The 72,089-nt window shown below is 44.0% G+C and overlaps 1 protein-coding gene and 1 pseudogene across 1 annotated transcript; one reads left to right on the top strand and one right to left on the bottom strand.

Moving 5' to 3' along the window:
• Nucleotides 1–17,012: 17,012 nt before the first annotated feature.
• ITGAM (integrin subunit alpha M) lies at nt 17,013–52,872 on the bottom strand. The gene is made up of 30 exons (XM_061210143.1): nt 52,845–52,872; nt 50,764–50,869; nt 47,907–48,010; nt 47,531–47,601; nt 47,267–47,384; nt 42,230–42,360; nt 41,639–41,784; nt 40,701–40,854; nt 39,523–39,673; nt 38,465–38,538; nt 35,942–36,071; nt 35,530–35,672; nt 29,806–29,946; nt 29,508–29,717; nt 25,978–26,108; nt 25,263–25,426; nt 22,985–23,139; nt 22,757–22,888; nt 22,512–22,585; nt 22,138–22,279; nt 21,920–22,042; nt 20,922–21,001; nt 19,972–20,055; nt 19,547–19,622; nt 18,812–18,919; nt 18,529–18,612; nt 18,257–18,370; nt 18,070–18,171; nt 17,735–17,845; nt 17,013–17,288 (listed from the first exon to the last, which is right to left on the bottom strand). The coding sequence occupies exons 1-30, from the start codon at nt 52,870–52,872 to the stop codon at nt 17,217–17,219; spliced, it is 3,459 nt and encodes a 1,152-aa protein (XP_061066126.1). The 3' UTR covers nt 17,013–17,216.
• A 2,850-nt stretch (nt 52,873–55,722) lies between these two features.
• Nucleotides 55,723–56,147, top strand: LOC133103425 (small ribosomal subunit protein eS26-like; annotated as a pseudogene).
• The last annotated feature ends 15,942 nt before the right edge of the window (nt 56,148–72,089 follow it).

The raw sequence follows: 72,089 nt of genomic DNA, 5'->3' as shown, positions 1-72,089 counted from the left end.
CATCTGGTATATAGCCCTCTGTCTTTTCATCTTGTCTATCTTTCTGTGAATGTGGTTTTTGTTCCACAGGCTGCAGGATTGTATTTCTTCTTGCTTCTGTCTGCTCTCTGGTGGATGAGGCTATCTAAGAGGCTTGTGCAAATTTCCTGATGGGAGGAACTGGTGGTGGGTAGAGCTGACTGTTGCTCTGGTGGGCAGAGCTCAGTAAAACTTTAATCTGCTTGACTGCTGATGGGTGGGGCAGGCTTCCCTCCCTGTTGGTTGTTTGGCCTGAGGCAGCCCAACACTGGATCCTACCTGGGCTCTTTGGTGGGGCTAATGGCGGACTCTGGGAGGGCTCACGCCAAGGAGTACTTCCCAGAACTTCTGCTGTCAGTGTCCTTGTCCCCACTGTGAGCCACAGCCACCACTCGCCTCTGCAGGAGACCCTCCTACACTAGCAGGTAGGTCTGGTTCAGTCTCCCCTGGGATCACTGCTCCTTCCCCTGGGTCCTGATGCGCACACTACTTTGTGTGTGCCCTCCAAGAATGGAGTCTCTGTTTCTCCCAGTCCTGTTGAAGTCCTGCAGTCAAATCCCACTAGCCTTCAAAGTCTGATTCTCTAGGAATTCCTCCTCCCATTGCCGGACCCCCAGGTTGGGAACCTGACGTGGGGCTCAGAACCTTCACTCCAGTGGGTGGACTTCTCTTGTATAAGTGTTCTCCAGTCTGTGAGTCACCCACCCAGCCATTATGGGATTTGATTTTACTGTGATTGTGCCCCTCTTACAGTCTCATTGTGGCTTCTCCTTTGTCTTTGGATGTGGGGTATCTTTTTTGGTGAGTTCCAGTGTCTTCCTGTCGATGATTGTCCAGCAGCTAGTTGTGATTCTGATGTTCTCACAAGTGGGAGTCCACATCCAGCTTTGTCCACCTGGCACCCCTAGCCTGGAGCAAGAGGTCAAGGGCAGAGGGAGGGTCTGGGGAGATTTGGAGAACAGTCATCCTTTCCCACTGCTGGCATTCCTGACTCAGTAAGTTTCTACTCTGTCCTTGAGCTCAGAGGTGCTGAAGAAGATTCCAGAAGAATAGTGGGGCAGGAGGGGCTGCTTCTGATCTGCCACATACTGGGGCAAGGGTGGGGTGGTGGAGAAACCAGGACAAAAGCTGTTTTAATTCAGGTCTGGTTTGCCTGAGCTAAGTGGAACTGAATAATTTGGGATCTGTCTCCCAGGTTGTTTCTTTTCCATGGAAAGAAGAGAACAGAAATCTAGTGGGCAGAAACCCTCGGATTTCTCATGTATTTCCACCCCATGCTCACCCACAGGGCCTGAATGGATTTTCCCTAAAGTTTCTGCCCTTCCTCCTGCTACAAGCAATCCGTCTCACTTCTCTGTCTTCGAAGGACAGTTTCCTACCTCGCCCCCAAATTTTCTCAAAACAGAATTTATTTGAATTCTGTAGTGTAGAAACACACACAGGCATAGGTACTCAGGAAGATGCTTCTCTCCAAAAGCATCTGGTTCTCCCTACACTCCTGGATCCCTGGGCATGGAGTTCTGGTGTGATGGATGATTTGAGGGCACTGGAGAATTTTAGCCAATGCTTGGGAAGGTCGGGACATGGAAGGGAGAAGCAGGCATAGTGTAATAACATCTTACTGGCAGAACAAAGGAGCTGTGATAATCCTAACATTTATGTCACTGTGCACTTTATTTTTTTCCAGTTTTATTGAGATATGATTGACCTACAGCACTGTGTAAGTTTAAGACATACAACATAATGATTTGACTTACATACATCATGAAATGAGGACTATAATAGGGTTAGCGAACATCTATCATCTCACATAGGTACAACATTAAAGAAATAGAAAAAAATATTTTTCCTTGTGATGGGAACTCTTAGGATTTATTCTCTTAACAACTTTCGTTTATAACATACAGTGGTGTTAATTATATTTATCATGTTGTACATTACATCCCTATAACTGGAAGTTTGTACCTTTTGACCACCTTCATCTAAGTACCCCTGCCTCTAGCAGCCACAAATCTGATCTCTTTTTCTATGAGTTTATCTAATTGTTTTTGAAGTCTAATTGACCTACAATACTATGTTAGATCCTGGTACACAACATAGTGATTTGATATTTCTATACATTTCACCATGATGAGTCTAGTTGTCATCTGTCACCGTACAAAGATATTACAAGGTTATTGATTATATTGCCCATGCTGTACATTTCATACCCATGACTCATTTACTTTGCAAGTGGAAATTTGCACCTCTTAATCTCCCTCACCTATTTCTCTCTTTCCTCCATCCCCCTCCCCTCTGGCAACCACATGTTTGTCCTCTGCATCTATGACTCTGTTTCTGTTGAGTTATGTTTGTTCATTTGTTTTGCTTTTTAGATTCCACATATAAGTGAAATCACAAAGTATTTGTCTTTGTCTGACTTATTTCACTTAACATAATACCCTCTAGGTCCACCCACGTTGTCACAAATGGCAAGATTTCATTATTTTTTTATGGTTGAGTAGTATTCCGTTGTGTGTGTATATATATATATACATATATATGTGTATATATATGTATATATATATATATATATACACCACATCTTTATCCATTTATCTGTTGATGGACACTGAGGTTGCTTCCATATCTTGGCTATTGTAAATAATGCTGCAATGAACATAGGAATGCATGTATTTTTTTGAATTAGTGTTTTTTGTTTTCTTCGGATAAATATCCAGAAGTGGAATTGCTGGATCATCTAGTAGTTCTGTTTTAATTTTTTGAGGGACCTCCATACCGTTGTCCATAACAGCTACACCAATTTACATTCCTACCAACAGGGCACGAGGGTTCCCTTTCTCCACATCCTCACCAACACTTGTTATTTGTTGTCTTTTTGGTAATAGCCATTCTGACAGGTGTGAGGTGATATCTCATTGTGATTTTGATTTGCATTTTCTGATTATTAATGATGTTGAATATCTTTTCATATGCCAGTAGTCCATCTCTATGTCTTCTTTAGAAAAATGTGTATTTAGGTCCTCTGTGCGATTTTCAACTGGGGTTATTTATATCACTGTGCAGTTTACGTCTATTAGCTCATTGAATCCTCACAACAGCCCTAGGGGAAGGGGGCAGCTATTATCCCATTTTACAGATGCATAACTGAGGCACAGAGAAGTTGAGTCATTTGCCTCTGTTTGCCCAGCTAGTACTACATGAGGATAGGTTTCAAGGTGCTGGAGTCTTAACCACGATGCTGATGATCTTACTTCCCCCCCTCTACCCCCCCTGTTGCGTGGGTAGCGTTATTTCACTCAACCATTCATCCCATACATAGGAGCTGCTCACCTGACCCAGGGCTGTAGGCCAGCTGCTGGGGAAGAAAGACATGCAGCAAAGGGGGCCAGCCTTCAAGGAGATCATACCCTGCAGGGAGAAAATATTCTCATGCGTTCGAATAGTAGTTTTTCTAGACAGCAGAGTGACCTGCAGGAAGTGATTAGTTCTGCTTTGGTGAGTCTCAGAAGGAGACACTTGGAGAAGAAAAAAAAAAAAGGAATGACTTGATGTGACAAGGATTGGGGGGAGGACTATAGACCTCTTCAATGTAGGGACTGTGTCCTTCTAGCCCCTCTATCCCCAGCACCCAGCACAACACCTGACACATAGGAAGCAGCCCATCAATACCCAGTGCATGAACAAAGTTAAAGAAAGGCAGCAATGATCTCGGGCAAGGGAACGGGTCTCTTTGTATAGAAGATGCAGTTAGTTCCCATCCCAGTCACCGTTGGTCCTAAGTTGGAAGCAGGGCCAAAAATTAGGGGAGCTGTCAGTTATTAATCAAGGCTTGGTCATTTTGAGCCAATTATTACAGGGGTTATTGTTTGGCTTCCTGGACCAGCTGCTAGAGATAGTGGTCTGACTTTCTATAAGTTTGACTTATAGGTAGCAGGCTGGCTTCCTGAGCTGGTTACTCTAGATGATGGGTCAGTTTTTTGAGCTGGTTCCTGCAGATTGTGGGTCAGAGTTCTGTGTCTACCCACTGTCCATTTGTATATTCAGTCTCTCAGGATTTAGAAAATGTGAAGTAATCACATATAGTCAGATACCATATGGTCCTAAAGAAATGTGTTGGCATGTATATAGAGAAACTGATTTTTTGAGAGCTCTGTCTTCTGGTAGAGAGCACAAGAAAAGGAAGCTGAGTAATCCACGCCTGTTCATTCATTTACTCAACACATATATTTAGCAATTGTTTGTTCTGTGTTCCAGATATTGCCCTAGGGGTTCCTGTACCTCCAGGAAGGTACAGTGTCCAGAGGAAAAAACACAGGTTACAGGGTAAGCTGGGACGAAGTGAGAGAGTAGCATTGACATATACATACTACCAAATGTAAAATAGATAGCTAGTGGGAAGCAGCCGCATAGCACAGGGAGATCAGCTCGGTGCTTTGTGACCACCTAGAGGGGGTTAGGGAGGGTGGAAGGGAGACGCAAGAGGGAGGAGATATGGGGATATATGTATATGTATAGCTGATTCACTTTGTTATAGAGCAGAAACTAGCACACCACTGTGAAGCAATTATACTCCAATAAAGACGTTACAAAGAAAAGAAAAGAAAAAACAAAAAAAAGAAAAAACACATGTTACTGTGACAGCATGTGAGAGGTGCAGCTTTTCTCAGCCAGGGAGTCAGGAGGATCTGGAGGAAGTGACACTCAAGCTAAGACAAGAGTCAGGTGAAGGAGGAGAGGAAGTGAGTCTGGTCAGAGGGTACAGCATGGGCAAAGACCAGGATGTGAGAGAGAGTACAGGGGGAGCACCGGTGTATCCAGATCTGTCCCAACAGGTCATGTTTAAGCCTCAATCCCAATGTAATTCCTAATCACATTCTCTTTCACTTTCAAAAGGGTCCTAGTTGGTCACCCTAAATATGGTGCATTGGAGAAATATGAGGTTGAGAGGGAAGGTCAGGAACAGGTGAGCTGCAGAGGTTGGCAGGGGCCAATGCACACAGGGCCTCAAAGGTCACCTTAAATACAATAGGCTCTGGCCTCAGAGGCACAAGTCCTATATGGAGTGAGCTGGGGAGCCGTGTCCTGCCCAACAGGCTGGCTCTGGCAAGTTGTAGCCTCATTCTGCCAAACACCCCCATTTTTCATGAGAAACCAGACAGGATTTCCCTCAGAAACCTCTCCATTTTCTAATGTCAGCAACTAATCAAAAATAGGGAGTGGGATGAATTGGGAGATTGGGATTGACATATATACACAAATATGTATAAGATAGGTAACTAATAAGAACCTGCTGTATAGCCCAGGGAACTCTACTTCACTTCGCTGTACAGTAGAAACTAGCACAGCATTGTAAAACAACTATACCCCAATAAAAAAAATTGTTTTTAAAGATTAAGTGTTGTAAAATAGAAAATAATGGATAACATTAAATTTAATTATTGATTTTTAAAAATGAACAAATAAAACCATGGGGGCTAAATAAAACCTGAGGGCTGCTTTTGGCCCAAGGGTTGCCAGTTAGAAATCTCTTTTTTCTGTAAGTGGTTAAGAGATAAGGATTTAACAACAACAACAACAAAAGCCTGTGCTTTCCCTGGGGAAAGGACACCATCAGGACACACATCTCTGGGTCATCTCTCAAGACAGAGGGAGGGGAAATACCCTCCTAGTACCTTTCTCATGCATCTACAGGGGAAACAGATCAGTTAATTTCTCTGCTAGGTCATTCTGCCACCAGGAGGGAAGGGATCAAGAGATAGGACCCTCCCCTGGTGCTCTCAGAAGTTGAGGATAAATCCTTGGAGACCAAACCAAGTGGGCTAATCAGGAAGGTCCTACAAAGCATAACTGAGGCCTGTTTCCGTCACAAGGATGGATAGAGGGGAATACTCTAGCCCCTCCATGTTGGGTGCCAGCCATATCATAAGCTGTGATGAGAAGGAAATGCTAGACCGAAATGCTAAAACTGGGGTAACAACACCTTCAAGAAGCCTTCACAAGTTTAGTTTCTTGGATCAAGTGGAAGACAGAACCTTTGAGAAGGTAGTGCTATCAGTTACAATACAGGGGCAGCTGCTGTATCAGAGGCTCAGACAAGATCAGTGTTCATTTCTCTCCTATGACAGTATGAGAATATGGAGTCCAGGGCTAATATGGCAGTTCTACAGAGTCGGAACCCAGGCTCATTCTGTCTCCCTCTGGCATTCTCGGGTGTTGCCCTCATCTGCAAGGTCCAAAATGGTGCACCAGAAAATGGCGGAAGAGTAAGAAGTGGAGATCACCTTCCTCCCCACAAATACATCAGAAATACATCTACATGTGGAACAACTCCTACAGAACACCTACTGAACGCTGGCAGAAGAACTCAGACCTCCCAAAAGGCAAGAAACTCTCCACGTACCTGCGTAGGGCAAAAGAAAAAAGAAAAAACAGAGACAAAGAATAGGGACGGAACCTGCACCAGTGGGAGGGAGCTGTGAAGGAGGAAAGCTTTCCACACACTAGGAAGGCCCTTTGCAGGCGGAGACTGTGGGTGGCAGAGGGGGGAAGCTTCAGAGCCACGGAGGAGAGTGCAGCCACAGGGGTGCGGAGGGCAAAGCGGAGAGATTCCCGCACAGGGGAGCGGTGCCGACCAGCACTCAGCAGCCCGAGAGGCTTGTCTGCTCCCCGGCCGGGGCGGGCGGGGCTGGGAGCTGAGGCTCGGGCTTCAGAGGTCGGATCGCAGGGAGAGGACTGGCGTTGGCGGCGTGAACACAGCCTGAAGGGGTTAGCGCACCACAGCTGGCCGGGAGGGAATCCGGGAAAAGTCTGTACCTGCCGAAGAGGCAAGAGACTTTTTCTTGCCTCTTTGTTTCCTGGTGTGCAAGGAGAGGGGATTCAGAGCGCCGCTTAAACGAGCTCCAGAGACAGGCGCGAGCCGAGGCTATCAGTGCGGACCGCAGAGACGGGTATGAGACGCTAAGGCCGCTGCTGCAGCCACCAAGAAGCCTGTGTGCGAGCACAGGTCACTCTCCACACCGCCCCTCCCGGGAGCCGGTGCAGCCCGCCACTGCCAGGGTCCCGTGATCCAGGGACAACTTCCCCGGGAGAGCGCACGGCGCGCCTCGGGCTGGTGCAACGTCACGCCGGCCTCTGCCGCCGCAGACTCGCCCCGCATCCGTACCCTTCCCTCCCCCCGGCCTGAGTGAGCCAGAGCCCCCGAAGCAGCTGCACCTTTAACCCCGTCCTGTCTGAGCGAAGAACAGACGCCCTCACGCGACCTACACGCAGAGGCGGGTCCAAATCCAAAGCTGAACCCCAGGAGCTGTGCGAACAAAGAAGAGAAATGGAAATCTCTCCCAGCAGCCTCAGGAGCAGCGGATTAAATCTCCACAATCAACTTGATGTACCCTGCATCTGTGGAATACCTGAAGAGACAACGAATCATCACACATTGAGGTGGTGGACTTTGGGAGCAACAATACATATATTCTTTTCCTTTTTCTCTTTTTGTGAGTGTGTATGTGTATGCTTCTGTGTGTGATTTTGTCTGTATAGCTTTGTTTTTGCCATTTGTCCTAGGGTTCTGTCTGTCCGGTTTTTTGTTTTTTTGTTTTTTTAGTATAGTTTTTAGCGCTTGTTATCATTGGTGGATTTGTTTTTTGGTTTGGTTGCTCTCTTCTTTCTTTCTTTTTTTTTTATTACTTTAAAAATTTTTTTAATTTTTAATATTTTTTTATTTTAATAACTTTATTTTATTTTATATTTTCTTTCTTTCTTTTTTTTTCCCCCTTTTTTTCTGAGCCATGTGGATGACAGGGTCTTGGTGCTCCGGCTGGGCGTCAGGCCTGTGCCTCTGAGGTGGGAGAGCTGAGTTCAGGACAATGGTCCACCAGAGACCTCCCAGCTCCACGTAATATCAAACAGCGAAAATTTCCCAGAGATCTCCATCTCAACACCAAGACCCACCTCCACTCAACGACCAGCAAGCTACAGTGCCAAACAACAACACTGCCCTATGCCAAACAACTAGCAAGACAGGAACACAACCCCACCCATTAGCAGAGAGGCTGCCTAAAATCATAATAAGGTCACAGGCACCCCAAAACACACCACTGGACGCGGACCTGCCCACCAGAAAGACAAGATCCAGCCTCATCCACCAGAATACAGGCACTAGTCCCGTCCACCAGGAAGCGTACACAACCCATGGAACCAACCTTAGCCACTGGGGTCAGACACCAAAAACAATGGGAACTACGAACCTGCAGCCTGCGAAAAGGACACCCCAAACACAGTAAGTTAAGCAAAATGAGAAGACAGAGAAACACACAGCAGATGAAGCAGCAAGGTAAAAACCCACCAGACCAAACAAATGAAGAGGAAATAGGCAGTCTACCTGAAAAAGAATTCAGAATAATGAAAGTAAAGATGATCCAAAACCTTGGAAATAGAATGGAGAAAGTACAAGAAACATTTAACAAGGACCTAGAAGAACTAAAGAGCAAACAAACAATGATGAACAACACAATAAATGAAATCAAAAATTCTCTAGAAGGGATCAATAGCAGAATAACTGAGGCAGAAGAATGGATAAGTGAGCTGGAAGATAAAATAGTGGAAATAACTACTGCAGAGCAGAATAAAGAAAAAAGAATGAAAAGAAGTGAGGACAGTCTCAGAGACCTCTGGGACAACATTAAACTCACCAACATTCAAATTATAGGGGTCCCAGAAGAAGAAGAGAGAAAGAAAGGGACTCAGAAAATATTTGAAGAGATTATAGTTGAAAACTTCCCTAATATGGGAAAGCAAATAGTTACTCAAGTCCAGGAAGCACAGAGAGTCCCATACAGGATAAATCCAAGGAGAAACATGCCAAGACACATATTCATCAAACTATCAAAAATTAAATACAAAGAAAAAATATTAAAAGCAGCAAGGGAAAAACAACAAATAACATACAAAGGAATCCCCATAAGGTTAACAGCTGATCTTTCAGCAGAAACTCTGCAAGCCAGAAGGGAGGGGCAGGACGTATTTAAAGTGATGAAAGGGAAAAACCTACAACCAAGATTACTCTACCCAGCAAGGATCTCATTCAGAGTAGACGGAGAGATTAAAACCTTTACAGACAAGCAAAAGCTAAGAGAATTCACCACCACCAAACCAGCTCTACAACAAATGCTAAAGGAACTTCTCTAGGCAGGAAACACAAGAGAAGGAAAAGGCCTGCAATAACAAACCCAAAACAATTAAGAAAATGGTCATAGGAACATACATATTGATAATTACCTTAAATGTAAATGGATTAAATGCTCCAACCAAAAGATATAGACTGGCTGAATGGATACAAAAACAAGATCCATCTATATGCTGTCTACAAGAGACCCACTTCAGACCTAGGGACACATACAGACTGAAAGTGAGGGGTTGGAAAAAGATATTCCATGCAAATGGAAATCAAAAGAAAGCTGGAGTAGCAATACTCATATCAGATAAAATAGATTTTAAAATAAAGAATGTTACAAGAGACAAGGAAGGACACTACATAATGATCAAGGGATCAATCCAAGAAGAAGATATAACAATTGTAAATATTTATACCCAACATAGGAGCACCTCAATACATAAGGCAAATGCTAACAGCCATAAAAGGGGAAATCGACAGTAACACAATCATAGTAGGGGACTTTAACACCCCACTTTCACCAATGGACAGATCACCCAAAATGAAAATAAATAAGGAAACACAAGCTTTACATGATACATTAAACAAGATGGACTTAATTGATATTTATAGGACATTCCATCCAAAAACAACAGAATACACTTTCTTCTCAAGTGCTCATGGAACATTCTCCAGGATAGATCATATCTTGGGTCACAAATCAAGCCCTGGTAAATTTAAGAAAATTGAAATCGTATCAAGTATCTTTTCTGACCACAACGCTATGAGATTAGATATCAATTACAGGAAAAAAATCTGTAAAAAATACAAACACATGGGGGCTAAACAATACACTACTTAATAACCAAGAGATCACCGAATAAATCAAAGAGGAAATCAAAAACTACCTAGAAACAGATGACAATGAAAACACGACGACCCAAAACCTATGGGATGCAGCAAAAGCAGTTCTAAGAGGGAAGTTTATAGCAATACAATCCTACCTTAAGAAACAAGAAACATCTCAAATAAACAACCTAACTTTATACCTAAAGCAATTAGAGAAAGAAGAACAAAAAATCCCCAAAGTTAGCAGAAGGAAAGAAATCATAAAGATCAGATCAGAAATAAATTAAAAAAGAAATGAAGGGGCTTCCCTGGTGGCGCAGTGGTTGAGAATCTGCCTGCCAATGCAGGGGACACGGGTTCGAGCCCTGGTCTGGGAGGATCCCACATGCCGCGGAGCGACTAGGCCCGTGAGCCACAATTACTGAGCCTGCACGTCTGGAGCCTGTGCTCCGCAACAAGAGAGGCCGCGATGGTGAGAGGCCCACGCACCGCGATGAAGAGTGGCCCCACTTGCCTCAACTAGAGAAAGCCCTCACACAGAAACGAAGACCCAACACAGCCATAAATAAAGAAATAAACCCAAAGTTTAAAAAAAAAAAAAGAAAAGAAATGAAGGAAACAATAGCAAAGATCAATAAAACTAAAAGCTGGTTCTTTGAGAAGATAAACAAAATTGATAAACCATTAGCCAGACTCATCAAGAAAAAAAGGGAGAAGACTCAAATCAATAGGATTAGAAATGAAAAAGGAGAAGTAACAACTGACACTGCAGAAACACAAAGGCTCATGAGAGATTATTACAAGCAACTATATGCCAATAAAATGGACAACCTGGAAGAAATGGACAAATTTTTAGAAAACCACAACCTTCCGAGACTGAACCAGGAAGAAATAGAAAATATAAACAGACCAATCACAAGAACTGAAATTGAAACCGTGATTAAAAATCTTCCAACAAACAAAAGCCTAGGACCAGATGGCTTCACAGGCGAATTCTATCAAACATTTAGAGAAGAGCTAACACCTATCCTTCTCAAACTCTTCCAAAATATAGCAGAGGGAGGAACACTTCCAAACTCATTATACGAAGCCACCATCACCCTGATAACAAAACCAAAGAAAGATGTCACAAAGAAAGAAAACTACAGGTCAATATCACTGATGAACATAGATGCAAAAACCCTCAACACATTACTAGCAAACAGAATCCAACAGCACATTAAAAGGATCATACACCATGATCAAGTGGGATTTATCCCAGGGATGCAAGGATTCTTCAATATATGCAAATCAAGCAATGTGATACACCATATTACCAAATTGAAGAATAAAAACCATATGATCATCTCAATAGATGCAGAAAAAGCTTTCAACAAAATTCAACACCAATTTATGATAAAAACCTTCCAGAAAGTGGGCATAGAGGGAACTTACCTCAACATAATAAAGGCCATACATGACAAACCCACAGCCAACATCATCCTCAATGGTGAAAAACTGAAACCAATTCCACTAAGATCAGGAACAAGACAAGTTTGCCCACTCTCACCACTATTATTCAACATAGTTTTGGAAGTTTTAGCCACAGCAATCAGAGAAGAAAAAAAAATAAAAGGAATCCAAATTGGAAAAGAAGAAGTAAAGCTGTCACTGTTTGTAGATGACATGATACTATACATAGAGAATCCTAAAAAAATTACCAGAAAACTACTAGAGCTAATCAATGAATTTGGTAAAGTAGCAGGATACAAAATTAATGCACAGAAATCTCTTGCATTCCTATACACTAATGATGAAAAATCTGAAAGTGAAATTAAGGAAACACTCCCATTTACCATTGCAACAAAAAGAATAAAATACCTAGGAATAAACCTACCTAAGGAGACAAAATATCTGTATGCAGAAAATTATAAGACACTGATGAAAGAAACTAAAGATGATACCAACAGATGGAGAGATATACCATGTTCTTGGATTGGAAGAATCAACATTGTGACAATGGCTATACTACCCAAAGCAATCTACAGATTCAATGCAATCCCTATCAAACTACCACTGGCATTTTCCACAGAACTAGAACAAAAAATTTTACAAGTTGTATGGAAACACAAAAGACCCCAAATAACAAAAGCAATCTTGAGAAAGAAAAACGGAGCTGGAGGAATCAGGCTCCTGGACTTCAGACTATACTACAAAGCTACAGTAATCAAGACAGTATGGTACTGGCACAAAAGCAGAAATATAGGTCAATGGAACAGGATAGAAAGCCCAGAGATAAACCCACGCACATATGGTCACCTTATTTTTGATAAAGGAGGCAAGAAATTACAGTGGAGAGAAGACAGTCTCTTCAATAAGTGGTGCTGGGAAAACTGGAGAGCTACATGTAAAAGAATGAAATTAGAGCACTCCCTAACACCATACACAAAAATAAACTCAAAATGGATTAAAGACCTAAATGCAAGGCCAGACATTATCAAACTCTTAGAGGAAAACATAGGCAGAACACTCTATGACATAAATCACAGCAAGATCCTTTTTGACCCACCTCCTACAGAAATGGAAATAAAAACAAAAATAAACAAATGGGACCTAATGAAACTTAAAAGCTTTTGCACAGCAAAGGAAACCATAAACAAGACGAAAAGACAACCCTTAGAACGGGAGAAAATATTTGCGAATGAAGCAACGGACAAAGGATTAATCTCCAAAATTTACAAGCAGCTCAATATCAAAAAAACCAACAACCCAATCCAAAAATGGGCAGAAGACCTAAATAGACATTTCTCAAAAGAAGATATACAGATGGCCAACAAACACATGAAAGAATGCTCAACATCACTAATCATTAGAGAAATGCAAATCAAAACTACCATGAGATATCACCTCACACCAGTCAGAATGGCCATCATCAAAAAATCTACAAACAATAAGTGCTGGAGAGGGTGTGGAGAAAAGGGAACCCTCTTGCACTGTTGGTGGGAATGTAAATTGATACAGCCACTATGGAGAACAATATGGAGGGTCCTTAAAAAACTAAAAATAGAACTACCATATGACCCAGCAATCCCACTACTGGGCATCTACCCTGAGAAAACCATAATTCAAAAAGAGTCGTGTACCACAATATTCATTGCAGCTCTATTTACAATAGCCAGGACATGGAAGCAACCTAAGTGTCCATCGACAGATGAATGGATAAAGAAGATGTGGCACATATATACAATGGAATATTACTCAGCCATAAAAAGAAACGAAATTGAGTTATTTGCAGTGAGGTGGATGGATCTAGAGTCTGTCATACAGACTGAAGTAAGTCAGAAAGAGAAAAACAAATACCATATGCTAACACATATATATGGAATCTAAAAAAAAAAGGTCATGAAGAACCTAGGGGTAGGATGGGAATAAAGATGCAGACCTACTAGAGAATGGACTTGAGGACACGGGGAGGGGGAAGGGTAAGCTGGGACAAAGTGAGAGAGTGGCATTTACATATATACACCACCAAATGTAAAACTGATAGCTAGTGGGAAGAAGCCACATAGCACAGGGAGATCAGCTTCATGCTTTGTGACCATCTAGAGGGGTGGGAGGGAGGGAGACACAAGAGGGAAGAGATATGGGGATATATGTATATGTATAGCTGATTCACTTTGTTATAAAGCAGAAACTAACACACCATTGTAAAGCAATTATACTCCAAAAAAGATGTTAAAAAAAATAAAATAAAACAAAATTGAAAAAAGAAAAAATGGTGCACCACAACATTCACACTCCAGCTGGTGAAAAGATGGCAAGGAGAAAAGGAGCATACTCCTTCTCTCAAAGGACCTGACTCCAAAGTTGTTCACTCACTCTACTCACATCTCCTTCACCAGAATCTAGCTACATGGCCACACCTAGCCACAGAGGAAAATGGGAAATGTTCTTTCATTGTTTGGCTGTATTAGTTATCCATTGCATCATAACCAGCCACTCCAAAACACAGTGGATTGAAACATCCACAATTTATGATTTCTCACAGTTCTGGGAAGTGACAATCTGGGCAGTTCTTTTGTTAGACTTGCCTGTGGCTGCAGTTGTTGGATGGTTTGACTGGGCTGGAAGGTCCAATATGGCCTCATGCATGCGGTTGTGCTGGCTGTCAGCTGGGGGCCTCAGTTGTCTCATTCTCCAGTAGGCTTGCTGGGTCTCAGCACAGTGGTCTCAGGAGTCTGAGAGGTTGAGCACAGAAGCTGCAGTGCTTCTGATGGTCTAGGCCCAGGAACTTGCACAATAGCCCTTCTACCACATTCTATTGGTCAAAGCAAAGCACAAGAGCAACCCAGATTCCAGAGGGTAGAGAGGAAGACCCCACCACTTGATGGGAGCAGCAGCAATGTCACATTGCAAGGGAGTGGGATGCAGGGAGACACAATTCATCGAGGGTCGTAACTATTAATATAACAATATAACAATCTTCCACGGTGTCCCAGATAAGAACCTATTACTAAGTAAGAAAAGAAGGGTGGAGACTGCAGAGATTTGTTTATTCTGAACCCCAAAACGTAAAAACAAGGACAGACTTTCCTGGGTTTATCTGCTTCTCACCAGAGATTTATGGCCCTGTTTATTAGTAACTTTGTGATCATGCTAGGGTAATTTGTCACTAGAAATAATTTACTTTTTAACCTATCATAAAGCTCCTATCTGACTGAATTCAACACAAGTTTCCAGTGCAAAGAGGCCGATGTGGACTCTGAGCCTTGACTGCCCATCCAAGGACAGGTGCCTGCAGGTACAGAGGCCCTCTCCTTTCTGGGTCAGTTAAGGACATCTGGAGATCTTGAGGTCTTTTGTCTTTCAACTTAAGGAAGAAGAAAATGGATTTTTAATGGATTTTGAAGTCAGAAGAAGAAATCATGTAGAACAATTTCAGGTGACATGTGTTGCAACACCCCTAAAGATACAAAGGGCCATTGTCTTATCAGTCATCCTTTGATGACATCTAATTGCACTTTGAATAAAACTCAAACTCCTCACTCTAGCTTACAGAGCACATATGCCCAAGCTCCTGCCCACTCTTCTAGCCCCACATGTGCTGCCCTCTGACTGGAAGACTCTTGCCCCTACTTGAGTCAGGGGTCGCCTCCCCTAGGACACTTCCCTCACCTGCCCTCCTTCCTATCACATCTGGAGCAGATGTCCGTCTAAGCCATGATTTTCTTGTATCTCGATGAACTGCATGCAATTGCCATTTTTGTCAACAAATGTGTCAGCGATTTCATATGGTTCACCTGATATTATAACAGCTAAACAACAGCCACTCTCTCCCCACTACCTCCCTCGTGCCTGCTGCAGGCCATTCCTCTGAGGCCGTCGGGACAGTAAAAGAGAAAAGCTTTGGAGCCAGACAGAAACACGTTTGAATCCCAGCTCCATCTCCTCTTTATCTGTATGACCTCAGGCAATTGAGATGATCTCTCTAAGTCTCAGCTTCCTCATAAGTGAAATTCAGACATCAGTAAATAGCAAGAGATGGCCATTTAGCAGGACTGATGTGAGCATTAGGATGGGTGCTAAGGGCAGAGTCGTGGGTACTGCACTGGCAAAGGTTGGGAGATGGGCAGTGGGAGAACTCCCCAGAGGAGGGAGGGCTACCTAGAAACAGCTATCAAAACTTCATCTGTACTCACTCTTCATAGCAAGTGCTGTTGGTACCCTGCCCGGATCCCTGCGGGCCTTGCCAGGGGCTATGCTCACCTGGCAGACTTCCAACTGGCAGCATCTGTAGCCCTTTCTCTGGCCACCAGAGCCGCTCTGCCTACATTCAGGGCCGGCCAGAGGTGCCAGGAAATTAGCACTTCCTTCCCCACGAAGAGCAACCCTCAGCCAATAACTATGTGGAATTGGTGTATCCATACGTCAGCTCCTTCTCTGCTCGGGTGGGAAGCGTCAAGGTGTGTGTTCTACTTTGCGTCCCAGACCTCCCCGGTGGGGTTACACTCCAGGAGCTCATAATGGTCCCTCTGTTGATAATATACCCTTTACTGGCTGCCTTTCCCTCCCCAGCTCACGTGCCTCCCCCACTGGTATTTCCTGGAGTCTCTCTTAAATAAGCTTCTTTCACTCAAATTCTTCTCTTGGGGTTGCTTCTGGCAGAATTCAGACTTCCGGGAATGTATCCTATAAATTATCTTACACATATGCAAAAACGACATATATTCAATTTATTAATTCACCATTGTTTGTCATTGCGAGAAGTTGGAAATAATATATCGGAGGGAGACAAGGACGTTAGGATCCACCCACACAGTGGAACATGGTGCGCTATATAAAAGAATGAAAAAGTACTTTATGTCTTGATATAAAACAATGTCTGAGCCATATTAATGAAGAAAGCAAGATGCAGAACAGTATAAACAATGCATGCTGCCATTTGTGTAAAAAAGCTTGTGTGTGTGTGTGTGTGTTTGCATATGCCTAGAATCTTTGTGAAGGAGACCCCCAAACGCATAACCTGGACTACCCTTTACAAGAGACCTAAATGGCTGGCAGACCAGGATGGAAGGGAAACTTCATCACACACCCTTGCGTGTCTTTTGATTTTGATACTACGGACCTGTTCATCCATTCAAAAAATAAAAGTAGCATTAAAATAATAAAGTGAATACATAAAGGGAGGTGCACCATTGCGCACTGGACACATCAGCTCTAGTGTGGAATGGGTTGGACAGGTTCCTGCTGGCTTGTCCTGGTAGGCTCAGGCCCAGCTTCATGGGCTCCTGCTGGCCTGCAGGCTCACCCACAAAAGGAGGTCTCGCTTCCTATAGCTGGGGGAGGATTTCTTGCACTTCCCTTTGTGTTCACCCACAAAAGCTGCCATCACTTCTGTCCCCGAGGAAGAACCAATGGCACCTCCACCCACACACAAGGAAGCCCAAGCAACTCCCTTCTGCCTGAGATTTGTGCAGAAGGCACTTGTCCTCATGCGAGAGAGATCTGAGCCACACACACAATTCACACTCATGCACGCGTGCACACACACAGAGGAATGGAAACCCAAGCAGGTTGCTCCTGAGTGAGACATCACCGCCCTGGTCTCTCAACAGATGTGTCCATCCAGCAGCCTGGGGACCCGCTCACTCTTCGGTCCGACCACATCCTGTTTGCTGCAGGGGAGGCCACTCAGCAAGGAGTGGGGAAGGAGCTGCTGTTACTGGGGGGAGGCAGTTTCAGGACCAGCTTCAGTTATCATGTCCTTGTACTGTCGTTTGAAGAAGCCAAGCTGTGGAGGCAGAGGCAGGGGAGTAAGGGCACCAAGGCCAGGAGGGCGAGTGAAGGCCATGCAGGCCAGGCTGGGAGATGGCGGGACCAAGAGATGCAAAGAATAACATGGCGGAGTGCAGAATAGATCTGGGGAAAGTGGGACAGGGAGGGGGATGGCATCACTATTGAGAAAGAAAAGAGGGAAAGAAATCTAAAATATAATAATAAGTACTCTTTATATAGTGTTTACTCTGTACCAGAGACCATTCTAAGTGCTCTAGAGATACGAGCCCAAAGACCTCCACAGAATGGGTATTTATAGTCTCATTTTACAGCTGAAGAAACTGAGGCTCTGTGAGCTGCCCGAGGCACAGCTGGGAGCTGAACCCAGGAAGGCGCTGCTGAGTGAGAAGCCGTGGGGGTGGGGGGAGGGGAGGGGCAGGAAGAGGGCCCCGGGGGAGTTACCTTGTACAGGCCGGCAGTGACGAGGGCCAGGAGCACCAGCCCCCCAACCGAGCTGCCCACGATCAGCGGGACAGGGTTATGTACTTCGTAAGGCTCCACCTTGGTCTCTGTCTGGAGCAGGGAGAGGGGGAGGGGGGGCATCAGGGGAGAAAGACTCTGGATTTCTGGGGGTTCCCCAGTCAGACCTTGTGTGCTCCCCGAACCCCATGACTAAATCCCCTGTGCCCCCTAACCACAACCCTCACTCCTCCTCCCCGGCCCCCTCTCTCTCTCTCTCCCACAAGCCCAGCCTCCTCTCCTGCCTCCAGCGGTCCCTCTGCGTCCGAGACAGATACCTGGGCCCTCACAAACGCGCCCTGTCCTGGGAGCAGGGCGAACTCCGAACCATCAAACAAGATCTCCGCAGTGCTCACAACCTGAAGGTGGTTATGCAAAGTCTGTGGGAGAGAGAGGATGGGAGCTGGACCCATTGGCCCTGGAGGATCTCGTCTGTGCCCAGCCGAGCCTCAGGCGCCCACCTACCTTGATATACCAGTCAAATGCGAGGTTGCCCTTGAGGGTGACCTTGAATTCTTCCTGGACGCCAAAGGACGGGATGTCACACTGGATTCTCTGGCAGACAGCGATGGAGCAGTTCTGGGGAAGGGAGGAGGGGAGAGAGGTGAGCAGGAAAGCTGGATGCAGGCCACATCCCATGCACTCAGCCGGCAGTTGAGAGCCGGTACTGGGCCCAGGTGAGGGGGCAGTGCGGAGTCTGCGTGCAGCCCCGAGGCTGAGGCTGGGCTTAGTCTCACCAGCAGTGGGGTCTTCTTAAGCTCCCCCAGGAAGTCAGAGCGATGAGGGTCAGTCTTGTTGGTGTGGCATCTACTGGAGAGGTTCTGAGGAAAGAGGGACGCTGTGAGGACAGATTGAAGCGAGGGCTCCTGGGTCCACCCTCCGGGAGGTGAGAAAACCGAGGTCCAAGAGAGGGTCAGAAATGGCTCCAAAACCCAACAGAGGAAACAGAAGTGATTTTAGGAAAGACCAGGGCTGTGGAGAGAGGAGCTGGGCCCAATCCTCAGGCCCAGCTGTGCTTACCTGGGAGAAGGTGACGTGGAGCTGGTCCCACACGGTCACCTGGTTCAGCTGGATGGGGACCAAGAAGACCACACTGATGGGGAGCTTCCTCCCTCCCAGGTTGTTGAACTGCGTGGGGGGCGGGCAGATATCAGGGTTCTGGCCTTTCTGCCCCCACCAGCAACTAGAATCAGGCTCCCCACTCCCGACAGCCCAGTACTGAATCAGGCCTCACAGACCCAAGCATCCTGCCTCTTGGTGCTTTCTGAGAGACAGGAGAGCACAGGGGTTAAACACCCATTCCAGAACCAGACAGGCTGGTCAGAAGCAGTGGCTCTTCCACTCACTAGGGGTGAGACTGTGGGCATGTTCTGTTAGCCTCTCTGAGCCCCAGTTTCTTCGTCTATAAACTGGGGGAGACAACAGTACCTCCATCACAGGGTCATTACGAAGATAAAATGAGTTAATACGTGTGTGTATACACATACGGATGCACGTGGTGGTGTGTGTGGATTCACAGCAAGCTTAGAACAGAGCCTGGCCCAAAGCAGGCACCTCATGCATGTTTCCCATCATATTTTTTTTTGGCCACGTGGCATGCGGGATCCTAGTTCCCCGACCAAGGATCAAACCCATGCCCACTGCATTGGAAGGCAAAGTCTTAACCACTGGACCACCAGGGAAGTCCCTCCTACCATTCTTTCTGTGTTCCCATCATCTCGATTTCCCTCCCCAGGCTCCTTCTCAGCTCCCCACCTGATACTGATGCTCTATAATGTGGCTGGTCTTCTCTGAGGCTGTGAAGTTGAGATATTTGGTCGAGACCTCAAGGCTGATGGGAGAAAGAAGAAGGGGCAGGAGGTGACAGAACATCAGGGGAGTCCTGGGAGGGGGGTCTTGGGCTAAGTGTGTAAAGGGGTGAACAGGCACGCGGGTAACGCAGCCCTGAGAGGGTGCGAGCGGGATGGTGTGCAGGGGCAGTGTGGGTGGGACCTGCAGCATGTGCCAGTTTGGGTCCCTCACACACACACGTACACATGCACGTACAGGCACACACGTGTGCACACATATCCTCAGACTCACTCACAGGCACACGTGCACAGACTCGTGCACACAGATACTCAATGCGCCATGTCCAGCCCAGTGGTGAAAGCAGAACTAAAAGCCCCAGCAGCCAGTACCTGGTGACCACCACGTAGACAGCGTACTTCACAGGCAGCTGCAGCTGGAATTCGGTTTTGTTGTTCCCAGGTATGTTGTTCTCACTGAAGGGAAACGGAGAGTTCTGGATAGCTCTTGAGAATTGAGAATCAGCCTTTCCTTCTCCTTCTTCCTCTCCCTCACCCTCCATCACCAACCAATCACCAAGTCCTGTCCTCTCAGCATCCTAAACGCTGTCCTCTAAATCCAACAGAGGAAACAGAGATTGTAGGAAAGACCAGGGCTGCCCCTGTGTAGCCCAGGCCCATCCCTACTCACCAGGACGGACGCCTGTAGAAGGATGCCTTCTTCTCACTGGTCCCCTGAATTCAAAATGACTCCCACCCCAATCTCCCCAGCTCCTGGAGAGTGATCTTCCTAGCATGCAAAAGTGATCACGTCACTCCCAAGTTAAACTGCAAGTTCCCTAAGAGCACTCATCACGTCATTTCATGACACGGCCTATATCTAACCAACTCCTTCAATCCTGCCTCCTGTGCTCAAACTCAGCCTGACCTTTGCAGTCTCCGGGCTTTGCTTGGTCCACACTTCCTTCTCTCTGTCTTCATGCCCAGCCTCAATTCATGCCTTTGCTTGGCTAACTCACAGCCTGAATGTATAGTCTTCTCTGAACACCAATCTCCCAAGAAGACTGGACATCATTCATTTCATACTGTATCATAATCATCGGCTTTCCTATCTTTGCCCCTAAATTATAACCTCTGTGAGGGCAAGAATCACAGCTGTCTTGTCCATCACTGTTCCACCAGCACAGGGGGCCATGCCTGGCACATGGTGGGTGCTCAGTTGGTGTTTGTTGAGTAAACAAATGAACTGAAGGGAGAACCAGTGGGGAGAGGGCAATGGTCTACCCTGAACAGGGGGTCCGGGGGCTGGGGCCTCAAAATGGAGGAGGCCAGGCATAGCGCACCTGGTCACATTGGCCTTGAGAAGTAGTTTGTTTCCAAAGAAAGCATCAGGGTTCACGTCAAATGTGATATTGAAGGTGATCTGGAGTTGGAGAAAGAAGAGACAGTGACAAGAGTAAGAGAGAAGGAACAACACAAATGTCCATCAGCTGAAGAATGGGTAAATAAAATGTGGCACATCCGTACAACAGAATATATTCAGCAGTAAAAGGAATCTGAGTATTAATACATCCTGCAACACGGATGATCCTTGAAAGCATGAGGCTCAGTCAAAGAAGCAATCCTATTATATGATTCCATTTATATGAAATATCCAGAATAGGTGAATCTCAAGACAGCAAATAGATTAGTGGTTGCCTAGGGCTGGGAGAGACGGGACGACACGGGCTGATGGCTAAGGGGAGCAGGGTCTTTTCTTGGGGTAATAAAATACACTAACATTGATCATGGTGATGGATGCACAACACTGTGAACATTGCAAAAGCTACTGGATTGTATACTTGAAGTGGGTGAACTGTGTGGTAGATGAATTTTCTCTCAATAAAGCTGTTTTTCAAAAAAAAAGAAACATCTACTTTAAAAAAAAAAGAAGAGAATTCCCTGGCGGTCCATTGGTTAGGACTCCATGCATTTTCACTGCCGAGGGTGCAGGTTCAATATCTGGCCAGGAAACTAAGATCTCACAAGCCATGCAGTGCAGCAAAGAAGAAGAAGGAGGAGAAGGAGAAGGAGGAGAAGAAGTAGAAATAGCAGAAGAAGAAGGAGAAGAGGAAGGAGAAGAAGAAGGAGAAGAGGAAGGAGAAGAAGAAGGAGAAGAGGAAGGGGAAGGAGAAGGAGGAGAAGGAGAAGGAGAAGGAGAAAAAGAAGAAAGAGAAGAAGAAGAAGGAGGAGGAGGAGGAGGTGGGGGAGGAAAGAAAAAGAAGAAGAAAAAGAAGAAGAACTTGGGAAGAATTCAGAGGAAGACAAAGGAGAAAAAGGGAGGAGGAGCCAACAGCCTGACCTCTGAGTTGTCTGGGAAGATGGGGTGGTTTATGCTGCAACTGGTGCTCTTCAAGGTCCCAGACCCTTCAGTGGAGACGTCAGACTCACAGATCAGGCGCCAGGACCGCTGTGAGCGCTGGTTCTGGAAGGCAAGGGAGGCAGAGGTGATGATGTCAAACACCAGCCATGGGGGCAGGGAACGCAAAGGCAGATGGAGCCTGAGAAGGGTTTGGCTACCTGGGCGCCTGACACCCTCCGATAGGACAAGCCAGATGGGTAGAAGAAGGTGACCTGTGTTCTGTAGGAGTCCTCGCCCTGGTTTCTCACAGTCAGCGTCACGTTTAAGTCCCGGGAACCACCCACCACCAGGGTGTCCAGGCTGTGGTGGGAACAAGCCATGCCATGAGATGCTGAGTGCTTTCCTGCAGCGAGTCTGCTCCAGCGGGAAGGAGGCGCGGACACTCGGAGGGAGAAGACAGTGCACGAGGCAGCCACACAAACACACCTCTGAGGCAGCTGCTCTGCGCCAGGCTCCCCTGGGGGCCAGGAGAAGAAGAGAGCAGCAGGTCATGGTGCAGGTCTGGGGGTAAAAATGAGGACAGGAAACTCACCTCATAAAACTGAAGGTGATGCTGAGGTCATCCTGGCAAATGCTGTCATTGCCACAATTCTTCTCAAAGGGAAACTGCCAAAACAGAGTATGAGAAAAATGAAAGGAAATCATGAAAAGATGTGAAATGAAACAGTAAAATGAAATCTTGAAATAAAATTATATGAAGTGAAATAAAATGAGCTTCAACAACCTTGGCCTCTGGTCCCTTCCACACCCCTGCTGGACTCCAACTCCCAGACTCACCAAGGCTGTGAAGAGTGTCGGAGCATCTGCAGCCAGCACTGGCCGGAGGTTCCCAAAAGAGGACGAGGGCTTTCCCACCAGAGAGAAGTTGAGGCGCAGGGCAATGGGGGTCACTGAGTCCTCTACACAATCCTGAGAGACAGTGGGGTTTTGGTGGTCTGCCCTCCTCAGCATCCAAAGCCCACCCCATGCTTGGAGGACCCAGGAGTATGGTCACCCTCTGCTCACCAGTAACCGGAGCTTCAGGGTCTCACATTTCTGACTCAGGTCCAACGTCACTATATGTCTGAGAGTGTTGTTCTTTGTCTCATCAAAGATGGCCTGGGAATGTGGGCGACCTGGGTCCAGAGCCAGGTCATATGTGATGGTGCTCTGGGTATCTCCTGAAAGGACAGGGTAGAATGGTGGTGAGGAGCCTGGGTTTGGAGTCAGACTGGCAGGAGGTGGAGGCCCAGCTCCTCTGCTCTCCAGCTATCTGAATTTGGACATGTTAGCTGACCTCTCTGAGGACCTCAGTTCCTTATTTTTAAATTGAAGATAATAATTGGACCTTCCCAATAGTGAAAACGAAATAGTGCCTACAGAGCATTTAGCATAGTGTCTGCCACACAGTAACTGCTCAATAAATAGTAGCTATTCTGTCACATACTGGAAAATTAAGTATATTTTTTTCTGGCTGCTTTTAACTTTTTTTCTGTCTTTGGCCTTCAGCAGTTTGTGCCTTGGGATGGTACAATGTCTAATGTTATCTTGCTTTGATTTGGTAGAGAATCTTTTTTTTTTTTTTTTTTTTGGCTGCATGGCATATGGGATTTTAGTTCCCCAACCAGGGATTCAAACCCACGCCCCCTGCATTGGAAGCAGGGAGTCTTAACCACCAGATGGCCAGGGAAGTTCCTAATTTGGTAGAGAATCTTGATGTTTTTCATCAATTTTAGAAAATTCTTCACCACCATTTTTTTTTTTTAATTTTTATTTTATATTGGAGTATAGTTGATTAACAGTGTTGCGTTAGTTTCAGGTGCACAGCAAAGTGATTCAATTATACATATACATGTATCTATTCTTTTTCACATTCTTTTACCATTTAGGTTTAACTCTTGCTTCTTTCTTATTCTCTCTCTCTCTCTCCCTTCTTTTTGGAATTCCAATTACATGTTTATTAGATCTTTCACCATGTCCCATATGTCTCCTATGGTTTATTGTTCATCCTTTTTTCTCTCTGTGTGTTCAGCTGGATACTTGCAATTTACTTACCTTCCAGTTCACTAATTCTCTGTTCTACTTTTTTAAAATATAAGTATAGTTGATTTACAATATTGTGTTAGTTTCAGGTGTACAGCAAAGTGATTCAGTTATACATATATTTTTTCAGATTCTTTTCCATTATAGGTTATACAAGATATTGAATATAGTTCCCTGTGCTATACAGTAAATCCTTGCTGTTTATCTATTTTATATATAGTAGTATATATCTGTTTGTTCTGCTTCTAATCTACTATTAAATCTATCTATTGAATTCTCAATTTCATTCAGTGTATTTTTCAGGGCTAGTGTTTCCATTTAACTCTATTTCATGAATTCCAGGTTTTTTATGAAGTTCTCCATCATTTCCTATTTTTTCTTGAAGATATTAATTTTAGTTATCTTTTAAATTCCTATCTGATCATTCTAATTGCTGAATCACCTATGGGTCTATTTCTATTGTCTATTGTTTCTCTTGGTTTGCTGGTTTCAATGGACATTGTCCCAGTAGAAGGACCAAGGTGTTTTTTAAGGTCCCTTTCAAATCTCTGCTTCCCCAGCATGGGGAAGCTGCTAGATTTCTGTTCAACTCTTGAGATCTCCAGTTGCTGTCTTCCACTGAGTTTCTAAGAGTATTGATCTGGACATGCATGGCTTAAAAGTCAGCCAATGACTTACAGGAAATTTCTATGTAGATTTTGGGACACTGTAATTCTCTAGTCTCCAAGACTTTGCTCTCAATTTCTAGCCATGCTGGCTGCCCCAAACTCTGACTGCTATCTCCTCAGTCCGGTAAGATTACTGCTAGAAACCAATTTTATCCCCTCCCCCTGTTTCCCTCTAGAACCATCATTACTCTTCCTCACCCCAAGCACAGTGCCACTCTTTGAGAATAGAGACAAGGAAGGAAGTCAAGTTAGTTGTGATAAAATGCATATCTGAATGCTTTGTGAGTTTGTGTTTAGCTTCATCAGCTCAATCTCCCCCTTAAACGAGTTATCTCTCAGTTTAAAAAAAAGACCTGGTTAGTTCACAGGGGCCCTTCATTCTCTGGAGAACTGAGAGTGTAAAGGAGTGCCACATGCTTACTTCTTTAGGGGTGTTTGCTGGGCCTCCCCACCCACCCCCCCAGCAGGGGAACCACTTGCTCACTCCACCCAAGCTTGAAGAAGGCTATCGGAGCCTGTGAGAACTTTACTCTGGGCCACCCGTCCATGTCCCCAGTCATTTAACCTCTTGAGACTTACCCACCCAGCCTCACCTTCTCTCAGCCTGTCCCATGTGTTCTTGCGGACACGGAGGCAGACTCTGACCTCCCCAGCGATCTGGCCTTTCACCACCCGCTCACGACACTCATACACATCCCTTGCCACTTCCCTGGGTGTGAACTCCATGGTCGCCTCAACTTTCAGCACCGGCTGGGACCTGTGGGGGGACACCAGAGGGCCCTCAGGGGCCTTCGTACAGCAAAGCCACTCCTTAAAAAGAAGATACCTGGGAGACTTCCCTGGTGGTGCAGTGGTTGAGAATCTGGCTGCCGAGGCAGGGGACACGGGTTCGAGCCCTGGTCCGGGAAGATCCCACATGCCGGGGAGCAACTAAGCCCGTGCACCACAACTACTGAGCCTGCGCTCTAGAGCTCGTGAGCCACAACTACTGAGCTCACGTGCTACAACTACTGAAGTCTGCGTGCCTAGAGCCCACAAGCCACAACTACTGAGCCCGCGTGCTGCAACTACTGAAACCCACACGCCTAGAGCCCGTGTTCCGCAACAAGAGAAGCCACCATGATGAGAAGTCCGCGCACCGCAATGAAGAGTAACCCCCGCTTGCCGCAACTAGAGAAAGCCCGAGCAGCAACGAAGGCCTAATGCAGCCTAAATAAATAAATAAATAAATATTTTTTTAATTATTAAAAATAAAAAGAAGTACATATGTTAAAAAAAAGAAAAAGAAGATACCTGGTGTGCTCTCACCTGAGCAGCAGCACGTGCCCCTGAGCCCCCACAGCCAGGTCCACCAGTCCATCCGCTGTGAGGTCCTGGCCCCCGCTCAGTGACTGCCCAAAATACTGGAGCCTCGGAGAGAACTGGGAGCCTGTGATCCGCTGAGGGTAGAAAAGAGGAGGAGAGAAAGGGGTGGGAAAGAATAGAGAAGAGTGTAACTCAGTCTCCTGGGATGACCCAAGGAGAGATTGTCTGGGCTCCACTCAAGTCATATCTCCCACACCTTCTCAAGGAATTAGGGTAACTATTAAGCTTTAGACCACAACCTTGAGATGATACCCAAGTGTCCATCAATTACTGGGTTTTCCAGGGAAAACAAAAAGTTTCACAGGAAAGAAGTGACATAGTATACTATTTGACTCAGTTGAATCTCTTTTACATGGTCAGGAAAATGCGAACACTGAACATAGATCTAACCAAAATTATCATATAAATTTAAGGAATGGGGGGGTGGGATGGGAGGCGTGTGAATATGTGGCAAGAGGGGCCTGAAAGAGAGCTCAGTCCTCACCTCCCATAGTGGGAAGTCAATGCGAAAACAAAAATCAAGAAGCAGCAAAATAATTGTGTCCTTGGGAAGTATGGAGAATCATTGAAAGAGCTGAAAGTGGTTTCCTCAGGGGAGGGAAAATGAAGAGGAAATCACAGTGTGGGTGTGGAAATTGTTGCTTTTCATAATAAGCCGTTAAGAACAATTTTGACTCTTTAATCTATGTGCAAAAGTAACACTGAAAGGATAACAGCCAAATATATTAAGATATTTTAAAAGTGATTTTGTCACGAACTTAATGCCGCTGAAGTGTACACATAAAAGTGGTTAAGATGGTGAGTTTTAGGTCATGGATATTTTACTGCCATTTTTTTAAGTGAATTTGTCAACTAGAAAGAAGAATGAGGAAGTGTGGGATGTTGGAAATGTGCTATATCTTAATCTGGGTGGTGCTTACTCGAGTTCACAGATAGGAAAATTCATCACTTGAGATTTGTGTGTTTACTGCACGTACATTACACTGCAAATTTTTTTGAGAAAAAGTTAGCGTATTCTGTTGGAAGGATGCTTTGTTTTGAAATTATATAATATGGTAGTTGGGAGAGCCACAGCAGTTTTGCTCATCTGCATACTATCACCCTAGCCCCAGTCCTAGGAAAAGAGCAAGTAAAAAATGCAGACAGTAGAGCAATAGTATTGCATGACCCTTTTTGCATTTGTTTTTAATTCCAAAGTCTGTGGGGTGGGAGCGGGTGTATGGGGGTTGTGGGTGGGTGAGAGCAGGTATGTAGGTGTGGATGAGGGTGGGTGAGTGTGTGGACCCTCCCCTTACCTTGTTTTCCTTTCCAGGTGCAGATAAGGGGAGGGTGTTAAGACTTTCACTGTTGGTTTTTTCCTTCTTTTTTTCTTATTATTTTACAAACCCTTGTGTCGAGGGCTGACTTTCAATAGATCGCAGCGAGGGATCTGCTCTGCTACGTACGAAACCCCGACCCAGAAGCAGGTCGTCTACGAATGGTTTAGCACCAGGTTCCCCACGAACGTGCGGTGCGTGACGGGCGAGGGGGCGACCGCCTTTCCGGCCGCACCCCGTGTCCCAGGACGAAGGGCTCTCCGCACCGGACCCCGGTCCCGACGCGCGGCGGGGACGGCGGGGGGACCGGCTATCCGAGGCCAACCGAGGCTTCCGCGGCGCTGCCGCCTCGTTCTGCCTGGGCGGGATGCTGACTTAGAGGCGTTCAGTCATAATCCCACAGATGGTAGCTTCGCCCCATTGGCTCCTCAGCCAAGCACATACACCAAATGTCTGAACCTGCGGTACTGTTTACTTTAGATTTTTAAATTTGTACAAGCATGTAAAGCTTTTGTAATAAAAGTGAAGTAAAACCAGAGCCTTCAAATCCCATTTACGCAGAGAAACAACAGGTGCCAATGAAAAGAGGCATATTATAATATTCACACAATTGTGGAAAGAGGCTCCGTGACACAGAGGGAAGAACGTAAGGCAGTAGTGCTTAGCCCGGGCTGCAACTCCAGAGCGTGTGAAAAATACTAGGGCCTATGTAGTGTACTATTTCATACACTAGAATGGACAAAACTCATCTGTGGTGGAAAATAACTGGAACAGTAGCTTCCTCTGGGAGGGAGTGGGGTCAGAAATTGACTGGATGGGGGCGGGAGGGAACTTTCTAGAGTGACGCTTATGTTCAGCATCTTGATAAGATTGTGGATTATATTTTTCAAAATTCTTTGACTGGCTAAAGATTTGTGCTTTTCCTGTCTGTACATTTGATCTTAAAAATAACAGTAAGCATATTTGAATATTTTGAATTCTAGTTAATGATATGCACGCTGAGGTATTTAGGGGCGAAGTTGGACTGGTGTTGCAAATTACTTTGAATTGCACTAGAAAAAATAACGATGAACTTAATGGACAGGTAGAAAAAGGATGGAGATGTGATAAAGTAAATCTAGTAAAATATTCATCGTAGATTTTAGCTCATAAATATATGGATGTCCACTGGACAAGTTTTTCAACTTTGCAGTAACTTTGAAAATTTTCTAAATACAATGTTGAAAAAACTCTACTGATGCCTGGGGCCCTGACCCCAGACCAATTAAATCAGAACCCCTACTGGCAGGGCCCAGGCACCTGTTTTTTAAGACCTTCTGGTGATTTGGATGTGTGGGTAGGGTTGAACCTCTAGGGTGAGGGATTTGGCAGGAGTGATGAGGAGACAGAGAGAGAAAGGACAGAAGAAAAATGTGAGGCTGGAAAAAAAACAGAGACCAGAAGCCAGCAGACTGGATGGCCTCAGCGGGCTGTGATGGGAGACTGCCAGACCGTGGGGGTCCCTCCAGACAGTGGGCTTCATCCAGCAGGAAACAGGGAGCCAGTTTAGAGAGGAAACCAGTTGTGGTGACCCGCATTTCAAGTGACCAACTATCAGGATCAGCTACATAATTTGCAGGACCCAGTGGGGAGAAAAAAATGTAGGACTCCTTGTTCAAAAGTTAAGAGTTTCAAGATGGCCAGAGCAGAGCCTTAATCTAAGCACAGCGCCGTTCTGAGAGAGGAGCCCCGTGTAACTGCACAAGTCACAAGCCAATGAAGCATGCAGTCCTGGAAGGGTGACCAACCATAGGCCTTCCTGAGCTGTGAGACTTTCAGTGCTAAAACCGAGACAGATCTGGGCAAACCGGGTCTGCTGGTCATCCTACCAAGACCGAGATTCAGAGGAAAGGAATGTCTACATCCTAACACTTCCACCTCACCGTTCATCACCTCTGAGCCTTCATCTTCTCGTCTGTAAAGTGGGAGTGATGATGGCCCTGTGCACCTCCTCTAGTTGTGGTAAGAATGAATCTTTTCTGTCAAGTATGTGTTATTTTTGAAGCTTCCGAAAAGGACTACTGGGAGAACTGATCTGGCAGCTGTCGGAACATTGAATTAGAAAGGGACAGATTGGCAGAGGTTACAGTTGTAACAAAAATTGTGACCGGGCCTCACCTGGCTGTGGGCGGGGCTGATGCCCAGTCCCGAGGTTCCGTGAAACAGGTAGACAGCACCCCGGTTCTCCTGCTCTCCCGGGGCCCCGATGGCCACGTCCGTCAGCCTGTCCCCGTTCACATCCCCCAGCACCGTCAGAGCTGCCCCAAAGCGGGCCCAGAGGTGGCCTTGCTCCCCTCGCAGGACAGCACCACACTGCCACTTAGCCCTCTGCAGAACAAAAACAGTGTCAGGGCTCAACCCAGGAGACACCTCCACACCCAGACCCCACCCAGCCCGGGTCTCATCAGCCACTCACCCCCCGGCAAAAGGGGCACACGGACACCTGCCCCCCTCGGCTCTGCTCATAGTAATGGGGGGCCCCGATGAGGACCAGGTCGGAGCTGCCATCTCTGTCCACATCCACGGAGCTGAGGGAGGCCCCGAAGTAGGAGCCGATCTGAAAGAGATAAGGCCAAGATCACATACCTCTTTCCACCTAAAGCAGAGCACGGGGATTTTTCTCCCTGTGAAGAAAAATCATGCCTGCTGAGGAAAGCCCTTTGGAGCGGATGTGGTCCTCTCTCTGTTTCATGATCAATCCTTGTTTGAATGTACTGCCAGTTAGAGGAGTATATGATAGAGTTGACAGGTAGTGAGGATCTACCCCAAATGGTGTTCCAGGGAGATGATTAAGGTAGCGAAGAAGTTGGATTTGAAAATACAGACAGAAAAGCCTGGAAGACCAGACAGGATATCCTTTCAATATATTGCAAGTCTTTAGGGAGGCAAGTCAAATTTGGCAGTCTGGCTAACAAGGAATCAACTGGCTTAGATGAAAAACAACTATTGCCACAGGAATTTTTTTGCATGATATTGAGAAATAATGTCTGCCTTTTAAAAGAATCTTAAAAGTATGTTCAAAAAAACACCAAAATATGTTCAATGTAAACAGGTAGAATTCATCCATAGGAATCATCCATTTAGTCATTCTTTCATTCAACAAACAAGGGTTTTCTATTTGCTAAGCGTGAGGCTGGGTAGTGGAGACAGTGCCTTCCAAGGCTCTAGGTGCAGCAGGGTGGAATGGAGGGGAATAGTAACGGATAAAAGGGAGATGTATATGGAAATTTCAAGCTTCTGGGGCAAGTTCTAGGAAGGAAAGTGCAGAGGACGTCAAGACATGACTCACTACAGTCTGATTTCTGCCCCACACACCACTGAGGGAGGCCTCCCAATGGTCCAGTAAAGGCATTTAAGCTTCATCCTAAAGTCAACAGGATTTTTTTGTTTTTAGGTCAAGTTTATTGGGGTATAATTTCCATACAAAAAATTTCAGACTTTTTAGTGTAGTTTTATGAGTTTTGACAAATACATAAATTCATGTAACTGCCACGATGGTCAAGATTCAGAACACTTTCATCACCCCCAAAATATTCCCTTATGCTGTAATCAACCTCTTCCCTCAGTCACCAGCCCCTGACAACCACTGATCTGTTTTTTGTCCCTATAGTTTTGCCTTTTCCAGAATGTTATATAAATGGAACCATACAGTGTGTAGCCTTTTGGGTCTGGCTTCTTTCAACTAGAGTAAGCATTTAGGATTCATCCAAGTTTTTGCGTGTATCAGTAATCCGTTCCCTTTTATTTCTGACTAGTATTCCATTGTATGGATGTACCACTGTTTATCCGTTCCCCAGTTGAGGGATATTCAGGTTGTTTCTAACTTTTGGCAGTTACGAATAGAGCTACTAGAAACATTCATATACAGGTTTTCCAGTGAACGTCTATTTTTATTTCTCCTGGGTAAATATCTGAGTGTTATGGCAACTGCATGTTGAACTTTGTAAGATACTGAAAACTGTTTTCCAAAGCAGCCATGCCATTTTCCATTCCAACAGCAATGTCTGAGAATTTTAGTTGCTACACATCCTTGCCAGAACTTGATATTGCCAATTTATTTCCTTTTTTATGTTAACCATACTAATTGGTGTGCAGTTGTATCTCATTGTGGTTTTAATTTGCATTTCCATAATGATTTAATGACATGGGACATGTTTTTATGTGCTTATTTGCCATTTACATATCTTCTTTGGTGAAGTGTCTGTTCAAATACTCTGCTTATTTTTGAATTGGATTGTTTGACTTCTTATTCTTGAGTTTTGAAATCCTTTATATATTCTGGATTAAGTCCTTTGTCAGATATGTAACTTTTTAAAACAAGAAGTAAAATTTGCAAATATTTTCTCAGTCCATAGCTTATCTGTTCATTCTCTTAATGAACAGAGCAAAACTTTCCATTTTGTTGAAATCTGAGTTATCATTTTTTTTTCTTTATGGACCATGCTTTTAGTGTTATATCTAAGAATTCTTTGCCTAACACAAGGTCACAAAAATTTTATCCTATGTTTTCTCCCACAAGTATAGTAGTTTTAGATTTTACATTTAGCTCTATGATCGATTTAAATTAATCTTAACATGGTTGAATTGACAAGATATGGGTAAGGATTTTGTTTTGTTTTGTTACCATGGATGTTCAATTGTTCCAGCACCATTGAACTCTCCATTGAATTGTCTTTGTGCCTTTATTGAAAATCAATGTGTCAGGCTTATACTTCAGGCCTATTCTGTTCCATTGATCTTCATGTCTATCCTTTTGTCAATGCCACGCTGTCCTGCTTACTGTAACTTTATAGAAAGCCTTAAAATCACATAGTGTATGAATCTTCCACTAAATACCTAATGGTATTTACCTAAGATCCTTTTCAAAACTGTTTTGGATATTCTACTTTCTTTGATTTTCCATATAAATCTTAGAATTAGCTTGTCAATTCTACAAAATAAAATAGGATTTTGATTGGCATTGTGTTGAGTCTATAGATCGACTTGAGGAAAAGTGACATCTTAACAATATTGAGTCTTCCAGTCCATGAACACAGTATATTTCTCCATTTATTTAGGGCTTTGATTTCTCTCATTAGTGTTTTGTAGTTTTCAGTATAAAGATGTTGTACACATTTTGTTAGATTTATACCTAAGTATTTCATGGTCTTTGGTGCTATTGTATTAATAAATGGTCCTTTTTCTTTAAATTTAAATTTCCAAATGTTCATTGTTAGTATAGAAATACAACTGATTTTTACATATTGATCTTGTATCCTGAGAACTCACTGAAATAACTTATATAGCTTTTTTGTAGATTCTTTGGGATTTTCCATGCAAACAATCATGTCATCCCCAAATAGAGACAGTTTTATTTTTTCCTTTCCACTCCACATGCTCTTTTTTCTTTTCTCTTCTTGTCTTATTGCACCAGCTACGTCTTCCAGTATAATGTTGTATAGGAGTGGTAAGAGTGGATATTCCTGCCTTGTTTCCAATTTTAGGAGAAAAATATTCTCTTTTACTTTTAAATATGATGCTAGCTGTAGATTTTTTTGTAAATGTTCTTTCTCAGGTTGAGGAAATTCCCTTTAATTCCTAGTTTGCTGAGAAGAAAACATCATGAAAGAATGTATTTTGTCAAATTCTTTCTCTGTATCTGTTAAGATTATTACGTTCTTCTTCTCTAGTCTGTTGTTATGGTGAATTACATTGATTTATTTTTCAGAATGGCTCTTTTAAACTGAGATAAAATTTACATTCCATAAAATTCATCATTTTAAAGTATACAATTTAGTGGGTTCTAGTATATTCACAACGTTATGTAACCATCACCACTAATTCCAAAACATTTCCATCACCCCAGAAAGAAACCCTGTAACTGTTAGAAGTCACTCCCAATCCACCCCCCACCATACCCTGGCAACCACTAATCTACTTTCTTTTTTTTTTTTTTTTAATTAATTTATTTGTTTATTTATGGCTGCATTGGGTCTTCGTTGCTGTGCGCGGGTTCTCATTGCGGTGGCTTCTGTTGTTGCGGAGCACGGGCTCTAGGCGCGCGGGCTTCGGTAGCTGTGGCTCGAAGCCTCTAGGGCACAGGCTCAGTAGTTGTGGCACACGGGCTTAGTTGCTCCGCGGCATGTGGGATCCTCCCAGACCAGGGCTTGAACCCGTGTCTCCTGCATTGGCAGGTGGATTCCTAACCACTGCGTCACCAGGGAAGCCCTAATCTACTTTCTGACTGTGGGTTTGTCTACTCTAGACATTTCAGATGAATTAAATCATATAATATGTGTCCTTTTGTGACTGGCTATTTTCATGTAGCATAAATTTTTCAAGGTTTATCCATGTTGTAGCGTGTATCAACACTTCACTCTTTTTATGGCTAAATAGTATTCCACTGTATGGATATACCCCATTTTGTTTATCTATTCATAAGTTAATGAACATTTAGGTTCTTTCTACCTTTTGACTATTATGAATAATGCTGCTATGAACATTCACGTATAAGTTTTTGTTTGAACAACTATTTTCATTCTGGAAAAGGGTATATACCTAGGAGTGAAATTTCTGAGTCATATGATAAATCTATATTTAACTTTTTGAGGAACTGTCAAATTGTGTTCCATAAGGGCTGTATTATTTTACATTACCACCAGCAATGTATGAGGGTTCTAATTTCTCCACATCCTCAGGAACATGTGTTATTTTTCATTTTTTTCTTTAAATAGCCATTCTAATGGTATCTCTATTGTGGTTTTGACTTGTATTTCCCAAATGATGAATAAAGTTGAACATCTTTTCATGTGCTTATTAGTCATTTTTATGTCTTGTCTGTAGAAATATCTATTCAAATCCTTTGCCCATTTTTACATGAGGTTGGCTTTTTATTGTTGAATTGTAAAAGTTCTTTATATATTCTAAATACTAGACTTTTATCAGATATATGATTTGTAAATAGTTTCTCCCATTCTTTTCATTTTCTTGATAGTGTCCTTTGCTGCTCAAAAGTTTTTAATTTAATGAAGTCCAACTAATCTATTTTATCTTTGATTGCTTGTGCTTGTAGTGTCATAGCTAAACAATTGTTGCCAAATCTAAAGTTACAAAAATTCACCTATGAATCCCTCTAAGAGGCTTATAGCTTTAGTTCTTACATTTAGGTCTTTGATCTATTTTGAATTAATTTTTGCATATTGTGAGGTAAGGGTCCAAATTTATTCTTTTACCTGTGGACATCCAGTTGACCCAGCACCTTTTTTGAAAATCAATTGACCATAGATGTATGGGTTTATTTCTGGACTCTCAGTTCTATTCCACTGGTCTATCCTTATGCTGGTACCACCCTGTCTTGATTACTGTAACTTTGTAGTAAGTTTCAAAATTGGGAAGTGTGAATCCTCCAACTTAGTTCTTCTTAGTTCTTCTTTTTCAAGATTATTTTGGCTATTCTGGGTCTCTTGCATTGTCATATGAACTTTAGAATCAGCTTGTCCATTTCTGCAACATTGTTGAACAAGCCCTGCATCATTCCTGGGATAAACCGCAATTGGTCACGATGTACTATCCTTTTTATAGATTGCTGGATTCTGTTTGCTGATACTTTTTTGAGGATTTTAAAAAACAGCTTTTGCAGGGGTGATATTCAAAACATTGAACTCCTGGGACTTCTCAGGCACCAACCATGGGCTTAGCTGGAGTGGGTCCTAGAGGTCCCCTGAGGTTCCCTGTCTGACTTCATAGTTGCTGGATCATGGGGAAGTTCAAAGAGTATTGGGGGGAGGGGCCAGAGTGTATGGCAGGTGCATGGGGGAAAGATGTCTCAAGGAAACAGCTATTTATTGACAGACATAGAATTATTTCAATATTTTAATAACTAATATGGCTATACTGGTTATGGACTGGTCAAATGCCAGCTTTGTGTACAGGTAGACTTGTAGAGAGCTCTGTACAGGTCAAGTGTTGTTATTTACCATTATTAGAAAAGTGAGGACACAACATTCTCAAATGCAAAGTTGGTCCCATGACTCTCCAGCTTAAAGCCCTCTGCTTTACAAAACTCTGTCACACTTGGGATCTAATGATGCCCATCCCAGAAGCCCTCAGCCCCCAGGGTGCCTCTGTTGGCACATCCATGCCCCACACACTCTGCACTCACCTGGCTGCCCTTGATTTCAGCGTTTTTCTCCCAAGCACCTGCATTCTTTTTGAATATCACCACCAGGCCGATGTGCTGATATCGAGGTGCCCCCAGAAGCAGGCTTTGCACCCGGTTCTGCAAGATGACTTCAGCAGCATAACCTGAAGATGATGAACTAAGAGGAAAACACTGCCACCTCCAACAGGACTATCCCTTGAGCAGGGGCAGTGGGGCAGCCCCATGCTTGGGAGCTTGGGGTAATTGGACCCTGCACTATATTCCTCTTCATTAACATAATTAAAATGAAGCTTTGAAATTTCTGTCTTTAAACCTATCCCAAGAGCTTATGAAAGATCCAAGGACATCTAAACTAGTTGAGTTATGCCATATCCTGACCCCTTCTTAAAGTAACCCTGCCCTCTCTACTTACCCAAGTAAGCATCATTCATGTCTGAATCTACCCTGGTTGTGTTGATGAAGGTGACTTTATCTTTTGGTGTATGCAGAAAGGCTCCACCAGCCCAGTCAAAGCTCCCCACAGCGCCCAACAAGGGACCATCCTGGGCAAGAAGGTAGAACAGGATTGAGAAATCTAGAGCTTCAGTGTTATCCCTATCAAAAATCCCAATGGCATTTTTTCACTGAAGTAGAACAAACAATCCTAAAATTTGTATAGAACCACAAAAGACCCCAAATAATCAAAGCAATTTTGAGAAAGAACAAAGCTGGAGGCATCACAGTTCCTGGTTTCAAACTATATTGCAAAACTATAGTTATCAAAACAGTATGGTATTGGCATAAAAACAGACACGTAGATCGATGGAACAGAACAGAGACCCCTGAAATAAACCCATGCATATATGGTAAATCAATATACAACAAAGGAGAGAATAATATACAATGGTGAAAGGACAGTCTCTTCAATAAATGGTGTTGGGAAAATTAGACAGCCACATGCAAAAGAATGAAACTGGACCACTATCTTACACTAGTCACAAAAATCAATTCAAAATGGATTAAAGACTTGAACATAAGACATGAAACCATAAAACTCCAAGAAGAAAACATAGGTAGTAATCTCCTTGACATTTGTCTTGGTGATGATTTTTTAGATGTAACACCAAAAACAAAATAAGCAGTGGGACTACATCAACTAAAAAGCTTCTACATAGCAAAGGAAATCATCAACAAAATGAAAAGGGAACTTACAGAGCAGGAGAAAATATTTGCAAATCATGTATCCAATAAGGGGTTAATATCCAAAATATATAAAGAACTCATACAACTCAAAAGTTTGTTTTAAAACCTGATTTTTAAATGGGCAGAGGATCCGAAAAGACATTTTTCCAAAGAAGACATACAGATGGACAAGAGGTGCATGAAAAAAGTGCTCAACATCACTAATCATCAAGGAAATGCAAATCAAAACCACGATGAGGTATCACTTCACACCTGTTAGATGCCTGGCATCATAAGAGAAGAAATAAGTGTTGTTAAGGATGTGTAGAAAAGGGAACCCTTGTACACTGTTGGTGGAAATGTAATTGGTGAAGCCACTATGGAAAAGAGTATGGGGGTTCCTCAATACTTTAAAAATAAAACTACAGTATGATCCAGCAATTACACTTCTGGGTAAATATCCAAAAGAAATGAAAACACTAGCTTGAAAAGGTATATGCAACCCCATGATCATTGCAGCATTTTTTACAATAGCCAAGACATGGAGGCAACCTAAGTGTTCATCAACGGATGAACAAATAAAGAAAATATGGTGTATATGTACACAACAGAATATTATTCAGCCATTAAAAAGAAGGAAATCCTGCCCTTTGTGACAACATGGATGGACCTGGAGGATTATGCTGAGTGAAATAAATCGGAGAAAGTCAAACACTGAATGATCTTACTTATATGTGAAGTTAAAAATAACAAACTTATACATACAGAGAACAGATTGGTGATTGCCAAAGGCAACGGTGGGTGGTGTGCAAAATGGGTGAAAGTGGTCAAAAAGTACAAACTTCAAACAAAATTGAGTTATTTGTAGTGAGGTGGATGGACCTAGAGTCTGTCATACCGAGTGAAGTAAGTCAGAAAGAGAAAAACAAATACTGTATGCCAACACATATATATGGAATCTAAAAAAAAAAAAAAGGTTATGAAGAACCTAGGGGCAGGACAGGAATAAAGACGCATTAGTAGAGAATGAACTTGAGGACACGGGGAGAGGGAAGGGTAAGCTGGGATGAAGTGAGAGAGTGGCATGGTCATATGTACACTACCAAATGTAAAATAGATAGCTAGTGGGAAGTAGCTGCATAGCACAGGGAGATCAGCTTGGTGCTTTGTGACCACCTAGAGGGGTGGGATAGGGAGGGTGGGAGGGAGACGCAAGAGGGAGGAGATATGGGGATATATGTATATGTATAGCTGATTCACTTTGTTATAAAGCAGAAACTACCACACCATTGTAGAGCAATTATACTCCAATAAAGATGTTAAAAAAAAAAAAGTACAAACTTCCAGTCATAAAATAAATAAATCCTGGTGGTGTAATGTACAGCATGGTGACTACAGTTAATAGTGTATTGTATATTTGAAAGTTGCTAAGAGAATAAATCTTAAAGTTCTCATCACAAGAAAAAAAATCGTGTAACTGTGTAAGGTGATGGATGTTAACTAGACTTATTGTGGTGATGATTTTGCAATGCTATATACATATATTAAATCACTATGTTGTGCACCTGAGGCTACTATCATGTTATATGTCCATTATACCTCAATTTTTTTAAAAAAAGAACAGGATTGACAAGGAAGAGAGAAGGGACCACTGCTGCCCATCAAAGAGGTGCCTCCCAACAAACACCTGTCACAGAGATGAGCCCCCAAACCTTTGAACCTCTTCTCCCTCTTCGTCTTGCCCCCACCCCCAATTAAACAAAAGACCACTTACGGAGGTGAAGACAGCACTGAAGCCTTCCTGAGACATCTCATACTCAAAGGAGCTGGTACTTCCTGTGTGCGTACCTGTGAGGAGAAGAACGTTTACATTAAAGAAAGTAGAGGAGCCTAGAACAGGGATTGGAAACTCAGTGATATGGTGGCCAGACAAAAGGAGGCTCAGATGGAAGCCATGTGCACCCCCCTTTTTCTTACATGTCCTCTGTTATGCTTTCCTTTTTTTATTGAAGCATAGTTAATTTACAATATTAATGTTAGTTTCAGGTGTACAGCATCGTGATTCAGTATTTTTGCAGATTATACTCCATTATAGGTTGTTACAAGATAGTGCAGGGACTTCCCTGGTGGTCCAGTGGTTAAGACTCTGCACTTCCACTGCAGGGGGTACGGGTTCAGTCCCTGGTCGGGGAACTAAGATCCCGCATGCCTCATGGTGTGGCCAAAAAAATAAATGAATAAATCAGAAAAAAAAAAGATAATGGCTACAATTTATATGCTTGTTGCTTATCTAGCCATATGCCCCTTTTAAAGGGATGGTGGCTATTTGGCTCCAACTACTTTTTGCCAAGCGGGAATATGGTCCTAAAGGTGTCTAATCTTCCAAATTTTCAAGAGAAACCATAAATCCAGACTGTATATGAACCTTCCCCCAACTTTTAAATTCTTTTATTCAACAAACACTTATTGAGCACCCTTTATGTACCAGGCATTATTCTAGGCACTGGGGATACAGCAGTGAACCAAAGAGACAAATGTTGGCAACACATCCAAATTTGGGGGAAAATACTGTGAGGGATTTGACTCCCCTACCCTCTAATTTTTCAGCCTATAGCCAAGATTGCAAAATTAGAGAGAAAAGTCTAGATCCTTCCATTTCAGAGTAATTGAGCGAGAGAGGCCAGAGTTGCTGGGAAATAGAAGAAGAAGGGAGTTGATGCTGAGGCTCAGGGTACCAAGGGCTAGGAGGTTCTTGTTTCTACAGGGAAGTACGTATTTTGGGATAAGGAGCTGCCTTTGGAGCTGCTCCAGGATGACAAAACCTTAGCTCACCCTCAATCGCAAAGATCTTTTCCTGAAGCTGGTTCTGAATGGTCTTCAGAGCTTCAAAGTTATTCACCTGGAACACGTGATCACCAGGCGGCTTGGATGCGATGGTATCGAGCTCTTTTACAGATTTGTCACTGAAGAAGGCATCTCCCACCTGTTACCAAAAAACAGAGGCCGAATCAGACACTTTCTGGGGGTAGCACTCTCCTCCAGCAAAGAAAATTCTGCAGGAAAAGAATCTGAAACAATATCTGTCCAAGGAAGGAATGCACCAGAAGTTCCCTGGGACAGAGCTGCCAGATACAGTAGAGCAGGTCGTACACTCTACATTCTGTCAAGGGAGAAATTGGGGCTGAAATCCAGCCTTTGGTCCATTTGCTGTGTCATACCTCCTGGTGTGGGGCTGACCTCTCTTCAGAGGAAGGGGGCGCTTTCTCCTTCACATGAAGGTGTTTCCTACTTGCCAAGCCAGAGACCCGTGATGATACCTCTTTCTATGTCATGCAAGATACTGTAGTAGTTTGAGGACACTGATGTTCCCAACCCTTTGCCCCTTCCTGTAGCCAAGACCTTTCCCCAAAGCTGTGCTCTGCCCTCTTCCTCTTGGCAGAGTATTCTGTTCCGCTCATTGTCTCTGGGCTCAGCCATGTGTACTGCTTTAGCCCACGGACATTATCATATGTGATAAAAACAGAGGCTGGAAAAAGTGCTTGCAACATTTCCACTTGCTCTTTTGCTCCTCTGCCTTCACCATGAGGACACGCCCCGGCTAGCCCACTGGAGGATGAGACACAGGGAACAGAAGAGCCAAGTTACCCCGGTCGTTCCAGCCCAGCAAACAGATATCGATGGCAACAACTCAGAAATGGAGAAAGCCCAGCCAAGATCATCAGAGCTGCCAACCAACCTGCAGCTGATTACAGATGCATGAGGGAGTCCAGCTAGGACCAGAAAAATTGCCCAGCTGACCCACAGACTCACTTACTGTTTTAAGCCACTGAATGTTGGGATAGTTTGTTACATAGCATTATTGCGACAATAGTTCACTATTGTGAACATATGGGCTAGCAGAGATGAGCCTTGCCCCACTTTGATTTTATTGATGTTTGCAAATTCAAAGGAGGGTGTATCCAATTAGAACCCTCTACAGAAGCATCAGGCCGGAGAGCCACATTTCCTACCCCAATGACGTAGCGAATGACCCCCTTTCTATCCGCTTCAGGGATGACATCCTTGTAGTCCAAAGGATCGCCATACTTTTCTCCATCTGTGATGACAACCAGGATCTTAAGGGCATTCTCCCGGGCTCCATTTCTGCTGTGAAACAGTTCTCTTCTGTCCAGGGTAGAGGAAGGAAAAGTCAAATTCGAGCCGACAGAGATACGCTTGATGCTAGGGAAGGAACGTCAGCAGTTACAGATGCAACTGGGCTCTGTCTAGGAGGCACTTGGGTTCTCCTGGGACAAACACTGAGATGTAGCTGCCTCAAGATCTGGAAGGGCAGCAGGAGAACGGGAAAGAGTGGAGGGAAAGGAAGCCTTCATTGCCATTATATACTTTGGCATAGATTGATTTTTTTTTAACTGAGTATTATTCCTTCTAAATTAAAAACAAATTAATAAGCTTAATTGTGCCTTCATCAAACCTCTCCTGATGTGAGGCAATGGTTCTCCAGCGTATCCTCCTGCACTTTTGTCCCAATCTCCACCCTTGCCTCTACACAGACACACACACACACACACACACACACACACACACACACACACACACACAGAGATCAGAGTGAACTTTCTAAAACAAGATATGGGTACGTCTCCCCACTGCTAAAACCTTCAATGGATCCACTGGCTTTTCAGTTGCCTTGGTGACCTGGCCTCAACTGATCTTTCTAGCCTCCCTCTAGCCTTCCCTTCCCTCCCCGCCCCCTTAATCCCACCTTTACTCACGACTTGTATGTCATGAACATACCAGGCACAGTCCCTCCTCCACACGTTTACTCACCCCTCCACCGGAAATACCCTCTACCCCAGCCCTGTCTGAACAACTCCCCTCTTCCTGCAAAGCTCAATGAAAAATAAAACCTCCTCCTTCCATCCTAAGCAAAGAGGGAAGCACTTACACAACTTTGCGGATCGCTGTGGCTGTGTGTGTCCTCCCCAACAGCTGTATTATTGGCTTCACCAGCAATTCCGGGGAAGGGTTTCTCTTGAAGTCGTTGAAGGTGAAATGAGTCTGAAATTCTTCAGAGTACTGCATCAAAGAGAACTGGGAACGGGCACCTGGTATTACACTGGAGAAGGTGTCCCTCCTCCCCCTTAACCATCTCCCAGCAAGCTCTCCATAAATCTTGAAACACTCTAGTCTCCAAATTCCTCCAAATTCTGCCCTGCCCCCAGTCCTTCTGCCTCACCAGGACAGAGATCGGCCATCAGCTCCCACTTCCCAGCACTAGAACTCAGCCAGAGATGACATGTGGGTTTCATGTCCCACGCCAACCCCTATCAATTAGTCTGCCTGCTTTACAGGGGGCTGGAGGAAGGCTGAGGCCACATCCAGACAGAGCAAGGAAGCAAATCATGAAAGAAAACGATGATCAACTGGCAAGTTGGCAACATCTCTAATAGAAGCAGGACAGTAACGTGGCAGCCTGGTTGCCACGTATTTGCCAACCTTATGCAAGCTGTTCCCTAACCTACCCACTGACCCTTACCAAGGTTTTGGACTTTTGGAATTGACTCATCACAGTTGAGACAAAGTTCTTCATCCGCTGAAAGTCTGTCGGGTTGATGCTACCAGAGCCATCAATCAAAAAAGCAATGTCACTGTCTTGCTGAGGGCACCCTGGGGAAAAAGGAAAAGGAATTGATTACAAGAGGCTCAGGGTTCATTTTTTGCATGTCAGCTCTCTGCTGAGCAATGAGAATGAAAGGTGAACAAGATGCAACCCATGTGCCTAGCTAAATAAAAGCATGGGACAGAGTGGTATGGAAAAATATGGTTCATTCTGCTCAAGGCAGTCAGGGAAAGCAGTGCTATCAGAGCTACTTCATGAAGAATAAGAAATAATTTGCCAGAAATACAAAGGGAGAAATAAGTTACAGGGGAAAAAAGGAATAGTGCACATAAACGTATGCTGGATGTCCTCCCTCCAACACCCCATTCTGCCCCAGCCCCAAATCCACTTTCTACCATTCCCCACTTTGCCCAGAGCTCAGCCCACATGGGACATGTCAACAGGGCTCTTTCAACCTCTGGCTTCTAGCTGCGTTTGCCCAGTTAGGAGCCTCAACAGGAGACCGGAGGGAGGGAAGAGGGTGAGATCAGAGTATTTCCCTCAGCTCCCTTCCTGCAAGGCTGCTTTGGGCCAATCATGTCCCTCAACAGATCAGTGCTCCTCTCAAGGAGGCCCACTCCCCATGACTCCCTGTCCTTCCAGATTCTGGGGACTTCTGCCTCTCCTTGTCCCATCAGCCTAGGGTGGCAACAGCTCCACTGTTTTTCACCCTGGGTTCCTGGACCATCCCTTGTAGCTTCTTTAGACCCTGCCACACCTTTATAATTAGTCCCTTTCTAAATACAGTTGACCCTTGAGCAACGCAAAGATGAGGGGCCCCCACCCTCCATGCTGTTGAAAATCCGTGTATAACTTCACAGTCTGCCCTTCGTATCCGCAATTCCATATCCGCAATTCTGCATCTGCGGATTCAACCAACCTCAGATCCGGTAGTACTGTAGCACGAATTTAGTGGGAAAAAAATCCACATATAGGTGGACCCACGCAGTTTAAACTGGCCGTTTTTCAAGGGTCCAGTGTAGAAAGGGATAGCACAAAGGATTTTTTAGGTGGTAAAAGAATTCTTTGGTATCCTGTTCATGTTGCTGTTTACACAAATCTAAGCATATCTTAAAATTAATGGAATTGTACATTACAAGGGGAAAAAAGGTCAATTTTACTGTATCATTAGAGAAAAAATGAGATAAAATTACCCAGAAAAAGTATTGGCTTTTTAAAAAATAGACAAGCAGATTCTAACATTTATATAGAAAATAAACAGGGAAGATAAGCCAGAAATTTTCTTGAAAATCTCAAAGGTACACTAAGTGAAAAGAATCAAGGTACAATCCAGTGTGTAGAGCACACTACCTTTTGTGGCACAAAGTGAAGTATACAGACGCCTATGTCCGTAAATATTGATACGTGGAGTACCTCCAGAAGAAGCCACGAGACGCTGGTAACAGTAGCTGCCTCTCAGGAAGGAAAGACGAGGCTCGGAGACCCAAGAAGGAGAGATTTTTATGGTATATCCCTTAGTGCCTTTTGAACTTTGAACCGAGTGCATGTTTTATCTATTTTTAAGGAAATGAAAATGTTTTCAAAAAGAAGAGCCTGGAACGCTTAAGAGTGAGGACTGAAGAGAGAAACGTGGGGGTGGGAGCTGAAGCCACAGAATTGGATGCAGTCAGACACGAAGAGCACATGGGCAAGAACAGAAGCTGTAATCAGGTGCCCTTAGGTGGGCAGGGGAGGCAGAGGAAGACAGCTTGGAGCTGGAGCTTCATAGAAGCCCTCAGTAGGGGCACAAGCAAGAGGAAGAGAAGAGAGGAGAGGAGAGATGTCTGAAGCCAAGGTGCTGGGAGAAGGAAGAGGTGATCTTCAGGTCACATTGGAAAAGTCAGAGAACATGAGGACAGAATAGAGAGTTGGCCTTTAGAGGGTCACAGATGCCACTGGCAACAGCAAGGTCTATATGATGGGTGGGCAGGAGCCAGATGTCAAAGGGCGAAGGATCACAGCATGGGGGCAATGGAAACAAGGAGAGAGGTAATTTTCATTGCTATCAGTTTGAGTGGTTGATTGTTTTTAAGTTATGGGTAGCATGAGCAGGTTTACATTCAAAGGAGGGGACGGGATTTAGGTTCCTGGAGAGAGCAAGTGATTAAAGATGTGAACCCCAGAGTTGGTGATGCGAGAGAGCCTCAAAAGCCCAGATGGAAGAATTACTCATGGAAAAGACAGGTCTTCCTCTAAAACCAGTGAGATGCTGCCAAGAGTGGTGCCATCAAGGAAATCTGGACAAGGAGAAGGAGGACGTAGAGGTAGTTTACACCTGGCAGCCTTGGTTTATTCTGTGAAGAAGGAGGGAAGGTTATTGGTTGAGAGTGAAGTACAAAGGAGCTTGAGGAAAAAAAAAAAACTGTAAAAGGAAGACATATCTGCCCTTGGTTCCAGAACCAACTTGGAAACAAGCAAAAAGATGGCCAAGCAGTTGAAGAAATTGGTGTCAGAAATCAGCTGGATATAGGACTTCCCTGGTGGCACAGTGGTTAAGAATCCTCCTGCCAATGCAGGGGACATGGGTTCGAGCCCTGGTCCAGGAAGATTCCACATGCCACAGAGCAACTAAGCCCATGTGCCACAACTACTGAGCCCGCGTGCAACAACTACTGAAGCCCGTGCACCCTGGAACCCACGTGCCACAGATACTGAGCCTGCGTGCTTCAACAACCACAGCCCATGCTCTGCAACAAGAGAAGCCACGGCACTGAGAAGCCCGCGCACTGCAACGAAGAGTAGCCCCCGCTCGCCACAACTAGAGAAAGCCCACGCGCAGCAACGAAGACCCAACACAGCCACAAAAAAAAAAAAAAAAAAAGAAGTCAGCTGGATTAAAAGATTCATTCACTCACTCTCTTTCAATCAACAGATGTTTGGGGAGCAAGGGTAAGGAGCCACCAAGATGGTCCCCAAGATTCTCACCTCCTGATAGTTAACACCCTTGCATAATTTCCTCATCTTGATTGTGAGCTGGAGTTTTTATTTATTTATTTTTACTGAAGTATAGTTAATTGACAATATTGTGTTAGTTTCAGGTGTACAGTAAAGTGATTCAAGTATATTTTTCAGATTATTTTCCATTTTAGGTTATTACAAGATATTGAATGTTGTCCGCTGTGTTATACAGTGAATCCTTGTTGCTTATCTATTTTATATGTAGTAGCGTGTATCTGTTAATCCCAGTCTCCTAATTTATCCCTCCCACTTCCCTTTCCTCTTTGGTAACCATAAATTTGTTTTCTATGTCTGTGAGTCTGTTTTTGTTTTGCATATAGGTTCATTTATATTATTTTTTAGATTCCACATAGAAGTAATACCATGTAATATTTGTCTTTCTCTGACTTACTTCACTTAGTGTGATATTCTCTAGGTCCATCCATGTTGCAGCAAATAACATTATTTCTGTGGTTGAGTAGTATTCTGTTGTTTCTGTTTATGTGTGTGTGTGTGTGTGTGTGTGTATATATATATATATATATATATATATATATATATATATATATATCACATCTTCTTTATCCATTCTTCTGTTGGAGGACACTTAGGTTGCTTCCATGCCTTGGCTATTATAAATAGTGCTGCTATGAACACTGGGGTCCATGAGTCTTTTTGAATTAAGGTTTTTGTCTTTTCCAGATATATGCCCAGGAGTGGGATTGCTGAATCGTATGGTAGCTCTATTTTTAGTTTTTTAAGGAACCTCCATACTGTCCTCCATAGTAGCTATACCAATTTACATTCCCACCAACAGTGTAGGAGGGTTCCCTTTTCTCTACATCCTCTCTGTGAGCTGGACTTTTTGACTCACTCCCAAAGAATACAATATGGCAGAAGTCTTCTGAGATTAGATTATAAAAGACCGTGACTTCCATCTTGGGTTCTCACTCTCTCTTGCTCTCTCACTGCCTTGTTCACTCACCCTGAGGGCAGCCAGCTGCCATGTTGTGAGCTGTTCTGAGGGGAAGCCCATGGGACAAGCAAGTGAGGGAAGCAGCCAGCCAGCAGCCAGTGTGGACTGAGGCCCTCAGTCCAACCATCTTATAAGTGAGCTTGGATGTGGATCTTCCCCTAGTCAAGCCTTCAGATGAGACCACACCCCTGGTTTGACAACTTCAAGCTCATGAGAAACCATGAGACAGAGATACCCAACTAGGCTGTGTCCAGATTCCTGATTCACAGAAACTGTAAGATAATTAATGTTTCTTGTTTTAGGCTACTAAGTTCAAGGGCAATTTGTCAAGCAGCAAGTCAACAAACTCGACAAAATCTCTGGCTATCACAGAGCCTACATCCCAGAAGAAAGGACATTTAAGAAATAAGTAAAATATGGATATATAGGTATGAAGAGGGCAAAGCAGGGCAATGTGGTAGGAAGTGATGGTGGAAATGATTAGAAGAGTCCCTCAGGGAAGGTCTCTCTGAAGAGTTAACATTTGAGCTGAGATGACAGTAATAGGTTGTCAGCTGAGATCTGGGGAAAGAGCATGCCAGGCTGAAGGAATAGTAAGTGCAAAGCCCCTGAGGCAGGGACAGCTTGGTGTGGTTCTTGGAGAAGAAAGGCAGCTGGAGCACAGTGAGTAAGGTAGAAGGGTTGGGAAAGAAGTTGGAGAGGTGGACGGGGGCCACACCAGCTAGAGCCTCAAAGGCTACGGTCAGGCACTATGGCCAGGCTGAGTCCAGGCACTAACTCTAAGGACAATGGTTGAGACATTGTCTCACAAAGATGGGTGGCTATATCAGGACTTTCCTCAAAGCGCAAGATCCTAGCACCTCTCCAGAGCCCCTCTCTGCATTGGAGCCCAGTTCCCTCACGCTTCTGCACCAAGACTTTTAAATAAACCCCCAGACTATGAGCCCCTCAGCCCAGTCCTGCCAGCTCCCTCCAGTTTCATGCTGCTCGTCTGTACCCACCTCTCAGGGCCTCTGGGAGCCGTCTGGGTTGATGCTGTAGGTTGGATACAAACAGGAAGCAGAAGCCGTTCGCATAGGTGTTCTCCTTGCAGATTTGCTGCCCGGTGGGGCCACAGGCCTAGGGGGCAGGGGATAGGTGGGAGGGGCTGTCCCTGCTTCCTGTCCTTTCACCCCAGCACATCCACCCACCAAGACCCCAGCCCCAGCAGTCTTAGGCTCCCAACTCCTTCCCTTGGGACACTCCCATGACCCAAGGCAACTCACCAGCAGCCGGAAAGGGTTGGTGGCGAACGCCAGAGTCAGGCCCAGGGACATGTTCACAGCCTCCGGGGGGACTGAGGGGACAGATATATACATGGTCACCCTCGGGGATGGACAGGACTGTGTAAGAACTGGACAGGGGATGGACAGGAACCTCAGCCAGGGAGACATGGAGGTCTGAGGGGTTCAAGGAGGCACGTAGGTCATGGAAAGGGACACAGAGGGATGTCTGAGGGTGCCTGCATACAGCTCAGAGGCCAGGGAGCTGGCTCCCTGGGCCCCCATCACAGATCTCAAGACAAAGGCAACGTCTGGCAAGTCCAGGTGTGTGCAGAGGTGGAACCCTAGCCCTAGGTCCCAGCGAGGGGCAGTGACTCACCCTGCAGGGGGATGGGTTCACACTTGCCCATGCTGTAGTCACACTGGTAGAGGCCGCCCGTCTGGTTAGCAGCCTTTATCTCCTGGGGGGCTCCAACCACCAGCCTGGGGGACAAGAGAACGCTATGACATCTGGGGAGAGAAGGAGACCGTGGAAGTTCCGCCATCCAAAATAAAAGTGGGGGAGCCAACCTCACAGGGATTCCCCAACTCCCAGAAATAGGAGGAAGATTCAGCAAAGAAAAACATGGGAATTTTTTTTAACCGCTGATTGTTCATTGTGAATATTCTCGTAATCCAGTCATTTGAATTCCCAGGGGTCATTTCAGTAAATTCAAGAATTTCCAAATCCTGAAGGCCAAACAGTGAAGGTAGACAGTCTACCTTCCCAACTTGGAATCACTTCGCCGTTCAGGCAGGGATGCAATATTGCATAGAGGACAGGAATAGAGGCCTTGGAGTTTTACTGCCTGAAATTAAAATTTAGTCCCACCCTTACTTCCTGTGTGACCTTGGGCAAGTCAATTAATTACCTTATTGTGCTTCAATTTTCTCATCTCTAAAATATGGATAATAGCAGTACCTACCTCAAGGTTATTATCAGGATTAAATGAGTTAATCCATGTACAATCCAAAAGTGGGAAAATGTTTAATCTTGGAGTGAGAAGGGCCTCTCTAAGAATGACATAATACCCAGAGGTCATTTTAAAGTGAATACATTCAACTCCACAGTCATTTTAAATAAATTTCTGTATCTGATCAACTACCAAAAGCAAAGTCAGAAAACAAACAATAAACCGGGGGAGGGAGGTAAGCAACTCATACCCCAGACTACTTTCCTCAGTATAGTCAGAGCTCCCACAAACCAGTAAGGAAAAAAAAACAAACCAAGAGAAAAATGGGCAACAGATAAGAAAAAAATGTTCACAGGAAAGGAAATAAATCTCTCCTTAAAAAAGAAATGCAGGGCTTCCCTGGTGGCGCAGTGGTTAAGAATCCGCCTGCCAATGCAGGAGACGTGGGTTTGAGCCCTGGTCTGGGAAGATCCCACATGCCGCGGAGCAACTAAGCCCGTGCGCCACAACTACTGAGCCTACGCTCTAGAGGCTTCGAGCCACAGCTACTGAAGCCCGCGCACCTAGAGCCCGTGCTCCACAACAAGAGAGGCCACCGCGATGGGAAGACCCCACGTGGCCATAAATTAATTAATTAATTAATTTTTTTAAAAAAAGAAATGCAATTTAAAACTAAATTGCGATACCATTTCTCACCTGTTCAATTTACAAAGACCATAAGTTTGCTAACACTTTGGGTTGGCAAGTGGGTGGGGAAGTAGGTGTTTGCATAAACTTCTGGTGTGAGTGCAAATTGTTGCCACCCTCATAGAGGGTAATTTGGAAAAAATCTATTAAATTTACATATGCACATGTACCCTTGGATCCAGCAATCCTAGTTCTAGGAATTTACTTCCAAAATATACTTGCACATGTACAAAATGCCAACATTGTTCATATAGCAAAAGTTTGGAAACAATCTAATGTCCATTAAGAAGAGATTTTGGGACTTCTCTGGTGGTCCAGTGGGTAAGACTTCATGCTCCCAATTCAGGGGGCCCGGGTTCAATCCCTGGTAGGGGAACTAGATCCCACATGCTGCAACTAAGAGCCCACATGCTGCAACTGAAGATCCTGCATGCCGCAACTAAACATGCCGCAATGAAAATCCCGTGTGCCGCAACTAAGACCCAGCACAGCCTAAATAAATAAATAAATAAATAAATTTTAAAAAGAGATTTAAATGTAATATAAATGTAAATTACAGTACTTCCAAATAATGGAATATGATGTAAGCATTAAAAAGAACAAGTAAGCTCTTTTTTCATTTGTTTGGTAAAATCAGCAAGCTCTATTAATTTAAAAAAAAAATGCAAAGGACAGTATAGAGCAGAGGCCAGCAAACTTTCTTCTAGAAAAGTAACATTATTTCCATAAATATTATTTCTGTAAAAGTAAATATTTTAGGCTTTGCAGGTCATAGAGTCTCTGTCCCAGCCTCTCTGTTCTGCTACTATAGCTCCAAAACTGCCCTAAAAAATAAATGACTAGAGATTATCATACTAAGTGAAGTAAGTCACACAGAGAAAAATGATGTAAATGAACTTATTTACGAAACAGAAACAGACTCACAGATTTCAAAAACAAACTTATGGTTACCAAAGGGGAAATGTGAGGGGGAGAGATAAATTAGGAGCTTGGGATTAACACACACACACTGCTATATATAAAAGAGATAACCAACAAGGACCTACTGTATAGCACAGGGAACTCTACTCAATTTTCTGTAATAACCTATATGGGAAAAGAATCTGAAAAAGAATGAATATATGTATATGTATAACTGAATCACTTTGCTGTACATCTGAAACTAACACAACATTGTGAATCAACTATACTCCAGTAAAATTTTTTTAAATATTGGAAAATAATAATAAATGACAAGTGGGGAGTAGGGGTAGCCGAGTGTCAATAAAATGTATTTACAAAAATAGGCAGCAGGTTGTAGTTTGGGTATAATGTGTGCTACAAATTGTGTGCAGGATGATGTGGAGGTCTGTGCACTGTAGAATCTCTCTGAAAGAACACATGAGAAACCATTCAACAGGGACCCTGCTAGGGAGGGAATTGGGGGAAGGGAGTGAGGAAGAGACTTTCTTACTATCACACTCTTTTGTATCTTTTGAATTTAGAACTCTGATAAATTAAGAAAAAAACAAATCAAAGAAATTGTGATTTTTTTTTCAGGTATATTAAGCCTTGGAGGGAAAGTGTGTGGGCAGGGAGTCCCCCTGTGGCCCTTACCAGGATCCCTCAAGCTGGACCACGCTCTGCCCGAAGCCCCTTGCATTGTTTTGGAAGATGACTGCATTTTCCGTGTCCAGGTTGAACCCGTGACATAAGGCCAAGGCTGGAGGGAGAACAAGGGGGGCGGGAATCAGGAGGAGAGAAGGAGACAGTTAAGAAAGCAGCCTGGGGACTTCCTTGGTGGCGCAGTGGTTAAGAATCCTCCTGCCAATGCAGGGGACACGGGTTCGAGCCCTGGTCCAGGAAGATCCCACATGCTGCAGAGCAACTAAGCCCGTGGGCCACAACTACTGAGCCCACGTGCCTAGAGCCCATGCTCCGCAACAAGAGAAGCCACCGCAATGAGAAGCCTGCGCACCACAACAAAGAGTATCCCCCGCTGGCCGCAACTAGAGAAAGCTCGCAGCAACGAAGACCCAATGCAGCCAAAAATTAAATAAATAAATAAATAAATTTATTTTTTTTTAAATAAAAGAAAGCAGCCTGCCCTCCTGCCCCAAGCATCTTCCCGTTGGGATTCACCCTAACCCAGCATGGACATGGGTGCCTCCCAGGTCCCAGCCTGGAGCAGAGGTCACCACACTTTTTCTATAACGGGCAAGATAGTAAATATTTTAGACTTTGTGGACCAAGAGGCAAATGGAGTCTATTACGTACATACCTATATAAGAAAAGAGGTAATGCATGTCTACAAATTTTTCATGAAGGAAATTCAAAATATAATAATTGAGTACAATTTTTTTTGTAATACAAATTTACTGATGAGACAAGTGGAATCCTTTAGGAGAAATAACATTGCACGCCATTCAAAGTTAGTGTTCAAAGTGATTCAAAGTTAGTGTTCCCTGTCATGAATCGATTATAAATGTTCATCTGGGACCTATGGCTCCAGGTTGTACAAAAACACATGGTGGAGCCCTCATCTTATGCCCACAGAGGACAGTTTGCTGACTCCTGGCCTAAGAACCACCAACAGGGTGTAATGGAAGAAATTTTCACGTATTGAGCTATGGGGGAGTCATTCTGGCTTATACATGATTTAGCTTGAATTTTATGCTAACGAAAACAGCCTGTGTGTAGCCTATCAAACATACATCGTACAACTATTTTAATAATTAAAGAAAAGCGTGCATTGTCCAGAAGTAAAGAACGTCCATGTTAAAAATAAAGATTAAATGCCTCCCTTCCTGGGACGCCAGTGCCGCTACTCCTTTGATGATAAGACTCCCAGGTGCCAAGGCCATACTGACTGGCTGTGTACATGCTGATCTGTTGTTTGTTTGGTTTGGTTTTTAACCTTGAAGGAATGTATCCCTGACTTGTTTGTTGTTCTTTGTTCTGACAAGATATAGAACTGTGCTGAAAACCATGCTTCTCCGGAGCAGTTCCTCAGAGTTCTCTGAGAGGCTGTCTCCTGGGCTATAGTCCTCAGTTTGGCTCAAAGAAAACTCTTTTCTTGTTTATTGATTATTTCCATCAACAGGTGCATTCAGCCCCTCTCTGAGCCCCACCCTGGGTTCCCACCCCACTGATTTGCCCAACCATCAAGTTCCTAAAGACTCAAGTAATTTCCTTCCTATGCAACTTTCAAGCATTTTTTTCCCTTCTCTGGCTCTTAGTGCACAAAACACAGACACAAAGGGAAAAATCTTGAATCATTTTGATCAGTCAGTCATTCAACAAACATTTACACCTGCGTCCTTGGAAAAGAGGAGACCAATAGGAGGAGGTGAGGTGGAATCCAAGAAGATACACTCCAAGAAGAGAAGCCAAGACCTGCTGTGCACACTTAGACGTGTCATTTCACCTCTCGGGGCCGCAGTTTCCTCCTCTGTGAAGAAGGGACCAGCCAAACCCCCTTGCATAGTCCATGAATTGAGTCATTTATCCAAGCTTCTCTGCTCATCCCATCTTGGTCTAGCTCTACTCTGCTTCTTGAATCCCTTAACCTTCCCCCAATCCCCTTTGTCTCTCCCAGCCTAACTCCTAAATATTCTGTACCCTTTCTCTCCACAAACTCACAAACCCAAAAATTCCCCTCCTCCTCACTGCGAGGGCCCCCCCAACTCCTGGCGCACCTGTTAGTAGAAGGACTCTGTGAGTCATAGCTGGAGAGAGCAGGAGCCGTGAGGCTGCAGGCACCACTGAGCCACTTCAAGGAAGCCACCAAAGCCAAGAAGGACCGAAAAAGGGAAGTAGGAGGCAGAAGTCTATCAGAGACTCAAAGGAAGAGGACAGAGGCTCAGTGAGCACACAGCCCTGCCAGACCTGCCCCCTCTACCCAGCCTCCCGGCCCAAACCATCAGGGTTGCTAACCCATAGGTGGCTTTTTTTGCCCACCTGCTTCTAGAAACATTATGAACAGCAAAGCACAGACTTATGACCTGGCCCCCAGAACATGTCTCCCTGAAAGCATGCTTTGCAAAATGTCCCTCCCTCCCGCCCAGGGAAGTGGGAATACCTGTCAGCCAGAGCTATCCTCCTGTGTGGCCATCAGTAAGGTCAACTCAGGTACAGAGAAACCCGGTGCTTTTTTTTAATATAAATTTATTTATTTATGTATTTATTTTTGACTGCGTTGGGTCTTCGTTGCGGCGCGCAGGCTTCTCAGTGCGATGGCTTCTCTTGTTGCGGAGCACGGGCTCTAGGCGCGTAGACTTCAGTAGTTGTGGCGCATGGGCTTAGTGGCTCCGCGGTATGTGGGATCTTCCTGGGCCAGGACTCGAGCCCGTGTCCCCTGCATTGGCAGGCGGATTCTTAACCACTGCACCACAAGGGAAGTCCTCTACGTGGTGCTTTTTTTCATATTATTTTGCTTTAAAAAAAAAAAAAGAAAAAGGGGGCTTCCCTTTTAAACAGGTAATTTTAAATAGGAGCTCGGTTGGAGCTGTCAGCTGGAGGACCTCCATGTGGCCTCTCTATGTGGCTTGGGCTACTCACAGCATTGTGGTTAGACTTCAAGAGCAAGTATTCCAAGAGATAAGAATTGAAAGTTCCCAGTCTCTTAAGGTGTTGATCTGGAAACTGTCACAGAGTCACTTCCACTATATTCTAGTGGGCAAGCAGTCACGGAGCTCGACCACATTCTAAGAGAGGGGGACAAAGATCTCACCTCTCAGTGGGAGGTGTGGCAAAGAATTTGTGATCAACTTTAATCCGCCACAGGGTGATTTTAATTTTCTTCTATATATATTTGTGTACTTAAAACTTTTATACAAAAAAAAAAAAAGAGTGATGTTTATAATCAGAAAGAAAAGAAAAACACCAATAAGTAATTTAAACAACAAAGGGCCCATTCTTGTTAGCAGGAAAGGAGGCTGAGGAAAAAGAAATAAGACCATTGGATCAGGATGAGAAGCTACCAACCAGGGTGTGGGGACATATTTTAATAAATAAGCTGGCGGGACTTCCCTGGTGGCACAGTGCTTAAGACTCCGCACTCCCAATGGAGGGGACCTGGGTTCAATCCCTGGTCAGGGAACTAGATCCCATATGCATGCTGCAACTAAGAGTTCACATGCCACAACTAAGGAGCCCACATGCTGCAACTAAGACCCGGCGCAACCAAATAAATATTTTTTTTAAAAAAAAAAGAATGAATGCAAAAATAAATAAATAAATAAATAAGCTGGGTTTATTTTTGATAAAAAACTTTCACACTCTAATCACCACAGGAGGTTGCTCGGATATCACAGCCCCTCTGTGCCCTTAGCAGTGGCCAAGGGCCCACTTTAAAGGCATAGGCAATATCTCAGAAAGATTGTCCAACCCCCAGAGCCTTTCTTAATGACCCACCCTATGGTGTGCACCTGACCAGGTAACCACAGGTGGGCACCTAGCTATAAGCTCCCATCCATCCCCTACCCCTACTCTTGACGAAAGCTTAGCTTGGGTTCCCCTGTACATGAACACTGAGACAAGGGGAAGTAATTTATTTGAGAGGTAATCCAGGAAACACCGGTGAGGAAGTGAACCCATAAAAGCTGTGAGATGAAACAAGTTACTGCTGTGGATGATCGGAGCTCAATACACTGAGGAACTCTGAAATCCAGGGTAGAACATGCCTCAGAGTTATCCACCTGAGAGGAGAGGGGGCTAGATTTTTATCCACAACTCACATCAGCTATCAGTGGAGGGCTGCTCTCCGGGAAAGCCTTACTTCTCTGGTACATCCAATTTGCCCTGCACCCAGGCAGAGAAGGCTCCAGGAGCCAGAGAGAGCCCTCAGGCAGGCAGGTACTGGCAGCTGGAAACCTGGCCAGCTTGCATGAGAATGATAAACACTGATGGGATGTGAACGGAGCAATTGCAGTGTCTGCTACAGATACTCAGATATTTTTTCATAGCACTCATTATTACATGAAATTATATTACATATTTATGTAGTTTATCTATTGTCTGACTCCCCAACTAGAGTCTATAAGCTCCAGAGAGCAGAGATTCTTGTCTGTCTTGCTCATCACTCTATTTCCAGTGCACAGAAGAGTGCCTGGTTCGTAAGAGAGATCCCCCCGTCCCTCCCTCAGAGAGAGAATTCTGGAAAGAGGGCAGGGTAGCAAGCACCAAGAATCCTTCCTCCCCAACTAGATAGCAATTGTACCAGAAGAATCTCTCTGATGTAACTATTTAGGAGCTCTGAGTCTATAATGCACCAAAAAAAAAAAAAAAAAAAAAAAAGACCTGTGGTTAATTTCAGTGTATTTCAGCTCTTAGCACTGTAGCAGCTACCAACCGCTCACTAACTGCAATCCCACGGCAAGCTTTGCAGGAGCAGGTGGCATGAAGCTTGTAGGAACCAAGGTGTCAAGAACCCATCCGTTTATGATGCCTATCATGGAATCTTAACTACAAAATCTTCAAAACTTGAAATAATTTGAGTGAACCAGTGTTCCTAACATCAAATCAATCTAAACAGAGCATAAGGCGCTTTGCTGGGTCAGGTTAAAAACAACCACCATGCTCTCTCGCCTCCTCGCTTCCAAGACGACCAGGAAAAGAAGGAATAATGGTTGTGCCTAAAAGGGACGCGGCCACGTGCAGCCTATTCGCTGCACCAGCTGTGCCCGATGCGTGCCCGAGGATAAGGCCATTAAGAAGTTCGTCATTTGGAGCATCGTAGAGGCCGCAGCCGTCAGGGACACTTCCAAAGCGAGTGTTTTCGACGGTGAGTGAGCTCCTGGCGCGAACTGTCCTATGTGCTTCCCAAGCTGTATGTGAAACCGCATTACTGCGTGAGTTGTGCCATTCACAGCAAGGTAGTCAGGAATCGTTTTCGGGAAGCCCGGAAGGACCGAACACCTCCACCCCGATTTAGACCTGCTGGTGCTGCCCCAGGACCTCCACCAAAGCCCATGTAAGGAGCTAAGTCCTTAAAGACTAAAGAAATACGGTCCCCTGGAAAGACAATAGAATGGAAATTATACTTTTAAAAAACCCCACCATTTGCTTAGTGATTTACAGGTCCCTTTCACAGACATAATCTCTTCTGATACTCAGGCTCAAACTATGAGTTAGATGCTATTATTAATTCTAATTATCATCTTTCTTGTGCAGAAGTTCTTTTGTTTCATGTGGCCAAATTTATTATTAGCCTTTTCTGTAACTTGTTTAATAAATCTCCAGAGTTAGAAATTTTCTTTTCATCTATATATTCTTCTCAAATTCTTCTTTTACTTCAATTATTTAACTTCTTACTTTGTGTACTGTTGAATTTTTGTGTGCAGTGTGAAACAGGGAATCCAGTTTCATTTTTGTCCATATGAACAAATAATTTTCCAGTTCCATTTACTGAAAAGAGTTTAAACTAAGCTTTTAGAAGGAAATTTTCCTATATTTGTCAAATTTTTTTTACTGCCCATCTGTTTTCTACCCAAGTCAGTATAATGCAAGATTCCAGTATTACGTATCACTCCGGTGCAATTATTTTCTTTCTGAGTCTGAGTAAATTAGGGTATCCAGAACCCAGAGCCCAACTCTGTGGAAAACCACTTCAAAGAGAAGAAACTTTTGTTTCCTCCCCAAGGGCAAAAATGATGAGCAGCAGGAACATCCAATCATAACCCTATTTCCTACTTGAGGCAGATTCAATGGGCAAAAAAGTCATCATTTGCAGAAAGTATGAAAACCCAAGACCATTAAGTGATAACTTGTTAGAACTAATCTTATTCAGGAAGATCAACATATAAAAATCTAATCCATTTCTTGTTCAGCTAAGACTAATTTTCTGATTAGAAAATATAACAGGAAAAACACCATTCGTAGCACCAAAAAGCTATAAAACACGTAAGCATAAATCTAACATGAAATATGTATGAACTATTTATTTTTTAAGCTATTACTTTTTCTTGAAAGACATAAAAGAATAGAGAGCGATGCCATATTCATGGGTGACAAGGCTTAACATTATAAAGATATCAGTTCTCCGTCAGATTACTCAGTAATTCAGTGTAACCTCACCCAACAGGATTATTATCGAATTTGACAAGCTGATTCTAAAAATCACCTGGAGGAGAAAACACACAAGAATAGCCTAGAAAACTATGAAGCATAGCTTATGACATAACTCCACTCCATAGCCAGACATGCCATATCACAGCACTACCTTAAAGTCAGATAAGCAAAGGTAAGGTGTTGGTTCTGGAATAAATACATAAAACCAAATACATAAAACCAATACTGGTGTATATACAAAAATCTGATATTCCCACCAGAACTAATATATTTCTTTTAATGAAAAAGCAAACAAACTTTATCTGATCCCACTTCCCCCACCAACCACTGCCCCATTTTTTTGCGTCCCTTTTGCAAAGCAGATTCCAGAACAGTTGTCTGTATTTGTTGTGCCCAGGTCTGCCCTTCCCACTCTCCCTTGAACCCATTCCATTCCAGCCTTTGCCCCACCCCAGCCTCCACTTCACCAAAACTTTTTTCATCACTGTCACCAAGGGTAAGTGGTTAACTCCAAGAATTGGTTTGCAATCTTCATCTTAAGGGATTCCGCAGCAGCTTTTCACATTTGCCCACTCCTTCCCGGGATTAATTTGTATATTGGCTTCCAAGGACCCTCACTCACCTGTTTCTCCTTCACCTCCATCCCTCCTTCCAGCTTCTTTGGCCAGTCCCTCCTTTTCTCCCCAACCTGGTAAGGAGGATTCCAGAGCTCAGTCCTTGGGCCTCTTTTTTTATCTACTCCTGTCCTTAGGTGGGCTCAGGGCTATAAACATCACCCATATGTCGATGATCCTCGGTTTCTGTCTCCATCCCAGACCTCTCCTAAGCTCCAGACTCAGATAGCCGATGGCTCGCCCCATGTCTGACAAGCTCCGCAAACCAAGTATGTCTAGACCTGAACTCCTGATCCCTCCCAATCATGCTCCCCGCATCTGGGCCCATCTCAGCCTCAAGCACATGAGACAAGGCTAGGCCAAGGCACAACTGATTCCACCGGCAAAGTTACAATGAGCCACTGTTAGGTTCATACAGTTTATTACTTACATAGACAGCGAAACCAATCCTTCCATGGTCGTCCTACACATCAAAAAGGACGATACCAAAAAAAGGGAGGCTATATCCTAGACTAAGAGACAAAGCAGTTTTAATCTGGAGCTCTGTTGGGGGGCAGGGGGCGGGGGGTGAGGCAGAAAGCCTCATACAGAGTCAGAACCTGGGACATGAGTCACGACTCCTGAGAGCCTCCTAAGGGACGTAGGAGGTGAGCAGGAGGTGGCCCCAGAGCAGCTCCTCATCCTCTGTTCCAGGAAGATCACAGACGTTCGGCTGAAGCTCAGACGAGCTGTGGTTCAAGCCTTTGCCTGTGTGGCCCACGTGGTAGTGCCAGGTGGCTGGGGGCACCATGGCGGCGCTATTCCCCCACTTTCAATCAGTGGCAGTAGTGTCCTTGTGAGACAGGCTGGGGCCTGGGACTCTTTGCTGCAGCGCTGTAATGCTTGCACCCGGACAAATGTCTCCTTGAGCAACAAAATACAAAGAAACTGTAAGAGACTGTAACTGCATGCATGCGCAGTTGGGGCAAATTCTGGACAAAAGAGACAAAAAGACCAAAAAAAAAAAACAAACCCAACTGCCACTTCTGAAGAAAAGGGAGCTAAAACAGGGTACTGCGCATGCCCCCTGCACTCAACACCACCTAAGGGGTGGGCAGACCACCTAAGCCACGCCTCCAGCCTGACCCCTGGACACACCGCCACCCTCGCCCCATACAAGGAGCTGGCTCATCCCCGCCCCTCTCGGGGAGCGAGCAAGGAAACCTGTTACTTGTTTTCGCCCCCTCCTACAGCTGCAGGAACCCCAATACAGACTTGCCTGAAGTTCCTCACTGGCGTCTTCTCAATTTCAGTTGATTGCGGAAGGCCAAAAACCCTGGTCAGTAACACTTCCAGTCACTCAGACTGAAAGTCATAAGGAAATCCTACGGCTCTACCTTCAAATATGTCCAAAAATATGATCCCTCCTCATCAACTCCACTGTTACCAAAATTGTGGAAGCCACCATTGTCCCACCTGGAATGGAGCCTTAGACCTTGTCTGTGCCCCACTGCTTCTCTATTTCCCCCCAACAACACAAAGTCAGTTTTCAACATCGTAGCCAGAGGGAGCCTTTCAAAACACAAGGCATATATTATTCCTCTGCTCAAAAGCTTACAAAGTCTCCTCACCTCGCTGGGAGTCCAAGCCAGTCTTTCCATAACCTGCCAGGCCCTGCGTGATCTGTCATCCCATCCTCCACCCTTGCCTCTCTGAGTTCATCTCCTTCTCTTTGAGCCCTTGCTCCCCCCACTCCAGCCACATTGGCCTCCTTGCAGTTCTTCAAGACCAGCACATCGGCTCTTCCCTCTGCTTGGAGTATTTTTCCCCCAGATCTTTGCATGGGTCACTCCCTCACCTCCTTCAAACAGGTGGGTTTGCTATCAAATGACTCTCCATGCTCAGCCTTACAAATCCTCTCTGCCATGTTTCTTCTCCCAAACTTTTCTGGCTTTGCTCTCAAGAGAAAGAAGGTAGCAGGGTCTCCATCTCCTGTTGCCCCGTGCAGCACCTAGGATCAAGGCTCCTCTCTCCCCAACACAATCTCTCAGACCCATCTCTCCAAATCTCTTTTCCCTCACCTAGCCAGACAACTTACCTCTGTCTAAACCCCTCCAATTTGCCTGACATACCACATTCAAAGGCAATTGCCTCACAGGATCGACCCTCCTAAGAAGGTTCTGGGAAGTACCAACAACAAAATATTGTTTTTCCATTACACTGAATTGCCAAGGAAAGTTCCACTTGAATGTCATCCTCAACAATCTGGTTAAGCCTTTGATGCCTGGGGCCAGACTTGGGGGGTTAAAATCCTAGCTCTATAAGCCTGGGACCTTGAGCAAGTTATTCTCTGGACCCCATTGTCCTCAACTGGGAAATGATAGTAATAATAGTACTCACCCCTTGGGGTTGTTGTGATGATTAAATGAGATAATAGATGTCAGAGTGCACGTAGTGAATATTCAGTCAACATTAGCTATAATTATTCGACCCACTGTGTCTTGGGATGACCATGATATGGCTGGCATGGCCCCAATGACACATAAATGGTATATTGGCATCAGAGTTGCCTGTCACTCAGTTGGAAGCATTCTAGACTTTTCCACCTGCTCCCTCAGTTGTCCAAGCAGGGAGCCAAACGTCAGGCAGATCAGAGAAAAATTCCTACGACAGGCTTGATGGGCGTCTTGGGCGTTTCCACCAAAATCACACTAAGAACATGGTTGGCCAGAAGTCACTCGCAGGGCAGGGTCAGACGTGCACTGCCACCACCCCTGAAATACTTCCTCCTGCTTCCCATCCTTGAAAGCAGAAGTAGCTCAGGACCTGACCTGAGCAGAACAGAGGAGAAAACTACTAATTCCTGGAATAGGACGGGAAGGAAGTTGTGCTTCTGTCAGGGGAGGAGAAGAACCAGAATCTCTTTTGTGCAGATTCTTTTGCTTCTAGGGGTGAGGAGGGTAGACGCAAATGTAAAAGGGCAACCACCTCTCCCCAACCCCACAAGGCAGGTTTTTCTGGAGCGTGAGTCTGATATGTCCTAAGATATCTGACTGTTCAACCCCTAAGAAGTTGGGGCAGGCCTAGGAAGCCACTGTAATTGTATTTCTTTCTCCCAATTGTATGAACTATGCAAACAGTATTATGACAATACTAAAGAAAACAAGAAAAAACAACACATAGTCCCACGACCATAATATATCAGCTTTTCTGCACAGATACTATTTACAAACTTGTCATGATAGGATAGGTTTGATTCTGTACTATGGTTTTGTCATATAACGTTTTAGCACAAATATTTCATGTAGCTTTCCAAGACTTTATTTTTAATATTTTATTAGGGTATAGTTGATTTACAATGTTGTGTTAGTTTCAGGTGTACAGCAAAGTGATTCAGTTATACATATACATATATTCATTCTTTTTTAGATTCTTTTCTCATATAGGTAGGTTATCACAGAATATTGAGTAGAGTTCCCTGTGCTATACAGTAGGTCCTTGTTGGTTATCTATCTTATATATAGTAGTGTGTGTGTGTTCATCGCAAGCTCTACAGGGCTTATTCTAATGGTATAAAATATTCCATTAAGTTGAGAAATTTTAGTGTTTGACTATTTTAGGCAATACTGCATTAAATAACTTTCTACACACAGCTCTTTGCAATTCTTTTCTTCAGATATAATTTTTTAAAACATTTTATATTTATTTTGGCTGTGCTGGGTCTTAGTTGTGCCACACAGGATCTTAGTTGCGGCACACGGGATCTTTGTTGCAGCATGTGGGCTCTTAGTTGCAGCATGCGGACTCTTAGTTGCGGCATATGGACTCTTAGTTGCAGCATGCATGTGGGATCTAGTTCCCCCACCAGGGATCGAACCTGGGCCCCCTGCATTGGGAGCGCAGAGTATTACCCACTGGGCCACCAGGGAAGTCCCCAGATAGAATTTTTAAGATGAAATGACTGGGGCCAAGATGATGCACACTTTGGGACCCTTCCTACTCACTGCCAAATGACTCTCCAAATGGGTGGTACTACATGCATTCTATTTTGAAGCCAATGTTTGCAGAAAGCTTTATAGTTTCAAGCCATTTAATAAATTTTTGTCTCAACCCCTCCCACCCCCCACCCCCCACCCCCCACCCCTGGGCAGGTTGGTCTGACTTCCACCTTCACTCACTCTTCTGTGTGTCTCTCCAATAGGGACTGGAAAAGCTGTTTACAGGTTTTCCCAACCTGTCTCACAGCGAGGAGTGGTCATGTGACCCCATTCTGACCAATGAGATGTAAAGGAAAGCCTTGATGGACAGAGGGCTGACACCGCCCCTCCTTGACCGTCGATGTTCCCTCCTCCCCCCTCCCCCCTTTCCAGAATGCGGAAGTGATGCCTTGGGCAAACTAAATTTCGAAGGAGTAGAGGTAACAAAAAGGGAATTGGAGTCTATTCACAGAGAGGAGCAGAGATGTGAGGGAGCGGCACAGCCTCTGAGAGAGGGGTGAAGAGCAGCCTGCTTCTGGGGGTGCTTCGTCCCCCAGAACACACATCCTCACACCTGAGCCCCATGTATCTTCACACCAAGCCCCCATTTTCTTGCAGAAATTCAGGCAGGTCTCTATCCCCTGCAGATAATCAACTCTGCAGGGATTACAGCAGTTCTTCTCACAATTAATATGTGAGAAGTGGGTGGATTTGAAGGATCCAGGCAATCAGGGGTTTGTTCTTCCCAAAGCACAAGAAGAGAGGAAGGTGTTCATACACCAGAGGCCCACTGATCGCTGTCTGAACCACTTGCAACCTGTGGGCGGTGTGGAGGGTGAAGCAGGTTGTAGGAGTGACAACCAGGTGTCCGTGATTTTCCAACAATCCCAACTTCAAGTTTTTTAAACTTGAAGTTAAAGCATGCCCCCAATTTGTGGCCAAATAGGTCCAAGAATCAACAGGGAAAAGGGATCCCATTAGATCCATCTTTATACCCTCTTCAAAGCAGCATCAGTCAGCAGAAAGCCAACTGGGCACAGAAGTGCTCTGTGGAAAGTGAAACATAAAGGTACTTGGTCAGAGTCAATCACTGGAAGCCACATGGCATCATGATTAAGAGTATGGCAATTGACCTTGGTTCAGTTACTAGCTCTGCTTTCTTCTAGCTGTATGACTTTGGGCAAGTTAACTCACTTCTCTGAGCCTCATTTTCCTTATAATATAATTAGAAATCATGTTACTTAACAATAGTGGATGTTGGTTGTTTTTAGGCCACTCAGCATTCATTCCCCCCTTCTTTTACTAATAACAGTCAATTTCCTGTTGGCCAACTACCTCCCCACCATTGTGTACAGTCCTGGTGAGACAATAAATCAAGGTAAGTTAAGGTGCCTTACCTTTTCTTAACTAAATGAGTAGCCTCTTGCCCAAAGCTAGGCAAAGTGGACTCTACATTTAATTTGAATTTTGAGCACAGTGACGCAAGGGTAGAAAACTAATATTTGGTTTATTTCTCTCTTGGCAGGACCTCCAAAGCCATGGTTTCTGTCCTCTCTGTGTCTTTCAACCCTCTCTTCCATTCTTTAAGCCACTCTATTTCCTTCCAGTAAATTACATTTTTTACTTGTTAGCTAGAGTCTTCTGTTATTTTTGCCCAGAATGCCCTAACTGATGCACTACTTAACAACAATCAAAAACTTGTAAGGATTAAATTAAATAATGTATGTGGAAAAGCTTAGCACTGTGGCTGGCATATAGGATGTGCCCAACAAATGGTAATTTGTATTAGTCGAGGGTGAGGTTCAACTGCTGTCATAGGACCCAAAATCTTAGAGGCTTAAGCCAGACTGTCCTGCTGACAGTCCAGGGAGGTAGAGAGGCTCCACAGTGTTGGAAAGCCAGGCTCCTTCTAGCAAGTTGCTCTGTCATCCCAAGGTACTGTCCTCATCCAGCCCATCAAAGATGGCCCACCGCCATGTCCACCCTCCAGCTGGCAGGAAAAATAAAGAATGTGGATGTGACTCTTTCCTTTAAGAGTGTGACCCAAAAGTTACACATATCATTTCCTCTCCCATCTCATTGGCCAGAACTTAGTCACATGGCCACACACAGCGGCAAAGAAGCCTGGGAAACATAGTCTTTATTCTAAGTAGCCATGTGCATGGCTAAAATTTGGAGTTGAATTAGTAAAGAAAAAAGAGGAAGACAGATACTAGGAGACAACTAGCTCTCTCTGCCACATTATCTTACCACGACACTAAACATCCTCTGGCTGAAACGTCTCCAGTTTGACAAAGTAACCTTGATCCTTGATCTGATGCTGTATCATTATTGTCACATCCAGCTTCACGGCCTCCATATTCAGGGCTTTACAGGCCTTGGGGTTCAAAGAAAGGCTGCATGTATAAGAGCTTTCCTCCAGAAAAGTTTTATGTGGCTTAAATAAGATCAAGAAACAGGGAGAAATGGGGACTTAGTGGTTCTAAATGAAGCAACGAGGGTTAGAGAATGGGTAGGCCTGGAGAGGCCAAGGAAGGCAGGCATTACCCCCTCCAAGGGGCTCTTCAGCAGAGAAGGGGGCCATGGTAAAGCTAAATATCACCCCCAGGAACACCTTGAACCTCAGATCCTGAGGACCATGAGCAGGAGATGGACCCAGCCGCACACGAGTGAGATTAGGGGCACCTCCGACAGCCAATAGGCAGCCAGGCACATGAGGAGCCCTCTGTTCTCTCTCCAGTTCTTTCCTCCCAGTCTCTCACCCTGGAGGAACTACAATCAGAAGAGGGAAGAGGAAAGGAGGAAGAGTAAGACAGTAGATCACAGCCCCATCCTCTCGAAGTCCCTAGAGCCAGAAATGGACCTTATATTGTATGGTGAATTACATATACATCCATCTTTCCCCCAGACTATTCATTCAACAGATATTTACTGAATGCCTATTATGTGCCAGGTGTTGTTCTGGGCTCTGAAGATATACACGTGAACAAGAAAGGAAAAAAATCCCCACCCTCAGAGAGTTTATGTTCTCAGGGAATAATAGACTCTGCTTCACTTGAGAGCTGGGATTGTGTCAAATTCATGGCTCTATCCCATGGCCCAATATTATCTTTGACTGGAGCTCAGTGACTGTTGTTTAGATGAACCACATCACAATTTTGATTTTGTGTTGAACACTTGCGGTTTCCTCCCTGCGTCCAATTTCCCTCTTCTCAGCAACTTTCAATTCCCATTTGAAGGACTATGTCATTTGGGGAAAACTGACTTCACCCCCAGCTCTGAGGGTGGAGCATGTGGACTAAACTAAGCCAATTTGTATATTCCAGACCCTTGACTTCAGTGATGGGTTTAAGTATGGGCATGTCATCTAAACCAGACCAATCAAAGTGGATCTGAGGAAAAAGATGCTTTTGCTCTTTCCAGTGTAATATAAAACTTGGACTCACTGGAGCCATTTTTGCTATTGTGGAGAAAGTCCACCTGAGGATGAACCAACACATCACAGAAATAGAGCCAGATCCCTCTTGAAAATGTGAAACTCTGGATCAAACCACACCTGAAATCCTCTCTACCTCTGGACTTTCCAGTTGTATGAGTCAATGAATTCTTTTCATTGCTTAAGTCATTTTGAGTTGAATTTTTCATTTGCAACCAAAAGTATCCCAACTGATTCAGAGATTTTGTTTTACAAAGTGGAAGAATATCCAAGTAGATATATGACACAGACAGTTTCTAAAAGGCAGTCCAACACAAAACTGAAAGACAGAGTGTGTGTAAATCTACATGAGCTATCAAACAGCCCAAAGAAAAAGCAGAGAACATCAGGGGGTTTATTTGGACATATTGGAAAGCTCTTGCTGTATAATATGGATAAGAAGAGAGAGTTCAAACTTCTAGGTGCCTTCTTAAAAACCTTTCAATAATTTCTTATCAAGAACAGTTAAAAGCCAAACTCATTAGACCCTGACAATTTAGTCCATAAATACCTTTGATTCATTTCTAATCATTTATAGCCCAAGCACAATATATCAGTTACACTTAGCGTGCCCTGTATGGTAGCCAACATCCAAGATGGCCCCTAACAACCTTCCTATCCTAATATTCATACCCTTGTGTAGCCCCCCTTCCACGCTGAATCATGGCTGACCTGTGTGACCAAGAGAATAGAGCAGAAGTGAAGGTGTGTGGCTCCCAAGGCATTTCAGCTTCTGTCTTGCTCCCTTGGATGGGTCTCTCTCTGGAGGCTGGAGGAAGCCACCCACCATGCTGTGAGGACACTCAAGCTACCCTGTAGAGAGACCCTGGTGCAAAAGAACTATTGAGGGGAAGGTATGAAGATTTCCCATATACCTCCTACCCCCACATATGCATAGCCTCCCCAATCATCAACATCCTCCACCAGTGACATTTTTACTGTCTCCATAGTTTTACCTTTTCCAGAATGTCATATAGTTGGAATGATACAGTATGCAGCCTTTTCAGACTAGCTTCTTTCCCTGAATAATATGAATTTAAGTTTTCTTCATGTCTTTTCATGGTTTGATAGCTCATTTCTTGCTCGTGCCGAATAACATTCCGTTGTCTGGATGTACCACAGTTTATTTATCCATTCATCTCCTGAAAAATATCTTGGTTGCTTCCAAGTTTTGGCAATTATGAATAAAACTGCTGTAAATATCCATGTGCAGGGTTTTGTGTGGACGTAAGTTTTCAGCTCCTTTGGGTGAACACCAAGGTGCATGGTTGCTGGACTAATGCAGTAAGAGTATGTTTAGTTTTGTAAGAAGTTGCCAAACTGTCTTACAAAGTGACTGTACCAATTTGCATTTCCACCAACAACGATTATTGTTATTTTAAGCCACGAGGTCTGTGGTCATTTGTTATGAAGCTTTAGATAACTAGTTCAACCTACCATTGAACACGTCTAGAATGCCTTTCTTCTGCTTCTCTTTGTCATCCTTAGAAACTCCTGCCTGCTTTGATTTTCCTACTCAGACCCAGGCTGTCTTCCATACAGCTCTATTAAGAGTCCTCACATTGGGATCTCATTAAGTGTTTAAGAGGTTGTTTTTTCCACTATTGTTTATTGAAGGCAATTTTTTAATTTTTATTTTTTATACAATCTTTAAAGGTTACACTCCACTTACAGTCACTACAAAATGCTGGCTATATTCCCTGTGTTGTACAATTCATCCTTAGAGCCTATCTTACACCCAATAGTTTGTACCTCCCACTCCCTTACCCTTATATCGCCCCTCCCCCTTCTCCCCACTGGTAACCACTAGTTTGTTCTCTATATCTGTGAGTCTGTGAAGGCAACAATTTTGAATTATCCAAATTTATATTCCCAGGACTGAGCATGGTACATGCCACGTTAAAGGAGCTTAGCAAATGCCAACTGAATAAATAAGTAACGGAAAGTTCAGCTCTGGGCAAGACAAAAAATGACTTCCACTGGTCTGGGGAGCAAAGAAGGAAATAGTGGAGAGACGAACCAAGGATATTATTGCAGGATGGGTCTCGCTTCTAGCTCCTTAGTTCACATTGAAAAACTCCTTTTCCTGGTCGTAAATATGCCAACGAAGCCTAGGTAAGCTATAGTAGATGGTTCCATAGTGGTTTTTACTCACAAAAAATTACTCTGCTGATAGAAAAGTGTAAGAACCATTGCAACAGAAAACTGGAGCAATCATGTGGCCAAAAGCTGAGTGTCAGGGCCATGGTCAGGGGAGGGAAGGAGGCTGGATTTGACAGTGTCCAAAAAAGAGGAACATCTGGTTTCAGACACTTCCTGCTCACAGACAGAGCAAGAGGAAGTGGGGTTTAAAAGGGGGCCCATCAGTGGGGATAGAAAAGCCATAGACTGGGTGTCTTTTTCCAGAATCTTTATAATGAAGGTTATTTTGAGGGTAGAGAGTAGAAAGGTCTCAGAGGTAAAGCACTGAGTCTAGAAACAAACTGGAATTTGAGAAAAGGCTGGAATCATGTCCAGTTAGAACACAGGAGGGAGAGGTGGATCTTGGAAACATTAGAAAGTAGAAATGGAGAACAAATTCAGATTCAGTTCTAGATATAGGATTTAACTGATTGATCTGAACAAAACAACTAATAAGGTAGCATTAACAGATATAAGTGGAAGATTAACTTTCAGAAATAGGATATAGTTTTTTAAGCACTAAAGCACATTTTGCGAAAACCATTCCAATTTTATGCCACATAAGGGCAGAAATGGGGAATTCCCTGGTGGTCCAGTCAGTGGTTAGGACTTGGTGCTTTCACTGCCATGGCCTGGGTTCAATCCCTGGTTGGGGAACTAAAATCCCACAAGCCTAGAGGCATGGCAAAAAAAAAAAAAGGCAGAAATGATACATGCCATATTCTCTGATCATGCTACATTAAGGTAAATAATAGAAAATATCAAAAATACAACTAAAAATGCCTAATTTTGAAAATTGAATATTATAAGAACTTAGAACAAATAGTTAATGCACAGTATAATAACATATTATATTTTAAAGTAATAAGAATAAAACACTAAGAACAATTGACATTGTATGAGTATTTGCCCTGTGCCAGGCACAGTTCTAAGTGCTTTTCATGTGTTAACTCATCTAATCTTCATAGAAATACTATGAAGATATTATTATCCCCATCTTGCAGATGAAGAAACTGAGGCACATAAAAGTCATGTAATTATATACCAAGTTTTTACAACAGAGTTTATATCTGTTGGGATGCTTTGGGCTACAAATTAATAGAGATCCCAATTCAAGCAATAGTCAATGTATCATATCACAGAACAAAACCAGAGGGGGTCTCCAAAGCTGAGTATCCAGCTGCTCGGTGGCATTATTAAGGACCCAGTGATTTCGTGTCATTTCATTTGAATTCCATGATTTTGCTAAACTGAATTGTTCTCAAGTTTCTCTTAACTACTATCAGGGTACTCCTTGCTTTCCCTTTTTCATACAAAATGAGGCTCGTTTACCTGAAGCGTTTAGCTTCCACAGTATCTACTACTGTAGTTTGCTTAGTCTCTTGCTAGACCCTTGCAATTGAATCCATGAATTCTTCACTCATTCATTTTGTCATCAAAATACCATTTATTAAGCAACTATTATATGCCAGGACTTGAAGATCTAGAAATAAGCAAAACATGAAGCCCCTGCCCTCATGGACCTTACATTCTGTTTGGGGAGTGTAGCAGACACTGTCAGCATCCTGCCCTCAAATCCCTCAGATCCTAACACCCTCAGACCCTGCAAGTCAACTTCCAGATGGCTGCTAGGCCCACACCCCATAAGCTAGAAGTGCAGAAAAATCAATACCCACCCCATCTCCAAAGCAGCTTTCAATCAATTACTTTCAGAAGTTGGAATATCAGTATCCCATCTCCCTCACACCTTAGGTGGGATAATTCTGAAGTATGTGTTTTTCATCATTTCCCAGAGTTTTCCCTCTGGATTAAGGTCCAGTCACTCACTAAGGTGACTGGCTTAATAATGTACCGCCCTTTGTACAAAGTTTCAATTATGCAAGATAACTAAGTGCTGGAGATTTTGTGTACAGTGTGGTAGTTGCAGCTAATAAAACGATCTTGTATACTTGAAATTTGCTAAGAGAGTAGATCTTAAAAGTTCTCACCACAAAAAAAAAAAAAGATGACTATATGAGATGATGGATGTGTTAATTATCTTGAATCTGGTTAATCATTTCACAATGTGTACATATATCAGAGTACCACATTGTACCCTGTAAACATATATAATTTTTATTTATCAATTATACCTCAATAAAACTGGGGGAAAAAATGAAAAAAAATGCACCTTGAACTTCCCTGGTGGCAGAGTGGTTAAGAATCTGCCTGCCAATTCAGGGGACACAGTTTCGAGCCCTGGTCCGGGAAGATCCCACGTGCCGAGGAGCAACTAAGTCCGTGCGCCACAACTACAGAGCCTGCACTCTAGACCCCACGAGCCACAACTACTGAGCCCACGTGCCACAACTACTGAAGCCTGCGCACCTAGAGCCCGTGTTCTGCAGTAAAGAGAAGCCACTACAATGAGAAGCCCGCGCACCTCAGCAGAATAGCCCCCGCTCCCTGCAACTAGAGAAAGCCCGTGCGCAGCAACGAAGACCCATCACAGACCAAAAAAAATTTTTTTTAATTTTTTAAAAAATGTACCCTTTCTGGAATCTAAAAAATAAAACAAAGTAGTGGATATAACAGAAAAGAAATAGACTCAGGAATATGGAGAACAAACTAGTGGTTATCACTGTGGAGAGGGAAGGGGTAGGGGCAAAATAGAGGGTAGGGGATTAAGAGGTATAAATTATATAAATTAGTATGTATAAAATAAATAAGCTACAAGGATATATTGTACAGCACAGGGGAAATAACCAATTATAATGACTATAAATGGAGTATAACCTATAAAAATTTTGAAGCACTATGTAGTACACCTGTAACGACTATAATATTGTAAGTCAACTGTACCTCAATAAAAAAATAAGGTAAAATTAATTAAAATAAAATAAAATAGGGAATTCCCTGGTGGTCCAGTGTTTAGGACTCCGTGCTTTCATTGCCAGGGCCTGGGTTTGATCCCTGATCGGGGAACTAAGATCTGGCAAGCCAGCATGGCACAGCCAAAAAATAAAATAAAATAAAAATTTTAAATGCACTCTTTATTGGCTGCCTTCCCTCCCCACCCCTCTGCCAGTGATCCCTGCACCTCCCTCATACTCGGAGTCCTTGTCTCAGGATCTGCTTCTGGGAGAACTAAAACCAAGGCAGAGACAGATGATAAGCAAGAGTGAGGACACTGCTTCAAGGAAGTCAGACGTCCGCCACGTGAAAGGCTGCTGAGGCGTGAAGATGAAAACAGAAGACTGTCCATTGGGTTTAGCAACACAAACACAAAAAGGCCGTTGCAGAAGCGTGGGGCATGTGGAAGCCAAGCTGCTGCAGCTTGAAGAGTGAGTTCAAAACAAAAAAACAGAAAAAATATAGGTGCGGTCTCCACACCAGGAAGAGGGAGGGGTGATGGCCTTGGGGACTGTGGCCACAGAAGACAGGGCGATAGGAGGTGAGATGGACAGATAAGGAACTGGGTGGAACCCGTGGTGTGTCTGGACGTACCTAGAGCAGATTTAGACACCTGGCAGAGAGGCTGGTGACTGAATTAGGGATAACCCCGAAGAGAACCAAGAAAAAGAAAAAGACAAGTATTCATTATAGAGAAAACAAAAAGCTATGCAAGAGAGAAAAAGAGGGACTTCCCTGGTGGTCCAGTGGCTGACTCCGCGCTCCCAGCGCAGGGGGCCCTGGTTCCATCTCTGGTTAGAGAACTAGATCCCACATGCGCTGTAAGAGTTTGAAGGCTGCAATGAAGATCCTGTGTGGGAGCAGCCAAATAAATAAACAAATATGTTTTTTAAAAAGAGAGAGAAAAAGAAATCAAAATACATTACATGGTTCTGCCATGAATAGCATATACATGGTCATCATAATATAAAACCAGAATATTGATTTAATCAAAAATAAAGATTTAACTATATTGGGAGGATGTAGGAAAAAGAGAAGATTAAAAAAAAAATCTTCCGTAGTAGGAAGGCCTAATAAATAATGCCTAAAAATTAAGAAGTAGCATTATAAGCATGTTACTTAGAGTTATGAAGATGAATACCAAAATTAAGGAAAGTGAATGCCAGAGAGGGGGAGGGGGGCAGGGTGGGAGAAAGACAAAGGAACGGCAGGTTTTTTGTAACAAACATTGTATAACTATTTGACTCTTTAAACCAAGGTTGTTCAAACTTTTCTGAATGTCACCACAGTAAAAAACTGAATTTTACTTTACAACCCAGTACAGACATCCAAGTGTTAGAGAGGTCCACGGAATCTCTAATCACTGCTGGTTAGTGTGAAAATTGGAGAACCCAGGTTTCCACTTACCCAGCAATTCCACTTTTAGGTATTTTTCAAAACAGATTTAGCACATATATGCCAGGAGACGCATGCAAGAATACTCACACCCATACTAGTCACAATGACTAAAAACTGGAAATGAGCCAATGCCCAACAGTAAGAGAATGGACAGATACAATGGATAAATAGAATATTTTACAGCCAGTGGAACACCCTGGATGAATCCCAGCAAAATTATGTAAAGTCAAATTAGCAGGTCTCTGGTATTACATGGTAATAAGGAATCGTTGTTGATTTTTGTTAGGTGTGATAATAGTAATATAGTTATGTAAGAAAATGTCAACAGTTTTTAGAAATGAGTATTGACGTATGTAC

The sequence above is a fragment of the Eubalaena glacialis genome, chromosome 13 (genome assembly GCF_028564815.1).
Source record: "Eubalaena glacialis isolate mEubGla1 chromosome 13, mEubGla1.1.hap2.+ XY, whole genome shotgun sequence".
NCBI lineage: Eukaryota > Metazoa > Chordata > Mammalia > Artiodactyla > Balaenidae > Eubalaena > Eubalaena glacialis.
Note: the sequence above shows the minus strand (reverse complement) of the source record. Positions and strands in the feature narration are given on the sequence as shown.

Bases quoted from the DNA above. Each gene is read 5' to 3' on its own strand.
- ITGAM (XM_061210143.1), bottom strand. From the start codon at position 52,872: ATGACTCACAGAGTCCTTCTACTAACAG. The intron at 47,385-47,530 runs GTGAGTTGCCTT...CCTGCCCCCTAG, and splicing joins CCAACCCTTTCCGGCTGCTG to GCCTGTGGCCCCACCGGGCA. The intron at 18,613-18,811 runs GTAAGCACAGCT...CTCTTTCCTCAG, and splicing joins TCCACGTCACCTTCTCCCAG to AACCTCTCCAGTAGATGCCA.